The 71,624-nt window shown below is 42.3% G+C and overlaps 1 long non-coding RNA gene across 3 annotated transcripts; it reads right to left on the bottom strand.

Moving 5' to 3' along the window:
* Window positions 1-42,561: 42,561 nt before the first annotated feature.
* On the bottom strand, window positions 42,562-65,158 carry LOC119522717. 3 transcript variants are annotated; one of them, XR_005214510.1, is made up of 6 exons: window positions 65,034-65,128; window positions 64,910-64,958; window positions 63,894-63,982; window positions 55,953-56,013; window positions 45,097-45,207; window positions 42,562-44,835 (listed from the first exon to the last, which is right to left on the bottom strand). It is a non-coding gene; the product is annotated as an uncharacterized LOC119522717 (long non-coding RNA). The 3 variants fall into 3 exon arrangements; XR_005214511.1 differs by lacking the exon at window positions 64,910-64,958 and having other exon boundaries at window positions 65,034-65,158; XR_005214509.1 differs by having other exon boundaries at window positions 64,910-65,135.
* Window positions 65,159-71,624: the final 6,466 nt, after the last annotated feature.

Below are 71,624 nucleotides of genomic sequence, written 5' to 3'. Positions count from 1 at the left end.
CTCCTCCCCCTCTGTGCTGGTTTGAATCTATCATGTACCCCAGGAAAAGCCATGTTCTTTTAATCCAGTCTTGGGGAGGGAGACATATTGTGGGTGGAATCTTCTGATTAGGTTCTTTCCTTCAAGATGTGACCCACCCAATGGTGGGTGAGACCTTTTGATTAGGTTATTTACATGGAGATGTGGCCCTGCCCTTTCAAGGTGGGTCTTATAATTAGTTTACTGGAGTCCTTAAGAGAGCTCAGGGCCGACACAGAATAAGACACTTGGAGATGCAGACAGAAAGACTTTTGGAGATGCTAAGCTAAGAGATGAAGCCCAGAGTTTGCCCCGGAGAAGCCAAGTGAGAAATCCACTGGATCAAAAGCTGAAAGCAATGCAACCTGGGAGCAAAGGATCAGCAAATACCAGCCACGAGCCTTCCCAGCTGACAGAGGTGTTCCAGACGCCATCAGCCTTTCTTCAGTGAAGATGTCCTCTTGTTGATGCCTCAGCATGGACACTTTTATGGCCTTAGAACTGTAAATTGTGAACTAATAAACCCCCATTGTAAAAGCCAATCCATTTCTGGTATATTACATTTCCAGCAGCTTTAGCAAACCAGAACACTCTCCTTTCCCCCTTTCTTTCCACACCAATTTATGGAAGTGCAGAATCTTCTGTAGGTAAGACACTGTGCAAGGTATTAAGAAGGGTACAATATGAATGAGACAAAACCTACCTGTGAAGACACAGACTTCCTCTCTAAGACTGTCCAGGCCACCAGGAAACTCCTCACTGCTTATTCCGGTTTGCTACCATTATGCAAAATACCAGAAATGGATTGGCTTTTATAAAGGGGGTTTATTTGATTACAAATTTAGTCTGAAGGCCATAAAAGTGTCCAAATTAAGGCATCAACACAAGTAAACCTTCACCGAAGGAAGGCCAATGGCTCCTGGAAAACTTGTTAGCTGGGAAGGCACGTGGTTGGCATCTGCTGATCCTGGGTTGTGTTCCAGCTCCTGTCTCAGCTCCTGTACTTTCTTCAAAATGTTGCCCTTGGGTGTTTTGTCCTCTCTTAGCTTCTAGGGAGCAAACACTGGGCTAGCATCCCCAAAGTGTCAACAAAAGTCTGCTTTCAGCGGCTGTCTCCAAAATGTCATTGTCAGCTGCTCTGAGCTCCTTCTGTCTGTGAACTCTTTTATAGGACTCCAGTGATTTGATTAAGACCCACCCTGAATAGGTGGGGTAACACCTCCATGGAAATTATCTAATCAAAGTCTCACCCACAGTTGATTGAGTCACATCTCCATGGAAACAATCAATAGGTTCCAACTCAATCAACACTAACATGTCTGCCCCCACAAGATTGCATTAAAGAACATGGCTTCTTCTGAGGGACATAATAAAACCAAACTGGCACACTGCCAAAGGCGATGGTCAGCTTTCTCCATCCTCATCTTTCTGGGCCTGTTAGTAGCACTTGGCTGACCTAAGCATGGCCTCTTTTTCTGTAGGCTGCATTCTCTCAGCTTGGAGGAACATACACTCTTCTAGTTCCCCCTTGCCTCACTGACTGCCCCTTCTGGTCTCCTTTGTGTTCCCGCTCAGCTTCCTGATCTCTCAACACATGTGCCCCCAAGCCTGCACTTCTCTTTCCATTCCAGAGGGTGTCTCTCCCGCTCTCACAGGAGATATACACCTGCTATGGAGGGTGCCCCATTTGTACCTAGAGCCCTGACCTTCCTCATGAGTGTTAGACTAATTTATTCTACTCCATCAATGTCACCTCTCTGCTTGGACACCTAATAGGCATCTTAATCTTTACACATGAAAAATGAACTCCTGGTTTCTCCTTGAATCCAGCTCCTCACCTGGCTTTCCCATCCCACCAAGTGGCACCTCCAGTCTCCCATTTGCCAGGCTCCTGACCTTTGAACTCTCTGTGACTCCTCTTCTCCTGCTCATTTCTGATGTCCAACCCATTGGCAAATTCTCAGGGGTCTTCCTTTGAAATATGTCCAGAGCCACTGTGCTTGCTTGAGCCTCCACTGCCCCACCCAGACTTAAGTCATCCTCATTTCTCACCTCTCACTAGTCCTCTTGATGATAAACTTGACCCGGTGAAATGGCCAATGTATCTTTAAAAGCAACAAAACACCTCTGTATTATAGAATGAATTTAGATTTTAGAAAAATTATAATAGTGCAGAGTTTCCATATATTCTTCACACAGCTTCCTCTAATTTAGCATCTTAGATAACAATAGAACATTTGTGAAATCAACATTGGTACAATGCTACCAACTACATTAGAGGCTGGACTCGGATTTACCAAGTGTGCCGGTTTGAGTGTATTGTGTCCCCCAAATGCCATTGTCTTTGTGGTCTTGTGTGGGGCAGAAGTTTTGGTGCTGGTTGGATTTGCTTGGAATGTGCCCCACCCAGCTGTGGGAGATGATTCTGATGAGATGTTCCCATGGAGGTGTGGCCCCACCCATTCAGGGTGGGCCCTGATCGGTGGAGCTATATAAATGAGCTGACTCAAAGAGAGGAAAAGAGAGTGCAGCTGGGAGTGATGTTTTGAAGAGAAGCAAGCTTGCTGGAGAGGAACGTCCTGGGAGAAAGCCGTTTTGAGGCTGGAGCTTTGGAGCAGATGCCAGCTGCCTTCCTAGCTAACAGAGGTTTTCCGGAGGCCATTGGCCATCCTCTGGTGAGGGTACCCGATTGCTGAGGTGTTACCTTGGATGTTTTGTGGCCTTAAGACTGTAATTGTGTAGTGAAATAAACCGTTTTATAAAAGCCTATCCATCTCTGGTGTTTTGCATTCTGCAGCATTAGCAAACTAGGACACCAAGTTTTCCCATGAATGTCCTTTTCCTGTCGCATGATCTGATCCAAGATCCCACACTGCATTTAGTTGTCACATCTGCCTGGTCTCCCATCTGTGACTCCTCCTTCCCTCGTATTTTGTGACCTTGACAGTTTTGAAGAGGATTGGTCTGGTGTTTTGCAGGATGACCCCCCATTTTGGTTTGCTGAGGTTTTCTTACAATGACACCAGGGTCCTGGGTTTGGGGGAAGCCCGCAGTGGTAAAGTGCCCTTCTCGTCCACTACCTCCGGGGGTACACGGTATCAACATGACCTGTAGGTGGGACGTTAGCCTGATCGTTTGCTTACAGGGAATTCTGCCAGGTGTCTCCACTCTAAAGTTCTTCCTTTTCCTTTGCCTATAGAGTAATTATTTCAGAACCTGAGTTAAATCATCTCCACTCTTTTCATGAAACCTTCCAACAGCTTCCCTTCTTGGGCCATGCAAGCGCTGAAGTTCTCAAAATGAGCTGCAAGGCCTTCTGTGGCTGTGGCCCTTTGACTCTGACCCTCCTCTGATGCCTCACTTTTTTTTTTTTTTTTTTATCCTCATTTTATTGAGATATATTCACATACCACGCAGTCATACAAAACAAATTGTACTTTCGATTGTTTACAGTACCATTACATAGTTGTACATTCATCACCTAAATCAATCCCTGACACCTTCATTAGCACACACACAAAAATAACAAGAATAATAATTAGAGTGAAAAAGAGCAATTGAAGTAAAAAAGAACACTGGGTACCTTTGTCTGTTTGTTTCCTTCCCCTACTTTTCTACACATCCATCCATAAACTAGACAAAGTGGAGTTTGGTCCTTATGGCTTTCCCAATCCCATTGTCACCCCTCATAAGCTACATTTTTATACAACTGTCTTCGAGATTCATGGGTTCTGGGTTGTAGTTTGATAGTTTCAGGTATCCACCACCAGCTACCCCAATTCTTTAGAACCTAAAAAGGGTTGTCTAAAGTGTGCGTAAGAGTGCCCACCAGAGTGATCTCTCGGCTCGTTTAGGAATCTCTCTGCCACTGAAGCTTATTTCATTTCCTTTCACATCCCCCTTTTGGTCAAGAAGATGTTCTCCGTCCCACGATGCCGGGTCTACATTCCTCCCCGGGAGTCATATTCCACGTTGCCAGGGAGATTCACTCCCCTGGGCGATGCCTCACTCTTGCCAGCCCACCTCAGCCACCATCAGCCTTGTGCTGGTCCTCAAACGCCTCAACTGTGCATTCGTCTCAGGGAGTTTGTTCCAACCCCCCTCCCACATGTGCAGGATTCATAGCCTGCGTTGCCTAAGCCATTTGTATAAATTGTCTCCAGCACTCAGTTCTCTTTGGCCCTACCCTGTGCCATTTGTCTGCTCCTCACACTAACATCTATGCTACTTGATAGCAGAGTCTTAGATTCTGTTCACTGCCCAATCCCAGCCTCAGATAGTTGGAACACAAACATAGGCATGTCAAATGCATGAATAAATGAAGGAAAGTTGATCCCTCAAGAGCTCTATACTGATTTTACCTGTATGTTGGGAAAATGTAGTATTTTCTGCCCTTGTGGTATATGAAGAAGAAATGCTTTAATTGGGAAAACAAAGCAGAACTCTCTTTTAACAAAACTTTCTTTCCTATTTGTCAAGGTTTAGGATTCTAACAAGCTCCCTGTGACATTTACCTGGTTTTAGATATCATAATATTGAATCAATGCATTAAAAATTTGAGGATATATTAAGACTCTAAAAATCCAACTCTTTAATCAGATGGTTCTGTGCACAAACACGGGAGAGAGAATCAGCCCGTTAGGAGCTGAAGGGTCTCTGAGGCTAACTTAGATACTGCTATTGTGGTCAGGAAGTGTTAACTCATCTACTTGGGTACTCCCGCATTGTCCCTTGGAGTCCTGTGCTTGTTATAGGGTTAAGAAATTATGAGTCTCCTGTGGTATTTATTACCCAATAAAACAATGGAAATTCTCACTGGGGAACATCTGTTTAGACATAATAGAAAACCAGTGATGGCATTTCAAGTAATGCATTTTCATATACTTGTCTAAATTTCCAGGATCTTTTCTCCAATCCTCCAGATCTTTGAGCAATGAGGTTAATGACCGCCTCTTGCCTGGATGAATTTTGTCAATCTGGAAGCATTTGCTCTTATGTTTGCTAGAAGTAACCAGCCTGTTTTCCTTCTTTCTTCTGATTTGTGAACAAATATTTAGAGGTGGCCCATCATACACAAAGCAAATCCTCTATGATGCAGCATTGACTGGCTGAAGGAATACTCGGGAGACAGTGAGCAAGAGAAAGGCAGAAGCTACCAATATAAAATGCTTTATGGCTGACTTTCTTCACCATTTATTTTGAGTCAGTTGATGTAATGATTACAGACCATCCAGAAAATGAGAGCAGAACAGGCTCTCTGCAAAATTTCAATTAAAGAATTATGGATCTGACAGTGAATATTTTTATAAATTATCCCAGTGGATGTAAATAGAAATCTTAAAAATGTCACTCCTGCTAATTATGTGTTTGAAAAAAGTAAACACATTTTTTTGATGCTTTTTCCCCTTTGTTAATGCACACCCCAATTTTTATTTTACCAGCTTTGAAATACAGCATTACCCTAGATACCACGTCAGGGTTTAAACAATTTCCGACATCTGGGGAAGAAAAAGAGATTTTCTTACCATCTGTGATAAGTGCTTACTCATCTTTACCAATGTAATTGTGTAATATTCTTTAAACACCACTAAACAAATTCTCATTAACTAATACAGGTTCTGCTTTTGCAATTTTTTCTCTAGAATTTTTTTCCAGATATTGTTACACACATTTATGTCAAGAAATTTCTATGTTTCCTCTAATAATGAATAATACAGTACTATAGTGGTTAATAAGGGCTCAGACAAAACAGTAGGAAGTAGATTCTAAGATAATTACAGGAGTTTTTGTTTGTTTGTTTGTTAAGACTAGTGCAAAACGACTACCAGGGTGTAAATCTCCCTGGCAATGTGGGACATGACTCCCGGGGATGAGCCTGGCCCTGGCAGTGTGAGATTGAGAAAGCCTTCTTGGACCAAAAAGGGGAAGAGAAACAAAACAAAGTTTTAGTGGCTGAGAGATTTCAAATGGAGTTGAGAGGTCATTCTGGAGGTTATTCTTATGCATTATATAGATATCCCTTTTTAGTCTTTAGTGTATTAGAATAGCTAGAAGGAAATACCTGAAACTGTTGAACTGTAATCCAGTATCCTTGATTCTTGAAGATGAGCGTATAACTATATAGTTTATACAATGTGATTGTGTGATTGTGAAAACCTTGTGGCTCACACTCCCTTTATCCAGTGTATGGAAAGAGGGACAAAAAGTAAATGAATAATGGGGGGGGGGAGGTGTGTATGGGGATTATGGGATATTTTGGGTTGTTTTTTTTTTTTTTACTTTTATTTGTTTTGATTTTTTTTTTTGGAGTAATGAGAATGTTCAAAAATTGATTGTGGTGATGAATGTACAACTATATAATGATACTATGAACAGCTGATTGTATGTTATGTGAATATATCTTAATAAAATTGCATAAAAAACAGACAAACAAAAGGGTGACTTTGGTAGAGCTTGAGGTTACAATGCTTCAGGAAAAATAAAGAAATAATATGTGAACTTTACTAATTTTGAAGTGTCATATTGCTCCTTTAGTGAACCAGATGCTGTCATTTTTTAGCAATCGTAGTTCCCAACTATAAATGAGCACTGATTCCCAGTTGCCCCCAAGTCCTCCCACCCCTGCCCTGTCACTACCAATAGGCCCTTGACGAGCCCCAAATGTAATGTCAGTTGGTGTCAGATTAGGGTACCCACCTGCAAGATGTAACACAATTTTCATTTTTTGTCATATTTCCTTCAGAGCCTTTTAACAGAAATGTAGTGTTCCAGGTATGGTTTCATAGCCCCTATTCCTTCCTCTTCACGGCACCGGGCAATGCTATTTCAACTTTATTAGACTTTTACTATAAATGGATTGTTCTCAGATTCATACAAATTGAGTTTTCAGATTCATACAATTGGTCTATTTTACTAAAGACATCTTAACTTTTTTTCTCAATTCCACAGTGTTTTCAAGTTTATGTACCCACATTTGCACAAGTAGCTCTCGTTTATTTAAATTGCCATGAGATATCATCTGATGAATGTATCGCAATCTACCCATTTCCCTATTTCCGGATCCTCGGGTTTTTGTTTGATTTGTTCTGTCATTTGTTATAGCAAGCAAAGCTGTACTGAACATCAGTGTCATCCGTCTGTGTGGCTGGTAGGAGAATTTCTCTCAAGCATGCACCTAGAATTCTGGGTCGTAAATTATACCCATCTCGCACAAATTAGATTTTGCAAAACTACCTCCAAAGGAGTCATACCAATTATCTTTCCCACCAATCATATGGAGAGTTCGTTTTCTCACATCCTTGATTTTATCACACTGTTCATGTTTTGTTAGTCTGATACGTGTGAAGTCACATCTCATTCGATTATCGGCTTACTTATTTAATAAGCTATTGTCTTTATCTTGGAACTTCCAGATCCGGGACAATTCATGAAGCCTTTCTTTCCTGAGTTTTTGGTTATAGCTTCAATAAATATGTTTACATACAGAAAATGAGGTGTGGATGGGCGTTTTCTGCTCAGAACATTTTAACCCTTCATTCCAGGATTGAACCTAATGGGACATAATCCAGAAGTTTGGCTTTCACTGTGTATTGGGACATCTTCCCCAGAGGCTCATCGTTCCATAGGATAAGGACTCTCCCCTGCCAGAGGTAAGGAAGCTGTTCCCTAACAAATGAGTGCCTGGGGAGAATGGGGCTCCTGGGTGGACAACTTTGTATTATGACCGGAAAAACTCGGTTCTGTTACTTCTATCAATGGCTTCCTCAGAGACTAGAACCCAACTCCCTTCTCCTTTTGTAGCTCATGAAGGGAACCACCTCTTCTCCTATTAAACATCGTCCCGAAGGTCTAGAGATCAGCTGAACACAGCCAATGGATCTGCTCCTCTCAGATGTCATTTTCTTCCTTCACAGAGTCCCAAATTACACCACCACCACCCTGCTCGTCTTTCCACATCTTCAAAATGTCAGCTTATCACTGCCACAGGACCTTTGCACGTGCTAGTCTGACTGCCCCACTGGATGACTTTGTTTCCTGGGTCTCAACATGGCTGGCTCTTTAATCACTCAAGCCTCTCACTTCCAGGGCCAGCTCCTTAGAGACTCTGCCCCTGACCATTTATCTGTTAACTATTTGTCCCCTTTTTTATCATGTCCTCTTGTTTTATTTCCTTCATTCCACTTATTACCATATGAAATTACCTTTGTGGTATTTTTTGCCTGTCTGCCCTACTAGAATCTAAACTTCAAGTAAGCAAGGGGGCCTGTCTGCCTCGCTTGTGCAGACACCCCAATGCCTGGAACTTAGTTGGCTCTCATTCATATTTATTGAGGGGAGGGACGGTCTCTATTTTAGAGGCAAAATGCAAAATTGTTCTCATTTCATCAAACAAACACTTGAGAACTTGTCTTTCTCAGAGCCTTCTCAGGCTCTGAGAAAGGTTTTGAAGATAGAAAAATGTGTGAGACAACGTTTCTTGAGGCCTGCAAGAAACTGCAAGAAACTCGGTCTAGAAATTCAGTGTGCGTATAGCCATTAAAAAAACAAAAACAGAAACACAACAACAGGTGATAGTGCCCATTTGGGAACCAAGCCATGATGGCCCAGTCCTCAAGGGAAGAACAGTGGTTTCAGAAAAGACCACACTTCCTGCTCTCTCGGCTTGAGAGTGAGTTTGGGCCTCTAAAATTAGATTGAAAAAAACAGGTAGAAGATAAACACAAGCAGGAAATAAAAACTCAAGGGGAGAGAGAATAGTGAATGGCCAAATAATGAGGAGGAGGTCTGGCTGTAACTGTGGGCTCCAAGGAAAGGGTCAGCAAAGGAGTATCCTGAAAGTCTCCCCCCCCCACCCCCCAACATGGCGGCACCTTCTGGCTTGTGTCTCCCCACAGAAGCAGGAAAAGCATCCAATGAGCGTCCAGTGAGATCAAAGAGGAGAGGCAGCTTATAGACAACCACAAACTCACTGAGACACAAATGGATCTGTTCAAAGTTGCCCCAAGAAAGACAGAAACTAAAGCTAGAGAAGGCTTTAAAAATCTCTTCAGCTGTCCACAGGAAAAATAGAAAATGATGCCTAGAAACCCTGGCTGTGTGTTTGGACAAAAGCAGGAAATTGCATTGCATTCTAAGACTTGCTTTTTTTTAGGGGGTGGGGATGGGGTGGATAGGGAGAGGATGGGGGAAGTATGTTTATCCAAGGGCTAAATGAGCTTTGGTGCTGTTGTAATTTGCAGTAATCAGCAGTAATCAGGCTTATTGGGCAACAACAAAATAGGATGCAATTTGGGACACTAATAATTAAATTATTTAAATGTCATTAGCAGCATTGGCTGTATATAATGGTGTGTTCTGGCCAAAGAAGAAAGGTACTTTCCTTCCTAAAACCAAGAGCTGAGCTAAAAGGGCTCCACTCTGAAGATACAGGGTAGAGAAGGAACCCCCCAGTTTGGCCATTGGGGTGAATTCTACTCTGGCTTGAACTCTTCGCAGTGACGTACAACAGGCCGGGCAGCCATGAAGGCCAGGACAGCTCAGCAGCTGCCACAGGGAGCTGCCTGCTCCCCTCAAATGCAGACCTAGGGCTGCAAGCCTGCTCGGCACCTTAAAGTGGTCCCTTTCTCCCCTTCCAACCGCCAGCAGCTAGAAGAGGGCCTCTGGGTCCATTGCAGGTCTCAGAAGAGCCCCTATGGATGGAGAGAAGACACAGTCTGGAATGGGGAAGCACCTTGGTGGAGCTCTGGAAAGGAGACACGTGTCTAAAAAGCTCAGGAGCTATCGACTTCTAAACAGGGTGAGTGAGAAAACGTGTGTTGGAGGAGAAAGCTTTGCCTCATTTGTTTCTGTGGTTGTCAGCATTGAGTGGGAATACTGCAAAATGCAAATCAGCCCTTACAGAGCTTCTTGCCCAAATTTAAGGGAAGGTGCCAGGGTTGCCTGTGTCACCACATTTCCACTTCTGTGTGGACCTGTTTTCAGCTTCGAGCCCCCATGCAAAGGAACGCTTGCATTTTGGCTGCAATGAAAGTATTGGAAACATGATGGCAGCAGTAAAACAGAGATCAAAGCTTTCAAACTCCGCTCCCCACACCCCTGCCACCATATCAGCCTGAGTGGATTTGAGGCCTGGTCAGTGAAAACAGGCGTCCATGAACCTTGATCATCTTGGAGTGTTTATGGTGGCAGCGAAGCCAGTGGGTTCCGAGCGGTGCCTCCCCAGAGGCTGGCGTCTAGCCATCACTTAGAGGCCACAGGAGATGAGCACGTGCCCTGAATTCTAGGTATGAGGAAACAATTTGGTTGCCTCAGAATCTCAACAAGGCACAGATTTTAAGATGGTTTGATTCCCGACCTCAGGGTTAGGGGTGGCTCATTCTTTATTGGAAAAGGAATTCCATTTCTTTTCAAATACATTTCTAGAAGCCATACTTAAATGGCTTGCTGGCTCAGGCTAGAGGAGGCTCGACTCAGCATTGGTAGATGTGTTCAGTGTCGTCTTCAACTTCTTTTAGGCATCCACACTTGAGTATTGAGACAAGGGGCCAGGGTGTGGGCCTGGAAGAGCTCCAGATGTGCTCCGGAATGGCTCTTCAGTTATTTGGCAAGAGCTTTCCCTGCCAAGGACACAAGTGACATTGCACGACCTGATGCTAAGTTGCCTAGACTTCACATCAGTGCTTTGCAATGTGTATTGAGGATTGTACCATCCCCCACCCCAGGGGACCTGTGGCCATGTCTGAAGACATTTTTGGTCATCACAACTGGGAGGACTGCTCCTGGCATCTAGGATTTAGAGCCCAGGGATGCTCAACTTCCGACCATGCACAGAACAGCAACCACCACCGAGAACCATCCGGCCCCAAAGCCCATCGGTTGGGAAGCCCGCTCTTCCTAAGCAGGGAGCTTTCCGATGCACTATCTGGCAGGCCCTTCACTAGCATTCACCACCTTCAGCGAGCAGGCAGCTCCTAAGGCCATCCAGCTAGTAAGCCAAAGTGTGCCTGCAGCATCACACATGCCCCGTGTCACTGCCTGGCACTCCTCCACACATGGAACACTTTCAAGGACCCTTCCCTCTTTCCTTGTGGGACGTGGCTGCTGGAGGGTGTTTGCAATGAGTGAGCCCTTAGATGACTTCTAAGCCAAAGGTCCAATGGTGTGGGCTCAGGTCTATTTATCTTCATGGCCAAGATCTTGTGCACCTGGCCTTGCAGCCAACCCTCATGTCACTGGGGTTTTCTCCCTGACTTTGTCCAGTACATTTATTGCATCACCCTGGACATGCACATTCCTGTGCTAATTCCTTCCCAGAATTTATTCATTCAGCAAATATTGAATGAGGGTCAGGGACTGTGCAAAGGATTGGGAACAAAACAAGGTGGGAGAAGGATACAGCACCTAGCCTTATGGGGAAAGGGGGATGCTCTTTAAGGGTTGAGATGGATGTTTGTAGTTTAGAGAGCCTTTTTACTCAGGAGGGACAAAGAAGTGATATTCAGCTGAAACTGTCGAGTTAGACGTTAATCATAATTGTGCCCATCATGGGAAATCTCAACAGGAAAGATGACACATTCTGCAGTTAGCCTTCCTGCCCCGGAATGTCTGTGGAGGCTCCAGAAAGTGAAGAGGGAGCCACCTGCCCCCCGGCACAAGGCAGGACAGGGTCCCCAAGGGTCCAGCCACCCTTCTAGGAAAACTTGATCATTAGTGTTGGGCTCATCAGTAACCCGAAGGTTCCTAAAATAAAAATCCTGGGCTATCAGCTATGCCACACGATTGCTGGGTAAGAAATTTGGGAGGCCTGACAGTAGGGAAGCACTGGGTATGTTTCTCAGATTTCAAGGATGGGGCAGCGCTGGCCCAAGTGCCCTTCCAGATCCCCTTGGCGTTCTTCACCATCAGCTCTCTGCCCCTGGAGGCTGACCAGTGTGGACACAACGCCTGGAAATGTGCCATGCGCTTCTGGCTGGGTGCTGCCTACAGGGCACCTCGAGCTGGAGACAGGGAGGAGAGGGAGGTCAGCGGATTTGGTCCCCAAAGCCCCTCCCTGTGAGAGAGCCTCAGACTGGCCATGTTCCTGGACTGAGGGTCACAACTCATCTTGAGGGGACCTGAAATGGGTGCTGTGAGTTGACACTCAGTGGATACACCAGCCTTCCATAAGTCCCTACCCTTTGCTGACTGCACTGGGCCTGCTCTGCCCCACCTTGGGGTTTCCCAACTCCAGGTCTCGCTGTGAAACACTCTTCCTCAATATCTTCATATGGCAGGCACCAGCTCTCCATTCAGGTCCTTGCTCCTCACCCAGAACTTTCCAGACTGCCTATCTAAAATAGCCCTGCCCCCAAGTCCAGGCCAGCCGGCTGCATGGCTCTGTGCATTTTCATAATCACTTTTAACATGCTCTGTGGTTATCTTATCCATAGCCCTGTTTGCCCTTCGTGAGGGAGGCTCTTTTTAATGAGGGCTTCTCTTATTGGCTTCTCCAAACACCAAGCTCAAAATAGCATGGGGTATGCAGTAGGCATTCAATAAGTGTTCGTTGAACGAGTGAAATGAGGACCTGGATAAAGGAGTGATCGGATGTGGGAACAGATCACTGTTCCTCAAGTGTGGACAATGGGCACATTTGAAGGCCTGGTTGAAGGGGGGGCCATTGGGATGCTGGGCGGGAGCCCAGGGAGAGCTGGGAAGTGTGGGGAGGGGTAGTCGTGACATGTGCGGTAAGTGCCATTCTAAGTGTGACCCCCAGTGGCCCTCAGCCGTGGATGATCCCTTCTCTATCACTGTGGGTGGAAGCTGGGAATGTGATGGGCTATCACTTCTTTAATTATGTTACCTTATATGGCAAGAGGCAGGTGATCAGGATGGGCCTGGTCTAACTATACAGAACCCTTGAAAAGCAGAGAGCTTTTGTTCCGGTTAGTCACAGACGTCAGAGGAATCTAGAGCATGAAAAGGACCAGCCCCCTCACTGGTTTGAAGCTGGAGGGGACCACTTGAGATGGAGGGTGGAGGGTGGTCACTGGCTGACGGCCAGCAAGGAAATGGAGGCCTGGCTCCTATGAGTGCAAGAAACTTGCAAATCTGGGCAACTCCTCAAATGAGCCCGCAAGCAGGTTCTCCCCTCGCTCTCCAGGTAACAGCCCAGCCCAGCTGACACCTGATCTCGGCTTATGAGGCCCTGAGCAGAGAACCCACACACACCATGCTGCCCTTCTGACTCGCAGATCTGTGAGTTAATAAATGGGGGTTGTTCTGCACCACCGAGTTTCCCATAATTTGTTATGCAGCCATAGCAAATGAATGCAGATATTAAGCTAATGGAAACTGCCAAACATGGAGAGGTGGTGCAAGAGAGACAGGGAAAAGAAGAGAGGCTTCCACTCCAGGCTGATCTCTCAACCAGGGGATCCCACACTCTCCTGCTCCTGGTTGAGCCCCTGAGGTGGGAGAATCACAGCCTCATCAGTCCCTCATTTGGGGTGTCCTGGCCTTATCTCCATGGAGTACAACATGAGGACTTCCCAGAGGGATGTGGCCCAACTCTGTTGAAGTGCTAGCTGGACACAGATGTTTCCCTGATATTGGGAGACATTTCATTCATTCATTAAAGCCACAGTGTTACAATTGTTGGGGGAAAAAAACCCAGAACAACAACAACAAAAAATAAGGCTTCTTTCCAGATCTATCTGGATTTGAGGCACCTGGGCCATTTAGTGTACTCCTGGGCAAATTCCTTAACTTCTTGAGCCTCAATGGACTTATTCTTAAAATGGGACTTTTCATGCATGTTGTACCAGTTTGCTCTGAGAATTAACTGAGTTATGAATATAAAACCCATCATCCCTTGCTGGACACACAGCAGACACTCAATAAAGGGAAGAGAGAAAAGCAAGAACCTCCAGCAGTTGATGCAGATAATAAATGTCAAGGCTTTCTCTTTTAAAAATGGGAAGGATCAAATAAGATAGTGATTGTAAAACTCACTCAAATATTTCAAGGCACTAACTCAATATAGGTGATTTATACAGCTATAAGCTGAGCTTTGTTGTTTCTTTTTTTCTTAATCTTTTCATCACCCTTTCCCGTGAAGCTATGACATACATGCACAGACAAGCCAGCACTCTTGACCACAAGACACAAAAATAGAATCAATTTGCTAGTTCCCAAGCCTGGCTGACAATTTCTACTCTTATCTTTTGGTTTCTTCGCTATCAATGGAGGCCACGGGGCCCCACCTCAGACAAGGCGACCTGTCTGTCAGTCAGAAGGGAGCCGAGAACACGGACTCAGCACCTGGAGTCCAAAGCCCACAAAAGGAAAAGGTTTGCAGGACGCGGAGGCCGCTTGGCACCGGGATTTCTTAGAGGACAACGGTGCCACAGCCTGGGATTTGCTCTGACATAAAAGCTGCCCCGCAGAAGGGTGGCCTCTCCCCTTTGCATTTGAATCCATCTTTGGCTTTTGGATGCAATCTCATTTTGGGTCATGGGGCAACCCCAGATGAAAAGGGTCAACTGCGGATTTGGTTGTTTTCCTTTTTTTCAAAGACCTTCCCTAAATATAGGGAAGAAACAAGGAAACCAACACGGAGTGGCCTTTCCGATGAGTGACAGGCAAACGCCCACTTCTTACCTTGACAGAAGGCTGGCGGGAGGTCACACCCGGCGCTCAGCACCAGGGCGGAGATGCCCCAAGGACGTGTTTCCACGAGAGCCTCGGCGCTGCCCGCGTGGGCCCCTTCTTTAGTGCACACCAGGGAGAGGGGGTGACCGACGGGACGGTGAGCCTGGCTGTCCCCTGTCACAGGCCCAGGCCTCAGGGGGCGGCTGCTCCCCTGCTCCCGGTGCGCTCCGCAAACCCGACCTGCTGGGACGTGCACGGGCTCAGCCACCGGCTGCTTTGTTTCCACGAGGAGCAGGAGCCCAGGCAAGCGCAGGTGAAGCTTTTACCTCCCAGGTGGGCCCAGTTCAGGAGCTAAGCAGGTGGCGCCGGGGGCACGTGCACCCTGAGAAGCTGCCTGTGGCTTACAGAACCCCACCTGCAAGGCTCCACAGTCTCTCCTGGAGGTTCCCTCCCCGTGGAGAAAGCAGCCTGCGGGCCCCTCTTGTGTTTATTTTTCACAACAGGATTCCTTCTTTGAAGGACTTTTGTTGGGCAGCTGCCATTTATGTTGATGATACTCATTTTGTTTGCTCTGCCGTGGGGACTGGATTGATAATGTGCCCTGACATTTCTACAGGTTGTGACTCCTGCAAATATTCCCTAATTGTTCCACTTAAATCTAACCTTTGCATATACACTTGCCCTTATGTCCTAGTGAGAACAGCTTACTCCACTCACCTGTTCTCATTTTGATCCCTAGGACCCCAAGAAATAATCCAAAGTCCCCCACTTCTGGGAGCAACCCCCCAAGCAAGACCCAAAGGCAGTCATAAAAGTGTTTAGGGAACTACCCAGAGCATCACAACCTCAGTGACATGACTCACCTGTCCAAAGCGGGTGTGACTTCTCTCACTTTACAGGGCAGGAATTCTAGGCTCAAAAAATTAATGAAACCTGCTCCCAATCATGCACAGACTAACAGCAGAGCTGGTGGAGAGCACAGGTCCCTCTGACCCCGCAGCCCACCTGCTCTCTGTTGGAACTGCACCTGCAAGGAGTGAGCGCATGGAAAATAATGAAAGTAAGACCTGTCAGCCAGCCTCCTGCTTCTCTACCTTGGTTTTCTCCTTCCCCTCATGTCCAGCCAGACCAATTCCTGACTCCTTCTGGGATGTGCTCAGTGGAAAGGGAGGGAGATGAAATTTAAAGGGTTTTACCTTAAGTTGGCATATAAGATACAGAAAAGAGTGAACAGAGATTTGAAATATATGTATATATAGTGCTATTTTTATTTTTTACTCAAGCTGCATCATGTATAATTGAGAGTGAAAAGATCCTTATAAGCTATGTGGATTTTTTGTTGTGGTCAATATATCTCTCAGAGTTGCAGTGCTCGGGTTAGTGTGTATATAAAAAGGGATGCCTGACAGAATTAAAGCCAGTTGAAACACGTGAAAGGAATGGAAATTGAAGTGAGAAGCGTAGATGAGCAGCTTTAACGCAGCTGGTAGCTTTAAGAAGTAAATATATTGGAAGAAACGCGAAGTTAGAGCATACCTGTCGGGGGAGATAAGAGTCTAGGATGCCCCCCAACTTCCTCAGCTTTGCTTAGAGCAGTGTTTCTTAATCTCAGCACTGTTGGCATTTTGGGCTGGATGATTCTTTGTTGTGAGGTGGAGCTGGCCTGGGCACCCTTGGCCTCTACCCCCCAGATGCCAGGAGCACCCCACCCCCAAATTGTGACAACCCAAACTTCTCCAGACATTGCCAACTGTGCCTGAGGAGGAAACAATAGCCCCTTCCTCCATTTGAGAACCACTGGCTTGTGGGAATCATGAGTGAGTAGAAAAACAGAATAAACACCCCCATTTCCCCCCAAAGATGTCCACACCCTAATCCCTGGAACCTGTGGATACGTTGCCTTCCATGACCAAAAGGACTTTGCTCTAGATATGGGGAAATTACCCTGGATTTTCTGGGTGGGCCCAGTGTAGTCACAAAGGTCCTTAAAATCAGAGAGTCTTTCCTAGCTGAGGTGAGAGAAAGAAAGAGAGAGAGAGAGAGAGAGAGAGAGAGATGTGTGAAGATGGAAGTGGGGCAGTGTGTGGCTTTGAAGGTGGAGGAAGTAAGGAGCAGCCAGGAGTCAAGGAATGTAGACGGCCTCTAGAAGCTGGAAAAAGCAAAGAAATGGGTTCTCCCCTAGATCATAGTCCTAATGGGGAACACAGTCCTCCTGACACCGTGATTTTAGCCCAGGTACATCCCGACACTGTGAGAGAATAAATTTGTGTTGTTTTAAGCCATTTGGTGAGTGGTGTTTATTACAGCAGTAATAGAGCAATAATAAAAGTACCCCTCTCAGAGTTACCTGGGGTGGGGATAGAAAGGCAGATTCCCAGCTGTAGTCAGACCTAAGGGACCAGAACCTTGTGGGTGGAGCCCAGGAAACCACACTTTGCCCCTGCAGGCCCCAGGGGAGTCTTGGCTCTCTCACCCGAGAACCACTGGGCTAGGTGCCTAGAGCCGCTTCCTCGGGTGGCTGTTACAAAATAACCCTCCACCTCTAAAGGGAAAAAATACTCTTTTCTGAAAAGTCTTTTCTAAACAACTTTTTTTCAAAAACTAGGAAAAAGGGGGAGGGAAACTTTTTAAAAAATGCTTCCATTTGAAATACTTTCAAACTTACAGGACAGTTGTAAAAATAATAGAAACTCCATATAGAGAACTCCAACATACCCTTACCCACCCCAGATTCCCAGAGCCACAAATTTTAACTTTTTGCCACATTAGCTGTATCATTCTATCTCTATCCATCTATCTATCTATCTATCCATTTTATGAACTCTGGAGCAGAGTTTGTATACATCATGCTCCTTGAACACAGAATACTGTCATGTACATTTTCTAAGATCAAGGATATTTACTTATGTAACACCTTAAGTACTGTTACCAAGTTCAGGAAATTTAAACACTGATATAAAGTTTACAGTCTATATTTCAATTTTTTCATTCCTCCCTAACGTTCCTTTGAGCCTTTTCTCCTCCCTTGCTAGATCCCACCCAGAATCACGTTTTGTATTTAGCTGTCATTGTCTCTTTAGTTTCTCTCTCTCTCTCTTTTAAATGAAGGAACATATATACAACATAAACTTTCCCATCTCAACCACTCCCTGGCATACCATTCAGTGGGAATAAGCAAACTCACAATATTGTGGCACCCTGACCATCTTCCACTACTAAATATTTGGGAGGGGAAATTTTGGCCTGTCCTTTGAATCAGAGTTGGGTTTGAGTGCCATGGAGTTCCCTGGCCTTGTGAAAGCAGCCGCCATTGCTTTGAATCTTTGAAGGCATCTGCTTGCAAGCTTCGACAGGGCAGCTGTGTCAGATGGGAGTTGTGAGGTGATATTTGGGTGTTCACCAAGCCCTACCTATGAGGGATATGTGGCAACACCGACGTGTCTCTCTTTGTTCAAAACAAACTCAGATGAAAGCGTTCACCTCTCTGAGGCCCCTGCAATTTCAGGGAGCCCAATGCCCAGTGGGATTGAACGTCAGACATGACATTGTCAGAGCAGCACCAAGTTCCCTGGAAATGACACGTCAGTCTCCCTCGGGGCCTGGCGGCTGCGGCCCTCCCGGTGTTGTCACTACTTCAGAACGTCCCTCCCAATGATGCAGTTACAGGATCGGGACGAGTGGCTGACATTTTGTTCTGATCCCGACTTTACAAAGAATTAGGGCCGCCAAGATTCCATACCTGTCTTGCCAGATGATAAATGACTCCCTTCGTATTTGTGAGGCACGGAGCACAGAGTTATCTGTGATAATAATTTTATTAGATAGAATGGGGAAAATGAGCCTGGCACAGCAGCTCAAAGTCAGGATATTATGGAGGTTGTTTTTGTCTTTTGTTTTTTTTGGAGATGGGGTTGCTAAAATAGTGGAAAAGCAGTAGTTTTTTCTTTCACCCATCTTGTCTCCTTGTGTGTGTGGGGTGTGGTGGGGGTGGTGGCAGGATTTTCATTTTCAAAATAAAGAACTTTCCACACAATATCCTTAAAAATAGTAGTACAAAACTGACTAGAAACCTGACGAAGTAAAGCTTAACAAAGTGCTTCTAAAAGTACTTTAATCTCAGAAGAATGATGAGGCATCTATTTTCATATTACTGCATTTTCAAAGATAATAGAAGGAATCAGAATTCATCAGTTGTGTGCCAAGAATTTGACCTCTTACCCTCCCTACATGCTGTGTAATTTAAAAAAACCCTTTAGGCTGTTTCCAATGGGAATTATTTTGGTTTGGTATCTTTTGATTGAGTTATATAGTAATGGACACAGAGGTACAAGGAATTGAACATTTTATTTTTTCTTGCTGAATAAAATAGTCAACCTCATATGGGGGAAGATGGGTCAAGGCTTGTTGTTGAAAGTGCTGCTTTTTTTACAGGGCTGTCCTCTGTAAAATGGGCCTGATATACTAACTTGACAGAGAAATGGCAAGTGTAACCCACCCACGTCCATTTAATGCCAAAATGCCAAAGCACAGAAGGCAGGGCCTCCAGGTCCTTGACTGAGGGTCTCCCCCTGACCTCCAACTTGTCCCCAGTTATTCTGGGAAATTCCAAAGGTGTCTCAATTGTGTTATAAATAGTCAAAGTGAGGGCCCCTGAGGCGTCCCTCCTCTCCTGTTCTGAGGTCTGCTTAGTACAATGCGATGGAGGGAGGACTTTGACAAGCCCCTGCTGGTGATGCCCTTTCTCAAACCACCATCCAAGCCAAGGCGGAGACCCCAATCCTTGGGAGGAAGAAAGGAGTTGGCTACCCATGCCACAAAGGTGACTTGGGACAGGTGACCACAAGGCCTTCTTGGAGAGCAGGTTCTTCACTCCCTGCCTTCATCTCAACCACCCAATGGTTGTCAACAGGGGTGACTGTGCCCCTGGGGCATTTTAGTAATGGCTGTAGACACTTTTGGTTGTTACAACTGGGTGGTGTGCAACTGGCATCGACTGGGTCTAGCCCAGGAATGCTGCTAAACATCCTACTGTGCATAGGACAGCCCTGACCACAGAGAAGGATCTGGTGCAAATGTTAATATGCTGAGGCTGAGAACCATAGCTCTAGAGTCCCATTGGGTTGGCTGAGCCTTTGGTCAACCATGTCATGGGCTGAGGCAGGGATGCAGACAACACATGGTCTGGCAGGGAAGGAACTGGGTCTCCTCCTCCCTCCATCAGCTGAGCTGTAAGGAACAGGAACTAAAAATTGCAGCCCAGAGAAGGCAGACTTCTAGAGCATAAAGATAGAAAAGGGCACAAAGTGTAGTCAGGTGAAAACAGAAAAAATCCAGCACAAATAGATCCATGAAGTAGCTTTCAAGCTCCCCTTCCTTTCCAGCAGAGCTATGTGAGCTGAGACACCAATCATGCTTGGATGGTTTTCCCGTTTCCTTGCTGCTTCAGGGCTCAGAGCAGCCTGTCTCTGTGCTCCTCCCCGCCTCTGCTTACCAAGAGCCTTTCTAGGGCCCCTTCAATCATAATCCCAGTGTGAGGCCCCCGCCAGATGTCAATAACTCATAAAGATGGTGCCTCAGGTTGGAAGTTTTTACTTTTTCTCTATTTTCAAGGTAATTCGCTTGTTTTTCAAGACCTGTTCTTGTGTGTCATGACCAATGAATATGTGAGATCCCAGTTCACCTGGGTTCTTTACCCTTCTTATTCCTCCTTCATAAACTAAAAGAATCTTACTTTTTTCTTATACTTTGAGTATAAAGACTCAAATGTTGGCATTTTCCACCTGCATGCTTCTCTTGATGCTTCTTTATTTTTAGCATTGACTTAATTGACTTAATTGACCCTTTTCTTTAACATATGACTGGGATCAGGACATTTGTCCCCCCAGGAGCTCCTTCATCAAATATACCAGAGAGCTTTTTAAAGCAATCATTTTGGGGGGAGTCTGCAGGATGACGTTACTATGTAAGGAGGTAGTTCATTAAGAACTAGGCTACAGCCGTTTTATCTCTTTGAATTTCTCCACATGCTTTCACCCAGACATTCAAACAGTTCGTGCACATTGTGAATCTTGGCACTCCAAGGGCTTCTTAGAGCCATTTATCATTAGCTACATTCCTGAGTACCTCTGGGTCTATTCCTTAAATTATTCTTTTCTGGGTTAAATTTTATCATGTGGCTCAATCATAAAGCCCTCTTAGATGACTCTGCTTTTCATGTTCCTTCGTAATTTTTACTAACTTAATAAATTTGCAGCAGCAAATTTTACAACCTCTCTACTTGTCCCCAAGTCATTAATAAAAACATTGTAGGCCATGAGTTTCAATAACGTGCCCCTGTGGGGCATTTGTGCTAATAGAAAATCCGCATTTATTTATCAGGTAGTGGAGTTGAGTTGTTCCAGCCGTGTGGTGATGTCTCAATCACCCAGTCTGTTGATCATCTTGTTTTCTTGCTTCTCTCTACCAACATCCCTAGCCTTTAAAATTGTGTCTGTTTCCAGGCTAGCCCAAAAGGGAAAACAAAGGGGGGAAAAGCCAAAAAACTGTACTGGGGTCGGGACAAGGGTGGGCGAGTGAGGCACTTTTCTCAGGTGCAAATTTAGGGGCACCAAAAACAAAAACAAAAACAACCACCCTCAGTAATCAAGATATGTAACATTTGGATACAACGTTTTAAAAATCAAATTGGAAGCTGATGGTCACTGGCCAACAACCTGTTTGGGGAAGTCAAATTTTATCATAGGGTGGAGATGAGGGGAGGTGGGAGAGGTCACTTGTGCTAAGGCAAGTGGACTCTGTCTGTATTTAAAATTCTGATATTTATTCATCAGAGTTCTTTGCATTTATTTTAATTTTTAAAATACAGAATCAAAATATTATTTTTCTTGATGACCGAGTTTTTTGGTGCCCCCTTAAACTTTGTACCAAAGATGGAGTGCTTTTCTCACCTTGGCCCCAGCCCTGCAGGAAATGTCACTGCCACTTAGAGACGAGAGTAAAAATGATGGGGAATGCGTTTTAAAAAGGAGAAGGAACCCCGAGCAACTCAAGAAGGGTTTGTGACATTCAGTCATGTCTATTATCGACAGAGCTAAACTTGCCAGATGGACAGGGGGATGTGGGAATTGTGGATGGGTCAGGGAATTGTGGGTGATGAAGGGAATTGTGGGTGACACATGGAATTGTGGGAGTGACAGGGAATTGTGGGTGGGACAGTATGACGGAGGCTAGGAATTGAGGAACAGACAGCAAATATGGTAGAGACAGAAAAATCATGGACAGAACTAGGAATTTTAGATGAAGATAGGGAGTGTGAGAGAAGAAGAACTGTGGAAGGGAATGGGGAAATGTTCTCACAGTGAACTGTGGGTGACACCTAGAACTGTGGGTATCACATGGAATTGTGGGTGGGACAGGGAATTCTGGGTGACACCTGGAATTGTGGGAGGGACAGGGAATTTTGGGTGATGGGAATTGTGGATGAATCAGGGAATTGTGGGTGATGACGGATTTGTGGGTGACAGAATTGTGGGAGGGACAGGGTATTGTGGGTGGGAGAGTATGGTGGAGGCTAGGAATTGAGGAACAGACAGGGAATATGGTAGACACAGAAAATCATGGACAGGACTAGGAATTTTAGATGAGAATGGGGATATGTGAGAGAAAAAGAACTATGGAAAGGAGTGGGGAATTGTGACAGAGAATTGTGGATCAGTCAGGGAATTGTGGGCAGCATAGAATTGTGGGTGGCACACAGAATTGTGGGAGGGAAAGGGAATTGTGGGTGAGGAAGGGAATTGTGGGTAGCACATGGAATTGTGGGAGGGACCGGGAATTCTGGGTGATGAAGGGAATTGTGGGTAGCACATGGAATTGTGGGAGGGACAGGGAATTGTGGGTGGGGTAGGGAATTGTGGGTGACACAGAATTTTGGGAGGAACAGGGAATTGTGGGTGGACAGTATTGCAGGGGCTAGGAATTGAGGAAGAGACGGAATATTGTAGAGACTCAGAATCATGGACACGAGAAGCAATTTTAGGTAAGAATGAGGATGTGTGAGAGAAAGAACTGTGAAGGGAATGGGGAATTTCTGTGACAGGGAATTGTGGGTGACACTTGGAATTGCAGGTATCACCTGGAATTGTGGGACTGACAGGGAATTATGGATGACAGAGTCTACAGTGGGATGGTCAGGTATGGCTGAGGGTAGAAATTGAGGAATAAACAGGGAATATGACAGAGACAAAGAATTAAGGACAGAACAATGAATTTTAGATGAGAATCTAGATGTGTGAGTGCAAAAGAACAGTAGAAGGGAATGAATAATTGTTGTGACAGGGAGGTGAGGGTGACACCTGGAATTTTGGGAGGGACAGGAATTGTGGAAGAGACAGTCTATGGAAGAGGCTAGGAAGTGAAGAAGAGACAGGGTGTACGGTAGACATGAGAATCGGGGAACAGACCAAGAACTGAGGATGAGAGTGGAGCTGTGGGAGAGAGAAAAACGAACTGTGGAAGGGAATGAGGACTTTGGTTGTGACAGGGTATTGTGGGTGACACTAGGAATTGTGGGTGACAGGGAATTGTGGGAGGAACAAGGTGCTGTGGGAGGGGATGGCCGTGCCCCTCACATTCTGTCCAGGGCTCTCCTGCCTGGGCCCTCCACCAGTGCCCTGTCCCCACCACCCTCCTGCTCCTTGGGGCTCACCCCTCAGCCTACAGGGCACTCACATCACGTCCCCAGAGGGCCCTGTGCCTGCCACTAGCCCAGGTTGCATTCCAGCTTCTCTCTCAGCTCCTGTGCGTTCTTCAAAGTGTCTCTCTTGGCTGTAGCACCTCCTTCTGTCTGTGAACACTTTTATATGGCTCCAGTGATTTAATTCAGACCCACCCTGAATGGGTAGGGTAACACCTCCATGGAAATTATCCTATCAAAGGTCTTGCCCTCAGTTGATTGAGTCACATCTCCATGGAAACACTCAATCAAAGGATTCCAACCTAATCAATACGTCTGCCCCCACAAGATTTGCCTCAAAGAAATGGCAGTTTTGGGGACATAATACATCCAAACCAGCACAGAGTTTTTCTGGATTTTTAGTCCCGAGAGAAATCCCTATTCCTCAAAAAGGTGACCCCATATGCTAAGAGGGAGACAAGTGTGGGAAGGAGTCCCACAGAGCGCCCTTCCATGCCACACTCACAAAGCACGAGGCCTTAAGGCAATTCTCCCACACCCGGGCACCAGGGTGCTCCCATCACGTCAGAACCGTCACTCTTGCCTTAGAAAGTTGCCCTGTCAGTGGCCACTGGATAAAGTCCAAACTCCTCATCAGAGCCGGTAAAAACCTTCATCATCTGGTCCCATCCAGCCTCTCCAGCTCCCCACAATCCCTCCACAGCCATCTCATGCTGGGGCCCCCCCAAACCAGGCTCCAGGGGCTACTCCCCATCTCCACACAGGCTGCGCCCTGGCTGGGTTGTCTTTCTCCTTCACCCACACTCATGTATCCAGACTTCCCGGAACATCACTTCCTCTGAATATACTAAAAACCATTGAATTGTCCACTTTAAGGGGCCAAATTTTGTGGTATGTAAATTATACCTCAAAAGGTGTTAAAGTTTAGCTAGAAATATATAAATGAGGTCTGAATAACAAAGGCATGTATTTAGAGTTTTGAAAAGGTTTGTTCCATCAATTCCAGAATTTTCCTTTTATTTCTAGTATCTGTCTTACCTGACTATGCTGGGAACACAAATTGCATTGTGCAACCAGAAGAATGTTACACTCACTCCCACCAAAAAAAAAAAAAAAAATTAAAAACAACCAAAAAGGGAAACAATGCCCCCCCCCCCCCAAAAAAAGCAAAACCAAAAAAAAAACAACCTGATCAAGTTATTTAGTCTTTCCTGCAGACTCAGCACTCTGCCAGCATCTTCCTCTTCCCTGATTTTTCTGGGCAGACCAGGCTGGCTAAACTCTGCGATGGGTGGCTGCTATAGGTCTTGGGCCTGCAGGAGAAGGGGAGGAACCGCTCGAAGCCTCCCCAGGCCCTTCACCACAGCTCTCCTACAAATGAGTGGCAATGGAGCATCCCTAGGGCACATTCAAGCTGGAAAGGGCCTTGGTAGTGGGTGGGTCTATTTATAGATGAAGACACTGAGGGTCTAAGAGACCCAGAGCCACACAGCTGATTGTGGTCAAATGAAATGGAGTCATATGGTGCTGAATTTTACTTGCATACTTCCACCAAGAAGATACAGGTTGGGGAGAAGGACCTGAGGGAAACAAATAGGTGTTGAATTCAATTCTCCCCTATGACAGGCACCATTCTAGTACTTTCCTTTTCTTATCCCAACTTCATCTCAGCAATCATTTAAAGATTAGAAAACCTATTGGGAACACACTCCTAAATAAAGTCTATCTCAACTTCACTGATCTGAACGGATGGCTAACAACATTGAAGTATTTCTTTTTAAGTGTATTGGAAGATTTGAAAGTAAATGCTTTTTGTGTGCGTGTGTGGTGAAAAGCATTGAAACATTTGCTTTCTGTTATTTTTAGCATTGATGATAAACTCTGGAGATACGGAAGATTTCCAGGGGTGCCTCAGAAAATTTTTGGACATTAACATTTTCCTAGGACATTTTAAGAAATAAACATCAGTGATAATTTATTTTAATGATAAATTCTCTATCCTGACTCCTGTTTTATAGAGAATTACTCCTTTTCCTTTAAAGTCAGTATTGCTTTTTGAGGGGTTTACTGGCCTAGGGCTTTTGAGTAACTACTAAATTTGAGTAAATAACTCTTTAATGATGATAGATAGATAGATAGATAGATAGATAGATAGATAGATAGGTAGATAGATAGATAGATAGATAGATAGATAGGTATTTGTTGAGTGTTTCCCATGTGTAGAGCAGGGTCCCTCAATCTCTCTTGACGAGGGCTGTCCTGTGTTCTGTGGGATGCTGAGCAGCATCCTTGGGCTCCATCCACTAGATGCTGTGTCCTCCCTGCCACTGTCAATTGTGGCCACCAAAAATGTCTCCAGACATTGCCAAGTGTCTCCTGGCAGGGGTGGGGTGAGTGGAAATCACCCTGGTCCAGAACCACTGGTGTTAGACTTAAGTGCTTTAGCTGCATCATCTCAGTTAGTGCCCATGAAACATATGAAGTAAGAACCATTATGACCCCCATTTTTAAAACTAGGAAACAGTCTTAGCTTAAAGAACTTGCTCGAGGTTGCTCAGCCAGTACATGGGGGAGCTTCATTCACGGACCCTGTCTCCTAAGGTAGAAATATAGTCATGTAGAATGAGATGGCAGCTTTATCTCAGTTAAACACACACTTAGCACATGACACAGCAGTATCATCCCTGTCCCTAGAGAAATGAAACAAAAACCAGCACACGGATGTTCACAGCAGCTTTATTTGTGGTAGTCAAAACCTGGAAACAACCCAAATATCCTTCAATGCATGAATGGATAAAAAAAATTGCTACTTTCATACAACAGTTTACTACTCAGCAATAAAATGAAGCAAACTATTGATACAGGCAACGATTTGAATAAATCTTGACATTATGCTGCACGAGAGAGAAATCAGTTTCAAAGGATTGCATGATTCCATTTTTCTGACATTCCTGAAATGAGAAACTATAGTGCTGGCGAGGAGGCAGTGACTCCCAGGGCGAGGAGTTGGGGACTGAGTATGAAAGCAGGAGAGCATTCTGAGGGGTGATAGGACTGATCCACATTCAGATTGTGGTTAAAAGTCATGGAACTGTACACCAAGAGAAAAAAGTCAGTTTACTGAATGATAACTTTTTAAAAAATTAATTAAATTTTGAAAGTTGATAGAGCAGTTTGCCACATGGAATTTTAGAAGGTAGGAAAGATCATTTTGCTGCTCCCAGCTCTTCCAGGGGCAGGGTTTTTCTTCTGCTCATGGTGCCATCTTGTCTGTGACACTGGGAGTCTCCATGGCCAGGCCAAGAGCCCTGCCTTGCCTCCTTCCTGGCCCACTTCATAAGGGTCTACCTCACTTGTTTCGGAGGAGTGGTAATGCTCTTTTTACATTGTGGAAAGAACATTGAAAATGCCATAACACAGATGATTAAAAACCTAACTAGACCTTCCCCCCTCCCTCCAAGCTTCTGTGAGCAAAACAAGTTTCCTTCTCTCTTCATTGGGGTTCCTTTGCTGGTTTTTGAAACATACATACTTTTTCTTCGACCCCCTGGTTTTATCTTCCAGTGTCCCCACTTACCCTTTTAATTCCCTCACTTCCCCACCCTCAACTCCACACCTGTTTTCATCTGACTCCCCACTTCTTCTTTTAATGAAGACTTTTTTTTAAAAGGGAGTTGATTATAGGGCCATTGTTCAACAACTTGCTCCTAAAAATGAAAACGTGTAGGCTGAGAAATCACATTCGGCGCAGGAAGACAGGTACAGCCGTTCCTTCTTATTCTGGTACTGAAGGCAGGATAATACACAATATTTCCTATGCCTTCAAGATAGTATGTCAACATGGAGGCAACCTTCTCTTTGCTTTCCTGGTGTTTGGAGGGCACCCCAGGGTTTGAAAGAGTCGAGCAGCTGTTTTTGATACGAGTCCTTCAGAAGTCCATGTTGGAGCCATTCTGCTAAGACCCTTGGAAGTCATTTCTCCTAGGATCCAGCCTGGTTTTTTAAGGATATGGAACAACAGACTACAGGAGCGAAACTGCACAGAGAGAAAATGCTGGCATACAGATATTGAGAATTTCCTTACTTTGTGGGTGGAGCATACTGGCAAGCACAGGTCTAGCATGTTAAGCTAACTTTTATGACAACGGAAATTTATTCTGTCTTTGGTAGCTCCTGAAATGTGTAGCTACACTTAAATTTTATCTTGAGTGAATGTTTCTTAGTTCCCCCTGGGCTTTATGCATGCATTTTAGTTGATTATCCTTAGCTCTATAAGTGTCTGTATTTTGGAAAGCATGTGAAGGGGACAGCAAACAATCACAGATGGGCCAAATTTGGCCCCCCATCTGTACTTTTATAGAAAGTTTTATTGGAACACAGCCATGCCCATTCTTTACATATTGTCTAAGGCTGCCTTTGTGCTACAATAGTGGAGTTGAGTAGTTGCAACAGAAATACTTTGATCTGCAAAGCCTAAAATATTTACTTTCTGGCTCTTTACAGAAAAGTTTGTAAACCTCCTTCAATAGCATGACTTAAAGTAAAGAGTTGGCCTTCATATTGTTTCAATATGGTCAAAATGATACACCTGAATTGTTTTATTAACAGAAGCTTTTAAAATAATAGCATGATTTTATAACAGGCTCTGTACCTCATATCCCCTGTCTCCCAAATAATCAGTGTCCCCTCTCTTATTTTCTTCACATATGCAATTTTCTTTTAAATGGGGTCTATATTTCCAAAGGAATACACACCACACAGTTTATTTGCAACTACCTAATTTGCAACTACTACTGCAAAGAAGTAAGAAAAAGCATAAATCACTATAATCTAACATTACCTCAAAACATACTTGAACCTTCTTCTAGCTATCTGCAAACTGGCAAGAACATCTTATGTGCCAGCATGAACTTCTTTTATTTTATAATTCTCCTCTCATTTTACTCCTATCTGGTACTGCTTGTCATTTTTTTTGTGGATGAGTCAAAAGCTTCAGAGTAGGAGGAAGAAAAATAGAATACACTAGCAATATGTGTGATTTGTAAACCAGATCATCTTGCTTCAATACTTGAGGCTAGAGTTCATTGGTATTTGTGCAATATTTATATTTTTGTTTCTTCATTTGAAATATCTTTTTTGATATTCTTCTGAAAGGCTGGAGGGAGCAGCACTATGTACATGCATCTATTTGGTATTTGTCTCCAGGGCATCCAGAGTTAGAATATTATAAATGTTTATGATTTACCAGCATGCCTATGAATGCCAATTCTCCCTCTATAATCTTTATTAGTGAGTACAGTTTAGAAAAGGAAACAAAGATCAGCCTCGATTTTTTCGGATGGCATTAGTGGGCTGATAAAATGTGGTCAGGCCATCTCAAAAGACCAATGGTGCTACCACTAATGTGAACTTTGAAAAATGTAAAACAAATGGTTTATAATGTAGAATGTAGGGGAACTAGCAATAGAGAGCAATTAAGGAAGGGGGAACAATAATCCAAGAAGAACAGATAAGCTATTTAACGTTCTGGGGATGCCCAGGAATGACTATGGTCTGTTAATTTCTGATGGATATAGTAGGAGCAAGTTCACAGAAATGTTGCTATATTATATAACTTTCTTGGGGTAAAGTAGGAACAGGTTGGAAGTAAAGCAGTTATCTTAGGTTAGTTGTCTTTTTCTGACTCCCTTGTTATGGTCTCTTTGAAATGTTCTTTTATTGTATGTTTTTTGTTTTGTTTTGTTTTGTTTTTTAAATTTTTTTTCCATACAGTTGATTTAAAAAGGAAAAAAAGGTTAAAAAAACAAAACAAAACAAAACAACAAAAAGAAAAAAAAACAAGGAAAAAAATATGTAGTGCCCCCTTGAGGAGCCTGTGGAGAATGCAGGGGTATTGGCCTACCCCACCTTGATGGTTGCTAACATGACCACAGACATAGGGGACTGGTGGTTTGATGGGTTGAGCCCTCTACCATAGGTTTTACCCTTGGGAAGACGGTTGCTGCAAAGGAGAGGCTAGGCCTCCCTACAATTGTGCCTAAGAGCCTCCTTCCGAATGCCTCTTTGTTGCTCAGATGTGGCCCTGTCTCTCTAGCTAAGCCAACTTGAAAGGTGAAATCACTGCCCTCCCCGCTACGTGGGATCAGACACCCAGGGGAGTGAATCTCCCTGGCAACATGGAATGTGACTCCCGGGGAGGAATGTAGACCCGGCATCGTGGGACGGAGAACATCTTCTTGACCAAAAGGGGGATGTGAAAGGAAATGAAATAAGCTTCAGTGGCAGAGAGATTCCAAAAGGAGCCGAGAGGTCACTCTGGTGGGCACTCTTACGCACACTTTAGACAACCCTTTTTAGGTTCTAAAGAATTGGGGTAGCTGGTGGTGGATACCTGAAACTATCAAACTACAACCCAGAACCCATGAATCTCGAAGACAGTTGTATAAAAATGTAGCTTATGAGGGGTGACAATGGGATTGGGAAAGCCATAAGGACCACACTCCACTTTGTCTAGTTTATGGATGGATGAGTAGAAAAATAGGGGAAAGAAACAAACAGACAAAGGTACCCAGTGTTCTTTTTAACTTCAATTGCTCTTTTTCACTCTAATTATTATTCTTGTTATTTTTGTGTGTGTGCTAATGAAGGTGTCAGGGATTGATTTGGGTAATGAATGTACCACTATGTAATGGTACTGTAAACAATCGAAAGTACGATTTGTTTTGTATGACTGCGTGGTATGTGAATATATCTCAATAAAATGAAGATTAAAAAAAATAAAAAAATAAACAAAACAAAACAAAACAAAACAACAAAAAGAAAAAAAAACAAGGAAAAAAATATGTAGTGCCCCCTTGAGGAGCCTGTGGAGAATGCAGGGGTATTGGCCTACCCCACCTCGATGGTTGCTAACATGACCACAGACATAGGGGACTGGTGGTTTGATGGGTTGAGCCCTCTACCATAGGTTTTACCCTTGGGAAGACGGTTGCTGCAAAGGAGAGGCTAGGCCTCCCTATGGTTGTGCCTAAGAGCCTCCTTCCGAATGCCTCTTTGTTGCTCAGATGTGGCCCTCTCTCTCTAGCTAAGCCAACTTGAAAGGTGAAATCACTGCCCTCCCCGCTACGTGGGATCAGACACCCAGGGGAGTGAATCTCCCTGGCAACGTGGAATATGACTCCCGGGGAGGAATGTAGACCCGGCATCGTGGGACGGAGAACATCTTCTTGACCAAAAGGGGGATGTGAAAGGAAATGAAATAAGCTTCAGTGGCAGAGAGATTCCAAAAGGAGCCGAGAGGTCACTCTGGTGGGCACTCTCATGCACACTTTAGACAACCCTTTTTAGGTTCTAAAGAATTGGGGTAGCTGGTGGTGGATACCTGAAACTATCAAACTACAACCCAGAACCCATGAATCTTGAAGACAATTGTATAAAAATGTAGCTTATGAGGGGTGACAATGGGATTGGGAAAGCCATAAGGACCACACTCCACTTTGTCTAGTTTATGGCTGGATGAGTAGAAAAATAGGGGAAGGAAACAAACAAACAAACAGACAAAGGTAAAAAAAAAAAAAAAAAAAAAAGACCAATGGTGAATCACTTTCAGGCCAATGCAAAAAGTCTAAATGGAAGCATTTTTCACTTCCCACATTTCAAATGCATTTGGAACAAGGTGTTTCTTGTGGTCCGTTACCATGTCCTTGCATTCCCTTTTGGTCTGAAAATCAATGAGAAAACTTATTGACTCACTTAGATTGGAAAACACACCAACTACAGGTATCATAGACCTTCAGCATTAGACATATTGCACCATCATAACCACAGGCATTAGAGTAGGAAAATACCACGAGTGGGACATCTGCCTTCTACCAGACTTATCCACAAGCTCTCTGAGGTGTCTCAGTTAATACAGTACAGCTCCATGTGTGTAGGAGCTGCATTTGAGAGAAGAGGTGAGAGGCTCAGAGATGAGTGATTTCATCTTTTCACTCTTCTGTCTTTTAGGTGAGACTTAGAGACAAATTGCCCTGGTAGAAACTGAGCTGCTAAGGGGCCCTTTATTCTGGATCAAAATGAACAATGGGGGGTGGGGTGGGGGGGTGCACCTTAGTGTGGTACCTGAGATGAATTCTTAAGAAAATATGAGATTGTTTCCACTAAAAATACTTTTTTATTATTTAACAAAGTTTTATTGATGTTATGGGAACCCTAGACTTTGTCCTACATAAAGTTCGTATACTTTAAGGGGCAAAATTGTTACTGTGGAGCAGTTAGACAACAGACTCACTCCCTTGTTCACACACTGAATAACTAGCATCTACTCACTCTGGGCACTGTATCAGGAGCTGGGAATATAATGGTAAACTTGACCTCATGGGGCTTGTGCCAGGTTGAATGTATTGTGTCCCCCAAATGCCATTATCTCTGATGTAGTCTTGTGGGGCAGACGTTTTGGTGCTGATTAGATTTGCTTGGAATGTGCCCCACCCAGCTGTGGGTGATGACTCTGATGAGATGTTCCCATGGAGGCGTGGCCCCACCCATTCAGGGTGGGCCTTGATCAGTGGAGCCATATAAATGAGCTGACTCAAAGAGAAGGAACTCAGTGTAGCTGTGAGTGACGTTTTGAAGAGGAGCAAGCTTGCTAGAGAGGAATGTCCTGGGAGAAAGCCATTTTGAAACCAGAACTTTGGAGCAGATGCCAGCCACATGCCTTCTCAGCTAACAGAAGTTTTCTGGACGCCATTGGCCATCCTCCAGTGAAGGTACCTGATTGCTGATGTGTTACCTTGGACACTTTATGGCCTTAAGACTGTAACTGTGTAGCCAAATAAACCCCCTTTTTATAAAAGCCAATCCATCTCTGGTGTTTTGCATTCCACAGCATTAGCAAACTAGAACAGGGCTTATATGTGGGAAGGTAGTTGGTAAAAATTAAACATGTAGGCAAGAAATTACCCACCATGACAAAAGCTGTGATGGGAACATCTACGGTGATGGAGAATAGCTAGTGGGGAGGGTGCCCTTCTAGATAGGATGTCTACAGAAGGAGGCCTTTCTGAATGTATCATTCAAGAAGGAATCTTGAGGTAGGTTGTTTCAAAGATGGCAGCCGTCAATCCCTTCCCTCGCTCTCCATGCATGCCTTTCCCCCACTGAGAGAAGGATTCTGTTCCTCCAACCCTTTGGTTAACAGAATGCAGCAGAAGCCATGCTTCTGAAGCTGGGGTAGAAGATGCCTTGCAGCCACCACCTGGCCTCCTGCTTCACTCACTCCTGCTTCACTTGCTCCATGAGGCACACATGCAAGAACCCAACTAGGCTGAGGCCACTGTGTTACAAGGAAGTCCAGCTTAGCCATATGAAGAGGCAGCCTGGGGAGAGGATGGCCCTGGCCTGCCCTCAGCTATTCCAGCCATCTTGGTCCAGGCACTGGATGATTAAGGAAAGGAGCTGTTACAGCCCCGGCAGACACCATGGGGAAGAGAACCAAGACCCCACACCTATGGCCTCTGCTGTGTCCGGCTATTTGAGGCCCTCCAGTTAAGTCCCCAGATATCATGGAGCTGAGATAGGCCAGACCCTCTGAGCCCTGCTTGAATTCCCAACCCACTGGATCATCACAAAATACAATGGTTGCTGTTTTAAGCCCCTGAACTTTTGGGAGGTTTATTATACAGCAATAGCTAACTGGAACAAAGCTAGATGTGAGAATATGCCATACATTGTGATACCATACATTGTAGTAGACTCTGGGGATAGAGTATATTTGTTTATTCTTGCCCTTGAAAGAACTCACAGTCTAATATTAGAAAAAGACAGGAAAAACCACAATTATAATAGAGAACAGAGAAGGATGCAGGATATGATTGATAATTACCAAAGAGATACACTTCATTTAGCCAAAAGAGAGTGACACCCCAGGAATAAGAACTGGTTCAGAAGAGAAGAAAAACTGTGGTTGGACAGAGAGGATAAATGCATAAGAACACATGGCTCTCTTCATTGGTGCAAGTGAGAATTTGCAGAACAAAAAATAAGCATGTGTTATATGAGTTAGTCTTAGTGTCTTGAGAAATAGACACCAAGGCAGGATTAAACATGCAAGGCTTTTATTAGGGGAAATACATATGTGAAAGGAAATAGGGAAGGAGCCCGAGAAGGCTAGGAGAGGGTTCTGAGCACAATGAAATCTGACCTGGAGGGAAGGAGAGAGAGAAGGTTGGGTGGAAGCATACAGGATGGCCATGAAGTCTCAGGAAGAGTCAGCAAAGCCTTTGGATTCCTTGAGCCAAAATGCATCAGCAGAGGTGTCCCATGTCTGCCATATTTGGGTCTGGGTTAGTGTCCTCACCATGCTAGTCATTGGCAGGGAACCGCCCATGGGGGCCACTGGTGCCCACACAGTGAGAGGCTCCAGCACGTGGCAGCTGGGCCCTCAGTCAGTGATGCTCCCGCAGTGGGAGGCTGGCAAGGTGCATCCTCTTGGTGCTTCTCAGTGATCAAGTGTTTGGTGTATACCAAAGGCAAAGCAGAGCCACCGTGGGCTGTTGAGAAGTGAAGTGACCAGATTTCAGCTGTAGAAAGATCAGTTGCAGCTATGTGGAGGGTGGATTAGAAGACAACTGATGTAGTGGTTATTTGCAACAATTCAAAGTGTGTGACTGAGGGAGATGCTTCAAGAAGTATCTCAAAGGAAAATTTATGTGGCTGGCATCCAGTTGGATGAGACAGGGGGTGAATAACATGAGTGAATGGTGGTGGAGCTTTCTAAGAAGTGACAAGATCAGGAACTGTGGGCCACAGCGGGGGACACCTATAGGGGAAGGGGCTGGACAGATAATCTTTTGGGTTTTAGGAGGATGATGAGGAAAGGAGCTCCAGATGAGGACACCCAGGAAGTTGTTGAAATGTAGTTTGGAGTGTTGGTGAGAGGATGGGGCTGGATATCAAGATCGAGAAGGCAGAGAGAATGTAGGCATGATCAGAACCCATGAGCATGATAAGGTGACCATTGAAGAGCTGTGATGTTCCAAAGCAAACAGAGGCCAACCCCTGGAAGGTTTTGCATGGAGTTGCCCCAGAAATTGGATGAGAATCAGAAGAAAGTGATAGAGTAAAAGTTGAATGAAGAGAGATTTTGCAGAGAAGGATTAGTAAAAGCTACAAATGAGCTAGAGAGGCAGAGATGGATGATATCCATGAAGAATTCATTGCAGTGAGCAACCAGGAGGCCAGTGGTCACCAACAGAAGCATCAGGTATTAGTTGAAGAACAATTATGTGCAGAAGTAGATTTTGGATAGACAACAGCTTGCTGTCAAATAGTGTTTCAGTTTTAGTTTTAGTTTTCAAAGATCTTTTCATTTATTATGTCTTATTTTTTCTCTCCACAACACCCCTGTAAGTGGTACTAGGATTTCCATTTGATACTAAGAAAAGTAAGACAAAGAGTAAGTAGTTAGACTGAGCTCAGACAGTGGTGAATGGTAGAATCAAGTCTCGAAGCCAGGTGCTCTGATGCTCTTGCTTTGCAAGAAGGCTCACTGGCACCTACCCATGTCTGAGGATCCTGCCCTTCCCCAAGACACCTGGGCTCCTTCAACATCATCAGAGTTAAAGGCCCTATTCATAGGTACTAAAAGGATTTAATTCTGGACTTACATTTTGCTTCCCTATAATGTTTAATTACTCTAAGGCAAGCCAATTATGCACCATTGCAGATGGATTAGCTTCTGCTGTGCATGCAGTGAAGGGTATTTTATAGAATTATTTCTCTTTGGCCCTGATTGTCCAAAACCTAAATGAGTCATTGAACTTGGAGAGGCTTCTGTCTCTCATTTCAGCTATTAAATTGATGCCTTCCATGAATGGAAAAGCAGAGTGGAAAAAATTTAAATATGCCATTTGCATCTGCTCAGCCAGGAAAAACTTGCAGTCACTTAAGAGAATCTGTTCCTTGTACAAACCCACTGGATAACTGTGCATTCTGCTAGTCATCTGCACACACCATTACTGGATTCGTGCATGCTCTTGCCTTTTTTTCTGGCACATCGGGATGTGTGTTTCTTTGATGCACTCGCATTATGAGCATGTCCTCTCAGCTCTTTAAGCTCAAGGTAGGTTTTGAGTGGCCACATTTATTCCCCATGCCCGAGATGTGCAGACACTTCATTTTCTAATTACCTTCATAATCCTGTGGTGAGTTAGTAGGAGATGGACTCCCAGCCTAGTTAGGTTGGGTCTGCGAAGGCACTCCAGATGGAAAGGAAAACAGATTTAGTCATTGCAATCAAAAGTGCTACTGGAGGTGGACAGAAGAAGATGGCAGCATAGAGAGGAGTGGAAGCTAGTTAGTCCCCCTGGAACAACTAATAAACAACCAGAAACAACTAGTAAATAATCTGGAATAACTGCAGGGGGGACAAACGTGACTGTCCACTCATCATACACCAACCTGAATTGGGAGGAATGCCTGAGATCACAGCATAAAATCTGCAAGTAAAAACTGTGGATTCAAATCGGGAGTCCCCTCCCCCCACGGTCTGAGCTGCAAAGCCTCACAGTGCTAGAGAACAGCACTCTCCAAGCAAATGAATATAGCTCAGCTGAGCTCCAACTGGGGTTTTAATTAACAAATGTGGACTGCTAAATACAAGCTATGAATCCCTAACAAGCAGACAGAGGCTTTTGGTGATGATTGACCTTGGAGAGCCAGAGGGTGGCCATGGACTGGCCCTGAAGAGGGCTTTCTCTCCCTTTTTTGGCTTAGTGGAGAAAGCCTCAGCCATTTTCAGTTCCCAGTGTTATGACCCAGACAAGGGTGGAGATAGCACAGGCAGAGAGACTATTAAAATGCTAATGACCTCTCCCTAGCGGGGGTATCTTCCCTAAGAGGAAAGAGGTGGTGTCCAGCTCTACTACCCACCTTCCATTCAGAACCAGACCCCAGAGCCTGGGGGAAAACAGCCACCAGCCACACCTCCTTACACCAGTCTGGAATGACAGGCCAACAGGTGCCACCTGCTGGGTGGAAAAGCACAGTGACCTGAGGCTCAGAGGGTGCATCAATCTTCTAAGACACCCTCAGGGAAACCAGATACTATTCCCTCCTTCCAAGATCTGAGCCTGTTCTGGTCTGGGCAAACCTGATTGGGGTAACCAAGGAAACCAGATGCCTAGATAACAGAAAACTACAATCTTCACTAAGAAAAACGAAGTCATGGCCCAGTCAAAGGAATGCTAAATCAATTCAAAAAGTTTAGGGAGGATATGGCCAAAAGATGAAGTGTGTAATGAAAACACTGGGCGTACATAAGGTAGAAATCAAAAGTTTGAAAAAACAACTGGCAGCATCTATGGAAATGAAAGGCACATGAGAGATAAAAGACACAATGGAAATACACAACAGCAGATCTCAAGAGGCAGAAGAAAACACTCAGGAACTGGAGAAGAAGGCACCTGAAAGCCTACACACAGAAGAAAAGATAGAGGAAAGAGTGAAAAAATATGAGCAACATCTCCAGGAACTTAAGGACAAAATGAAGTGCAGAAATGTACATGTCATTGGTGTCCCAGAAGGAAAAGAGAAGGGAAAGGGGCAGAAGCAGTAATAGAGGAAATAATGAAAATTTCCCATCTCTTATGAAAGACATAAAATTACAGATCCAAGAAGCGCAGCGTACCCCAAATGGAATAGATCTGAATAGGCCTATGTCAAGACACTTAATAATCAGATTATCAAATGTCAAAGATAAAGAGAGAATCCTGAAAGCAGCAAGAGAAAAGTGATCCATCACATACAAAGGAAGCTTGATAAGACTATGTGCGGATTTCTCAATAGAAACCATGGAGGCAAGAAGGAAGTGGTGTGATATATTTAAGAGACTGAAAGAGAAAAACCACCAACCAAGAATCCTATATCCAGCAAACCTGTCCTTCAAATATGAGGGAGAGTTTAAAATATTCTCTGACAAACAGACAATGACAGAGTTTGTGAACAAGATACCTGCTCTACAGGAAACACTAAAGGAAGTACTGCAGACAGAAAGGAAAAGAGAGGAGTGAGAGGTTTGAAAAACAATTTTGGTAGATAGTAGCACAGCAATGCGAGTAAGCTGAACAAAGATGACTGTGAATATGGTTGAAAGAGGAAGGTTAGGCCCATGTGGGACACCAGAAGGAAAGAGGAAAGATAGAGACTGGGACTGTATAACTCAGTGAAACCTAGGGTGCTCAACAATTGTAATAAAAGGTATAAATATGTTTTTACATGAGGGGAGAACAAATGAATGTCAACATTGCAAGGTGTTAAAAATAGGGTAGGATTGGGGGGAAAATACAATCAATGCAAACTAGAGACTATAATTAACAGAAACATTGTATTATGCTTCCTTTAATATAACAAAGGCAATATACCAAAGCTAAATGCATATGGTGGAGGGGAGGGTGGACATAGGGGAAGGATATGGGACTCCTGGCATTGGTGATATTGTCTGACACTTTATTGTACTTTAGGTTAACAATATCTTTTCTTTTGTTACTTTCTAGCTGTAATGTTTTTTTTTCTCTCTCTCTCTTTCTTTTTTCTTTGTCTTTTGTCCCTCTACCTTCTTCAACTCTTCCTCCTTCTCTGTGGAAGAAATGGAGATATCCCTATATAGATAGTGGCGATAGTGCTGAATACATTAATACATGATTATACAGGGAACCAATGATTGTTTACTTAGGATGGAATGTACAGTGTGTGAACAAAACCATCTTAAAAAAAGGGGTTGATGAAGAAACCTTGAGTGCACTATTTTGAGTGAAATAAGACAGACACATAAAGACAAATATTGCAGGGTCTCACTGATATGAACTAATTATAATATGTAAACTCATAGACATGAAATATGTTACCAGGATATAGAATGAGGCTAAAGAATGGGGAGCGGTTGCTTATTATGAGCAGAATGTTCAACTAGGGTGAGCTTAAATGTTTGGAAATGGACAGAGGTGATGGTAGCACATTGTGGGAATAACTAACAGGGCTGAATGGTGTGTGAATGTGGTGGAAAGGGGAAGCTCAGAGTCATGTATGTCACCAGAAGGAAAGTTGGAGGTTAAAAGATGGGAATGTGAAAAACAGTGAATCCTGGGATGGGCAATGTCCCTGGTTAACTGTACAAATATTAGAAATCTCTCTCATGAACTAGAACAAATGTATGACACTATAACTAGAAGTTAATAATAGAGGGGCATATAGGAAAAATATATACCTATTGCAAACTATATATAACAGTTAGTACTATTTTAACATTTTTTCATCAACGGTAACAAACGTACTATACCAAAACTATGAGTCAATAATGGAGGGGGGATGGTTAGGGGTATGGGAGGATTTGAGTTTCCTTTTTTTGTCTTTATTTCTTTTCTGGAGTAATGAAAATGTTCTAAAAATTGAAAAAAAATTAATTGTGGTGATGGATGCACAGCTGTATGATGGTACCATGGGCAATTAATTGTACATTTTGGATCTTTGGATAGTTGTATGGTATGTGAACAATCTCAGTAAAAAAGAAAAAAAAAAAAGTGCTGCTGGAGGCCTTGTATTTCAATAAGAGGCAGAAGAGTCTCAGATTTTTGCAAACCAGCCCAGCACAGGGACCACAGCCTATCAACAGGTAGCACTGGTTTAGCGGGGCAAGTAAGTAATCAGAATGCAATGTTTTGTGATTCAATGCCTGTGACAGGCCAGGGAATAAACAAGTTTAGAATCATAAAGAAGATTTATTCCCTGCTCTAAAATAGAACTGGCAAAATATGATTTGAATACAAACAGCATGCTAAAGGAGAAGGTGAAAAATGCCATCAAACAGAACTGTGTAAAAAATGCGTGGGATTTGGCTTATGAGAGAAGCCTGCATGGAGGAAGTGGTGTTAGAGATGGGAGCTAAGGGATGGGAAACTGTCAACAGGTAGAAATTGTGTCTTCCAGGCACAGAGAGTATCATGGACATATGCACAAAGACAAAAAGTGCAAAGTCTGTACTGTAGAGATAACTGCAAGCATAGAGATAACCGTGAGTGTTTAGGAAGGAGATTAAAAGGGGGAGGGTGGACTGGAGACAGGAGACCCCTGTTTCACAACCTGATGGAAGGGGTTGAGCCCCTGGTAAAAGCCAAAAGATTCATACAGGACTGTGCTTTGGCACTCACTCGTCTGTGTCTTGGCAGCCCCAGAAACTTAGCAGCAATGTGCTACATTCCATACCCAAGCTATAATATGATTATGTGAGGGGATTACATAAGGTTAGGGGATTACATAAGATGGGCTCACGGGAACAGCACATTAGCTATGAATTAAATAACATTGATAATACTGGAGAGAAAAAGAAAATACCACATTCAAATCCCTTTTGCTCTAAAACCCCCTCGTTTGGAATGTGTTGTTAGTTCAGTTCCCGAGTGGCCTGGGCTTTCACTCCTGATGAAGATGTATGTGCTGAGCAAATTAATTGTGTTAGCACATTGAGCCTTCTCGTGCCTCTCAAACCAGAGTGATACTTGATATGTGCTGACAAACATTAAGTGGATTCTAAAGGATTTTTGTCTATTCATGAAAATACGTGCAATTTAGCAATGGTACCTCATCACTTTTCATTACTATTTTTGTTGAGGGTGACCCGATAGTCACAGCATTTCAAGGTCTAATTTCCCTGGATTGAATGGTTTTCAGATGGGTGTAGAGAATGCTTATTGTTTGGCCTCAGATCAGGACTTTGGTAAAAAAGACCTCCCGGTTCTCAGGCTGAAGAAACCAGCTGGGCTGTCAAAAATGGCTGCATTTCGGCTGCAGTTGTGTCAACATGGGTTGGTGCTGAGACCTGGAGCCCTTCAAAGCACTCTTGCTAGTTCCTGCAGTTGCACCATCCTCAGGTCCTGCAGGAAGATGGTTTGCTTGCTGTGCTCAGAGGGGAGGCGTCATCCCTGTTTTACTTCCCAAAGTTGCTCTTTCCCTTGTTCTCAGACCCCCAGTCATTGTTCCCAAGGTGGCTTCCCAAGCAACCTTCTGGGCTTGGCCAACGGCTTTGCCCTGGGATTACCCTTGAACACCAGCCCTGATCCTCTGGTCCCTCAAAGAGGTTTCTCTTGAGTGCCCTTAGTATCTCTTCCCACTAACAGACCTTCTCAGCTGACCATAGGGGTTCCAAATGCATTTAACTTAGAAAGCGACCCTTGGCATTCTTATCTCTTTCATCTTTGGGAACTCCTTAATATCTGCGTAAATTAGCCAACAGACCTGATACCTTAATTTAGCAAACTTAAGGCAAGGAGGACCCAGGGCCCAGAGAGAAAAGTATATAGAATGCCTTCTTCCCACCCCTTTCCAGGCCTTGGAGTTTATCGAGTCATGGCAGGGATGGGGTGGGAAGTCATCCCGTATCCATCCTTCCCTCCCTGGGCCCTGGGTGGGAAAAAGGTCTGCAACTCTACCTAGAGAAAGCTGATGCAAATAGCAAGGAGAGAAAATGTTAATCATCGTTGTGTTAAAGCCTGTACTATTTTCTTGTTTTAGCAGCAATCTCCTTTATCTGTCTTCCCTGCTGTTACTTGGTGTCAAACAGTCTTTGCCCCTTTAGATTTAAAACTTACAGTGAAATACTTGAAAGCAAATTCCTTCTCTCTACCCCTTAGGACTTAGAAAAATTACATGCACTTTGACACAGACCCATACTCCCGAGAAATTATTTGCTAAATCATTGCAAATTTAGTAGAGAAAATATCTGCAAGTCTATTATCTTTCATGAGACATTCAGATGTCTATATAATGATATCTTTGTATCCCTCTCCTCCACCACTTGTTTGAAAAATTAAATAAAATCAATGCGTTGGAACCATAGGGAGAAGACATCTTTGCCTAGAATAGTTCTCCATTTCTTCATTTATATTCCACCCATCTCTTCATGAGCTAGTTATGTAACAACGCATCAACGTGACAGGGCTCCTGCCTAATGTCTTTTTAAACAATTGGGGTTTGGAAGAGTTTTCAAATGCTTAATCTGTGATGATCTGAGGGGGGAAGGGCAGCTTCAGTTATGATATAATGGCCTCATGATGCGATTGATCTCAGAGAGATGATTGTAGCCCCTCAGACTCTGTTTCCTTCAAAGGTGTTCTGGGTACTTCCTGCTGATGGCAGGCTGAAGGCTGTAATCAGTTCCGCCCTTTCTGCAATCATGGCAAAGTACTCACTTTTATTCTTCTATTCTTCATCTATTCCCTTGACTTTCTGATTTGAGGAAGCATGAAAAAAAGTTTTCAAATAGTTCTTATATTTTAAGTTTGCTTTTCTCTAATAGTGTGCTCAAATTTCCAATAAGATGAAAAGATGAAGTGACTTTTTCCTTAAGTGCTGGTAAAACTTATAATTTGTTCCAGAGCCAAAGATCCCTAAAGGCTGAGACTTTTTTTTTTTAAGCCGGAGGTCTCCCTGAATTTGTGCCACCCTATATAGGAGAGTAGAGGGGAAAATCATTAACATGGGACCTCCATCAGCTGGCACAGTGTAGCACAGAGGGATAAATCGAGTCCACACCCTGGGAGAACGATGAGCTGTCTTTAGGGAAAGATAGCAGCTGCTACTTTACATATAGACTATACGTGCACCAGAAACAGAAGATGCCTCAATCAATCAAAATGCTTACTGTAAAACATACTTAGAGATATAAAGTCTTATGAGTATAATTGCGTACTTGTATGACAAATGCTGAGGGAGTAACAAAGCTAATCAGAAGGAAGGGAAGCCAGTCAACCATTCAACAATATTGTCCTAGTTTGCTAATGCTGCAGAATGCAAAACACCAGAGATGGATTGGCTTTTATAAAACGGGGATTTATTTCGCTACACAGTTACAGTCTTAAGGCCACAAAGCGTCCAAGGCAACACATTAGCAATCGGGTACCCTCACCGGAGGATGGCCAATGGCCTCCGGAAAACCTCTGCTAGCTAGGAAGGCAGCTGGCGTCTGCTCCAAAGCTCCGGCCTCAAAACGGCTTTCTCCCAGGACGTTGCTCTCTAGCAAGCTTGCTCCTCTTCAAAACGTCACTCACAGCTGCACTCAGTTCCTTCTCTTTGAGTCAGCTCATTTATATAGCTCCACCGATCAAGGCCCACCCCGAATGGGTGGGGCCACACCTCCATGGGAACATCTCATCAAAATTATCTCCCACAGCTGGGTGGGGCACACTCCAAGCAAATCTAACCAGCACCAAAACTTCTGCCCCACACAAGACCACAAAGATAATGGCATTTGGGGGACACAATACACTCAAACTGGCACAAATATTAATTGGGGTCTAGTGATGTGCTAAATCCCTGGGCCAAGTACTGTCAAGTCAGATACCAATGAGATAAACCTAGTTCCAGCCCTTTACATTTTATTCGGGGAAACCCAGATAATAAACAAGCAATTATAATAGAATAGCCACATGGAGAAATTCAATAGCCATAAGCCCAGGGTATTATAGGAGCCAAGTAAGAAATGAAATTAGTCCAGTTGTTGTTGGTACTGGTGGTAGAAAAAAGGGATGGGGGCTGAGCAAGACAAATAAGAAGAAATGTTTAATCTGAAATCTGAATGAAGGCCAAGATTGAGGCAGAAACACAGGTGTTACATGAAGAGGGGACAGCCTATGGGAAGCCACCAAAGGCTAAAGAAAGCCTGAGATGGTCAAAGTGCTTAAGCATGGCTGCAGGTTTACTTGAGAGAGAGGGGCTGGGGGAAGAGGGGAGAGAGGGAGAGAGAGAGAGAGGGAGGGAGAGAGATGTTTGAAACATGAGCCGATAGAAGCCAGATTATGGATGACCTTGAAAAGCCTGTGAAGTTTTCTGGACTTTATCCTTAGAACAGTGCAAAACCATTGAGCGGTATTGGCTGGGTATCCATAAATTGACATTTCAAGGATGGTACTAGTCAAAATATGGAGCAATTGTTGTGGATAATGTCCAAGGCAAGTAGTCCAAGTGAAACGGGAGGCCGTACTGCACCAGGATGGGTGTGGTGAGTATAGAGATGTTGAATGGACTCCATACAAATCCTTTAGAACATGGAATGACTAGGGTTTGGTGAGTATTAGATCTGGGTAGTGGAAGAGAAGCAATAATCAAGGATTATGTCCAGATTTTTCAGTGTAGTTGCCATTTACTAAGAAAGGGGATGGCCACTGATATCTTGTGGACACTGTTTTCTGCCAATTTATCCGTTCACTCCTGTTTTCACTTCTGTCCCTAACTGGTTGAGATTCCATGATCCATCCCTTCAAATGCTTGAAGCAGAAGGTCTTCCCATAAACTTCAGAAGGGAAAGAGAGGCAGTCAGATGTGGAAGCCTTCAACTTCCTGCCACCAGAACTATAGATAGAGGGTTCCACACCTAACTATTGCCTCATCACCTACAAACAGAATAAATTCCTCCACGCACTAGCTCCTGTTTACTTGTAAAACTGACTCTGACCTCTGCTTGCTGGATTTCATTCCCTCTTTCTTGCCTTCTGCTGTTCTGTGTTCAGTTAATATCTCCACTTTCTCCTGAACCTTGTGGTTTTCCCTCTTGACCTTCTCCTTCAAGATAAAATCAAACCTCTTTTCTCTTAAAAAACAAGGCAAGCAGAAATCCCTCCTTGGATGCCAGGTCACCTTCCAGCTCCCAATTCATTACTCTTGCCTACACAGCCAATTATCTTGAAAAATTTGCAAATTGTTTTTGAACAGAAAGGACTTCAACTGGACGTGGGGATGAAAGTGCAAACTGAAGAACTAAAGATGACACCTGGATTAAGGTCTTGAACAACTGGGTGGATACTAGTGCCAGTGACAGTGATGAGAACTCTGGGGAGAAGCAGGTTTTGGAGGTGTCTTGGACTCAAAGGGCTGCTTGGTCATGCTAAGTTTGTGCTCTTTATGCAGCCAAGAGGAATAAGAGATGTGTGGTGCTTGGGTGCAAGCCTGAGGCTGATGACATGTTATCATGCCATACATTTAAAGTCATGGATAATGGAAGAGATCATTTAAGAAGTAAACCTGCATTGCAAAGACAATACTGCAGACGACTGAGTTTTGAGGAGCCCCACTGTTATATTTCTTTGATGAACAACATCTGAAATGCCGACTTTTGCCTTTCATATCCAAAGACATTTTAGCATCATTTTTCTCCATTATTTCCCCTCTTCTACTTTTGCCAAACTTTGTTTAAAAACATCTAATGTGCTATAATTCATAAGTTGCTGGTACTTCCTCCCTTCTTTAATTTTATCTGGACTATGGTTTGCACTCTAATCTCCAAATTCAAGTTTTACTTCTTAGTCCATCATCATTAATCAATATTTTCATCTGCTCCAATTATTCTTGCTATCAACCCTGATGAAGGAAGCACCTATAAGTCGAATGTTGGAATTCTGTCCTCTTAGTTGTCCTTTACTCGGCACTCTTTTCTTCTGCTTTTTTCTCTGTGTCATGGGAGAGAACAGATTTGTCTTTAATAACACCAACTTGATTTTCCACCCTGACAAGTTCTCAGTAAAATTACATTTTTACTTATAACCCTACCCTTGCAACTTTATCATGCTGGAGATTCTTCCTTATTTTTTATCAGTCCCATCTTTATATCAATGCCACATCTGTTTAGCTCATCATGTTATCTTTTAATCTCAACCCATTGCTCTTTGATGACAATTTTTTTTAGTAGAAACTATGATTTCATGACTCACAATTTTCAGAATGTTCTCCTGGGTGTTCTGGATGAAGTTCCTTTTTCTCCAAAGGATATTTTCCAAAATGTATTTTCATTGAAGTCATCATTCTTTTCCATTCTTTGGTTACTGCAGAAGGAAGGCAGATATATCTATACTTGCTATTTGTTGGCCAACATGGTGTGTAAATTTCCTGTCCCAAAGGTTCATGGACCCAAGTTCAACCCAACAGGTTAGGGACTTGGATGAGATTCCCCACCTCACCCCAATGAAAAGGCTGTGGAAAGAGAGATGCTGACCCTGCCTAAGGCTTTGGCTGTTAGCTAGATGCAAGTTTAGGCTGATTGAAGAACACAGACATGGCCTCAAGACCAGCCATTGAACCAAGCCATTCAATCATGCAGAGAAAAGATCTGCTTTAGTTCTGATTTCCATATCATGAAGCAGAGTCCTTGAAATGCTATTAATACATCTCATCTGGACTAGGAGCTTGGGGATGCAGGTAGCCAAGAACCACTAGACATGAGGAGTATGTCCAGAGGGAGAGAGGGGAGGAAGAAGATAGAGACAGAAAAAAAGGGGGAGGGAATCAACCCTCCAAATGAGCCTATAACCCAAAATTTAAAAAAACACAAATAAATCCACGGATAAGAATCCATTAGAGCCAATAAAAACAACAGTTTAAGAATTAATTCATTTATAATGAAAAGGGTATTCTGGAACAGTCTGGAAAAGAGTTTAAAATTAAGATGCTTAAATACATAAATTAATTAACAGCATCCTTTTCCTTTTTAAAAGGGCAAGAATGATATTAAGAAATGAAGGTAAGCAGAAATAAAAATAAGAAATTAGAAATCATGGAAAAATATATTGATTATCAGTAAAAAGATCTATTGATGAGATAAATTCTTACACCACATACTCAAGAAGAAATTAGTGAATTAAATGATGGTAAGTTAGAGCAAACAGACTAGCAAGACAAAGAGAGTTGGAGGTCAATATAAAAGCATAAAAGAGGAGACCAGATGGAGATACCATAATATTACTTTAACAGGAGTTTCATAGAAAAATAAATGGCTGGAGAATGGATGGGATTATAAAGAAACAATATTTGAAGAGAAATGCCTAATGCATTATCAATATGCAAATATGAATATGCAATCTTCAGAATTATTCAGAATTGAAGTACTCGGATCAAAAGCCAACTATGTGAACTCAAAAGATAAATAGGCATAAAATGACATAAATCCACTCCTTGGCATATAGTAGTTAACTGCAAAACATTAGAATAAAGAAAGCTTCTTAAAAACTTCCACAGACCAATTTTCAGAATACCCACAAGGGGATGACAATTCAACTGACTACAAACTTCTCATCTACAGCAAACAAGGTAGAAGGAAAGCAATTGCCAATATAAAATAAGGAATTTTTTCAGGCACAGAATGTATATACACAGATTATAGAACTAAACTTAAGAAACATTCAAGGATGCATTTCACTAAGAAGTTAAGTGGTCCCAGAGAGAAGGTACGCACAGAATTCAACATAGTAATAATAACTTTAATTAAATGCTGAATATAAAAAATAGCAATTTCATATTAAACATTTAAATCAAAACTCTGGCAACAATAACAAAAAAGGAATGCAGAGTTTTGATGAAATACACAATCACTGAAAAATTTCAGACTTTGATGGAAAAAGTAATATTTATTAAATGTAACAAAGTAACCACTAAGTATAGAAATACACATAGCAACCAAAATAGAGATGAGATAAAAGGAAATAAAAGATTAAAAAATAAGTAGAGAGAAAAAAGGAAAGAAAGGAAAAGAATAGTAATACAGAAAACATAAAATAAAATTGTGGAAATGTCTTAAAGTATCAGCAATTACCATCCATGTAAATAGATTTACCCAACAATATCCCAAGCATATAAAAGCAACACAGCTAAAACAAGTCAAGGAAAATAATAGTAAAAAGAGAGCTTAATAATACTACTAAGCTCACCATAAAGAATTTAATGTACGAATTATTCATTTTAGTAAAATGGGATGTTACATAATACACACGAAAGGACAAATCCACCCAGAAGATATTAAAATATGAAATTGTATGCACTTTGAACTCCGGAGAGGAAAAGTGACAATTTCCAAGAGAAATGCACACATTCATCAGTTGAAGATTTTACCCTCCTTTTATCTGAAATTGGTAGATTCAGATAAAGTAGATAGAAGATTTAAGCAATGGCATTAAGAAGCTTGATATATTATGCATACATAAACTTGTACTCCAAATAGAATGGCCACAAGACAATATGTTGGAAATCAACAATTAAGAAGATAGTTCACAGAACTCTATGTGTCTGGGAATTTTAAAAATGCACTCCTAAATAACTCATAAGTTATAGGAGAAATAACATTGGCAATTAAAAAGTGCTTAGAACCATACAGTACTCTGAATCAATTGTACACTACCAGTATGTAGGAAAAACAAGAAAAAAATCAATGCCTTTTGCTATGCATCCAACCATTCCCTAATAAATCATGACAATATCCATTTATGCAATGTAAAGTGTTGGTTGGAAGCATTTGATGGCAAATGCTATTTGATAGTATTGATTCAGATCAAGGTTCCCATTTTGCTGACAAAGGTATGAATCACTGTCCAAGCTTAGAACAAAGGGAGTATTTGTGCAGATATTTTTAGAATAAGTGACTAATGAAAGTACAAGATCATTTAGAAGACTTTGTAACCAGTTCCACTGGAAGGGCCCATAGTGGAGAAGGTGGCCTGATGACAATGGTCCATCACATATGAGACATGGGGAAGACGCTGACACATCCTTGCTGGGAGAGGGAGAACGTTCCAACAGCCACTCGATAAAGCCGTGATAGAGAACAGGGCAGTGACGTCAATGTTTTAATTTATTCACAGCCAGCAAATTTTCCAGCAAAGGGCCAGATAATAAACACTTTATGCTTTGAGGGTCAGATAATCTCAACGCTGTGATTTCAAAGTGGCCCTGGACAATGCATCAACAAATGTGCATGGCTGTGTTCCACTAAAACTTTATTTATGAAAACAGTGGGCCAGATTTGGCCTGTGGATCTTACTTTGCAGATTCCTGGTCTAAAACAAACTGATCATCAAAATTGATTATTAGGATTAATAGACAATTGCTTTCTCTTGATTAGTTTTTGTGTTATCTGGAGAACATTACATTTATTTGAATATAATCTTAGTTACCCAGACTTGTAGTTCAACAATGTACATCTTAGGACAAAAACAAGTATGCAAGAATGCAACAATTTTTGCATTCTCCAAATAACACAAAAATGGTTTACTGTGTGATTATCTATGTATTGCTTTCAGCAGCAACTTATGATATAGTGGAATTTGTAAAACTATATGCACTCACAGTTCCTATTTCTAGAATTTGATAAATAATTGACTTTATTTTACTATTTAATCTCAAATGACAGTTTATAGAAAATGGATACATACCAAATCAACAAAATAAATGATACATAGACAGACAGATAAAAAAAAAAAGTCCTTTTGTCTCAGATATTTGAATGTATACCAACCCAGACTTTTTGCTTTTCATATTTATTTTTTTTTAAATATAAAATGGATCAAAAAGAACAATTATCAAGGATGAAGTTTCCAGACACACAGGCTATAAAACAGCTAGAAAAGTATGCCTTGGGAAAGTTAAGGAGGCTCATTATTACCTTGTTTTAAACGCTGTACCCAAGAAATAGCTATCTTAATTGTCCATATATCTGGCTTCCTTGCCTCACTTTCCAAGAAGGCACGGCTGGCTTGCCTTGCATGGCCTCAGTTGAAGGACATCACATACACAGAGGACAGTACATCAGTACTCAGCTAACTAGAAGGATCCCACTCTCAAATGGTCTCATTGCAATTCTATGATTGACTACCTTCATTGTTGTGTGTGACATGTTTCAAACCTTAACAATATGCTCACTTCCACACAAAATAATGTTAAGTCTTCATAATGATCAATAAATTGCCCTTGCCACTTTTACAGGCAGCTGGAAAATGATAACCTAGGGACAAAACATTGTGAACTTTGTACTGTTGGAATTATCATTCATTAAATGGTCATTAGCTAATGGTCACTCAGTTTATTCATTATGGAAATTATATATAGAATACTGCAAAAACGCAGTAAGACCGACATCTGCCCATTTCTGCTCAGGAAGTCCCTTCACTCTCAAGTGTCATAAATGTTCTCCTTTCTGCTTCAAAGTTTACTGCAACTATTATTATTTCTTTTTCTTTCGATCTTCCTTTTGTTCCCCAGAGCCAGAACTTTCTGGCTCAGATGCCCTCTTCTTGTGTGCCATTTTGAGGAGCTCCAATGATGCCTGCTGAAGGGAGGATGTGACCTGCCTGGTGTTTTCTCCTGTTTCACAATCTTTTCCAGTCAGGAGACGCTCGTCTTGGAAATCTCTTCTTTAGCTTGTTGCACTCATCTGCAGGCAATTGATTCTTGAATTCTTCCATCTTAGTTTCTGTGTCATGAATGATTCCTGTGGCCATAGAAACTGCTCAATTTGTTCCTTCTTTCTCTGGTCTTCCTCAGCACACTCCTTTCTGAATTTCCAGAGTAGAAATATCGAAAGCTCTACCAACTAATTCATATGAAGCAATGATTTTTATCTTCTGATTTATCTAGACCACAGGCCAGAGCAGCAGTGGATTCATTAATCACTCAAAGAGCATTTAGTCCAGCTATCTGACCTGCAGCCTTAGGGGTCTACTCTGAGAGTCATTGAAATAAGCTGGGGCTGAGATCACACCATTTTCTGCTGCATGCTCCAAGTAATTTTCTGCAGTCTCCTTCAGCTTCATCCACACCAGTGCTCCTATGTAATATGACTTGGAGAATAGAGTTTTCCCTGAGCTTCAACCCAGGCATTGCCAGTGGAGGCATGGACAATTTTTAAGGGAACATTTTAATATCTTTCTGTACTTCAGCTTATCATCTCACCAGGTGATATGACCCTTGGTGGCATAGAACATGTTGATTGGGTGGATGACAGCCTGTTGCTTGACCAGAATGCCAACAAGTTGCTCACTGTCTGCTGTGAAGGCCACAAGTGAAGACGTGGTTCTGGCACTGTCAGCGTTCTCCTGCACCTTTGCTTGTTTACCTTCCATAAGTGCCATACGGGAGTCAGTAGACCCAAATAATTCCAACAACTGCTCCCTTGTTTGCTTCTGATGCATGGTCCACCATGAAACAACTCTAAAAGCCTCATGACTAAGGCCTTTGCAGCCATCTTCATGGTGGGCAGCATGGAACTCCAGGAGGCTGTGGCGGCACCAACGAGATGGGCGACTGCTGCTTGGCTGGCACTTATCATGGCGGCTGGAGGATAGGAATATGAACAAGGCAGCAAAATGGTTCTCGGACCACCAGGAGGTGTGCAGGGTGGCAGGGGCAACTTTTCTGGAAACCTCCCCCAGTCCAGTTTTAATAAAAAGATTGTGTTAAGCTTGTGTTTTAAATTTTTCTGAAATGCATTATTGTGTATATATCATACATATATGTGAAAAACTATTTTCTCATGGGAGAGAGCAATTAATGTTAACTCTAAATTTTGTGTGATTATAAGCCACATATGTAATCCCTAAAATAAAATAGAAAGAGGGCCAGGAAAGCAGTCTTTGAATTTTCATAAGATTTTTTTCCCTTTATATTACCAACTCGATATCTTGATTTCCTAAGCAGTTTGCTTTCCCTGAATCAATGGCTAAATAATAGCAGTGTGATAACAGAAATACATCACTGTGATAAATATCCAGTTTCTACACATCATCTGTTTTGTCCTTGTACATGTAAAGGAAAATACATTTATTTAAATGTCATAAAAGTCTACTTTGATTAATGTTATTAGTGGCTGGGAATGAGATTCTGTTCACTGAGATAAAAGAAGGAACTGTGATGTTAAGCAGTATTCAATAGAAACTAGAAAGGGGGAAAATATTTAGTTTTTCTTATCACTTATATATTTGTGTGTGGTAACTATAAGACTCAAGAGGAAAATAATTTTCTGCCTAAAGTGGGAGGGAAAATGACAACTCATAAATATATCTTCCACTGTTGAAACTTATTTGCATTCAGTACAATGTAGAAATAGTATAATAGCTAATTTAATGCAATGGAGTAACAATATATAATAATAGTATAATAATTTAGAATAGTAATTAGATTTAATTCAAAATATCTTGGGAACTATTAATTTGAAATTACGTAGCTTGTACAATCAAGCTTGCTTTCTTCCCCCCTACCCCCAACACAAAAGATGAGGTTTCTTGAATATGGTTTGAATTTCCCAACCATTTATAGAATCAATTATACCATCAATCTACAAAGAATGGAATTTAGAGAAATATTTACTTCAATATATTTTTTAAAAGTTAATAGGGTTTCCTGTGATCATGCCAAGCCAGCAAGGGTGCTGGTTCCCACCTTCAATGGCATCCTTAGACAATAGGAAGCAGAAGGGAAGGTTGGAAATGAGGAGAGAATGCCTGATAAAAAACCCACCACACTTCCCTCGTGGATGTTGGTAACGTATTTTGACACTTTCTTGGGGTTGAGGCTTGGAAGGTTGCTTCATTGAGCTGAGAATGGGGCTGCCAATGGGGAGCAGAGAGAGAATGGGGAGAAAGAATGAATTTCTCTTCTTCCCTCTCCCCCATAATGCTCTGGGAGAGCCACTGCCTGCTCCTTCTGCTCCAAGGAATCTGTATATGACTCAGGCCCCTGATACTGGGGGCCCGAGGGGGCAGTCATATCAGAGCCATACAAAATCCCCACGGGACGAGGAGCTGAAGAAAGGGGTGTCTGCTGAGGCTGTCCTGCCCTCCTCGGGCAATCCCTCCCCTGCTCATGCCTCGCACAAACACACCGCCTTGGCTGACCTCAACCTCAGGAGACCAAATGCGGCCAAGAGCATCAGGGGAGACCCGACAGGAAGGTGGCCTGGCACTGTTGACAGAAAGAGAGCTGCCTGGAGAGGTTCTCTCTTGCCCTTGGGACTCAGCAGCTCACCAGCACGCAGAAAAGCAGGGTTTTCTCAGCTACAAAACTAGCGATGTTTGGGGCCGGTTAACTCTTTGCTGTGGAGACTGTCCTTGGCATTGGAGGGTGTTTAGCAGCACCCCTGGCCTCCAGCCTCTAGCTGCCAGGGGCATTGCCTGCCCTCCTCCCTAGTTGAGACAACCCAAAGTACTTTCAGACATAGCTAATGTCCCCTGGGGCAACATCACCCCCAAATAAGAATCCCTGTCTTCGAACAACATACATTCACAGGCATGTAAAATAAGTAGATACTGAAAAACGTTAAACACCATAAAGGAAACACCTGAAAAACATGTACTTTCTGAAGAACTACAGAAAAGATGCTCCAAAAATATAAACATAACATATTATCAGTGAGAAAGCAAAAATAAGAAGCCTTACAAATGAACCAAGTGGGAATATTTATTTATGAAATACATAGTAGTTAAAATAAAAGCTACTGAGCTGAACACAGCTGAAGAAAGAAATAAGTGAACTGTGAGATGTTTCAAGACTCTCCTATAAAATGTCAGGGAAGGCTGAAAAGAAAAGAATTATAGTAGAAACACAAAGGACATGGAGAATAGAAATATAACTAGCAATATCTAAGGAAGACACAGAAAGTAGAACAAAACTGGAAAGGAAGCATTTTTTAAAATAATGAAAAGAAAATAATCTCCATCATTTAAACAACAACAACAACAAAGATTTAAAGATCTTAGATTGAAAGAACTCAAATAGTTCCCAACACGATAGATAAGAAAACCCCACACCTAGGCATGGTAGGGTGAAAATTAAGAACACCAGAACGAGAGAATTCAAGAAGTTCCAGAGAGAAACCAGCAGTCTTCCAAAAAGCAAGAATCAAATTGACAATATAAGTCTCAAACTCAACACTAAATATAAGAAGTCAGAGTAATATTTTAAAATCACTTTGAACCTAAAAACTCGATTCCAGCCAAATTGTCACTTAAATATGACAGTGTGATAAAAATATTTTCAGGCATGCCAGTTTTCAAAAGACTTGCCAGAAAAAAAAATCCACTTTGAAAATAGTCTGGGAAAGAAATCTCAACTCCAGGAGAAGCTGTAACACAGAGAGAAGAGCAGTAATATATGTTAGAGAAAGTTATTGTTGTATAAAAAAGCCAGGACAAGGAAAGGGAAACCCAGAATTAAAATTCTAGACAATTCCAAACATTGGGTAGCATATGGGGGAAACCAGAGAGATGTGAAACCTCACTCAAATATGTGTCTTGATAGGGGAAGGATGTGGACACTGGTGAGTTTAAGCAATCAATAGTGAATACAGATGAGCATGATATGAATAAAAATACACTGTATTACATTTAAGTCAGCAGGTGGGGGAGAAACTATCTAACAGAAAGCAGGAAAGGAAAATCAAATCAAAGGAAAAATATAACCAATGGAAAATATAAAATGTTCCGGAGCGCTTTGCAAGGCACCCTCTGCAAGCTTCCCATGTTGCTCGGCAGCATCAGAGCATAAGAAAACCTCTGAATATCTTCTGCCTCCTAATTTTGCACACTCAGCACTTTGTGGAAGATGATCAGAAATGGAAAAAGAATAAGAAGGTGCAAGGGCTGTGTGAATATGGAATAACAATTGAGTTTTTTTAAAAAAGGGAAACCAGAATATATCCATTTTAGGTTTTTCTTTACCCCTCATTGTCTTGTCTTATTGCATTGTCCACTTAATTTATTTTTGTTGCTGGCAATAAATGTTTATGGTAATCATTTGGAGTTGCTGGTTTGCAAGTCACATGATAAAATGTGTTGTTTAACTCTAGAGGCACACTTCATTTTAGACAATATTTGGCTTGATTTACTGGACCCAACTGGATGGCTTTTGGCTATTGCTAGAGATCACATATAACCTTAAGAGAATATGCAAGCTACTAAAGGCAATTCCATAAATAACCCAAAATATTTTAGCACAATATCTCATTCTTCTTTCTGTCTTCAAATGCCTAGCAGATAGCTCAAACTCAGAAAATATTTACCCAGTTGATTCAGTCTAATAAAGTCTTGTTACTTTTAAATATATATATATATATTTTTTCAGAAATAAATCATAAAAATTTCCATATGCTATACCCATCAATTAAAAGATGAAGGATCAGGACTGTATTGTAAAGCAAGATTCAACAATTTGTTGTCTGTGACAGGCATGTTTAAATCAAAAGATAGAAAAAGAAGGAAAATAAGAGGATGCAATATATGAGCCAATCAATGCTGGGTAACAAACTTTAAATCTGATAAAATAGAATTCAATGCATAAATATATGGGAAAAAAGGAAACTATATTGTGACTGGAACAATAACATAAGAAGACTCAATCATTGTGAATGTATATTCAGGGAAAAATAGACTTATCAACAATTGTAGTTTGAGAGTGTAGCACATTTTTCCAAGAAATGGTTAGGAAAAACTGACAGAAAAAATAAGCATCATTATCAGAGAACTGAATGATACAATAATCTTAAATATTATAGTCAGATAGACTGCTACAACCAGCAGATGAATGATTTACATTACTTTGCAACCTTGCAGAACAATCAAAATAGTGCAAATTTTTACACATCTCACTTCTTTTACTCTTCTTATACTATGGAATAAGCCTTCTTGTACTGAATTATTTGCAGATGAAATGATCCTCTACCTAAAAAACCTAAGAGAATCAATTAATGAACTATTGTAATGAAGAAGAGTTCAACAAGATTGCTGGAAACAAGATAAACTTACAAATTTCAGAAGCAATTCTGTACATCAGCAACTTAGATATATAATTAAAGGTAGGCAACAAAGCCTATCAAATATCTTTATGCACAATGTCTATGGAGAAAACTGTAACATTCTCATAAAGGAGATAGAAGAAAATCTAAATATGTGGAGTGACATTCCTTTCCTGTGGTGGGACAATTTTAATATTATAGAGCTGTCAACTCTACCATTTAATCTGTAAACTCAATATGCCAGATGTCTTTAGAAACTTGATGACCCTACACTGAGATTTGTTTTGAAGACTAAAGTTCCATGAAAGTGACAAAAATATGACAAAGGGAGCAAAGAGGGAAGATTTTACCTAACAGATATTAAGACATATATAAAGGCCATAGTAAGCGGAATAGTATGGTTTTGACATAAAGACAAATACATGTTCAAATGGGACACCATGGAAAGCCCAGAAAAAGATCCATATGGAAACAGTATAAAATACCTAGAGTTCAGCCAAGTTAACTATCAAAATATCCTAGAAGCAAACATTTGTTTGTGGTGTACAACCCAAGTAAACCCTCATAACAAGTCCACTAGCAGATATGCACCACGTCCTCCATCCCAGGGTTGTGTGCTGTGTGCACTGGCCAGGAGCGGAAAGTTCATGGGGCTGAGGATAGGCTGAAGGTGGAGGGTGACAATAGCAGGACATAATCCTGCAGTCAGAAGCCATCTGCTCTGGGTGTACACTGCATCATGGATAGATCCACAAAGCACAGTGGTGGATGAAAAAGTAAGAAACAGGAGGTCATCTAGAGCAGAAGACAACTGGACTCTCATTCACGATCACAGTCCCCAAAGACACATCATGTAGACATACATCTATCATTAAAATGGTTACACACATTTTACGTGAGCATGTAAACAAATGAACATTAGAATGGTGATTTGGGGGAGGTGGGAGGAGGAAGTGAACAAAAGAGAATGTTCATAAACACTTTAGCTATAAACACATGAATGGAGGCATTTACACATACCACAACCAAGAGACTGGCCTCAAGCAGGCAAACTATGGTCAGGTGCCATCATCTGTGCATTCTGAAATGAAAGAAAACAAAAACATAATTATTTCAATTGTCCAGCATTCGGTCTATAAATCTTGTGATAACAAGAATTAGGTTCATATTGCAAAGGGGAAAATCTCCATGTGACCATTTTTTTTTCCAAATCAGTTTTATCGAGATATATTTACATACCGTATAATCATCCATACTATATAATCAGTTCTTCACAGTACCATCATATAGTTGTGCATTCATCACCAAAATCAATTTTTGAACATTTTCATTACTCCAAAAAAATAAAAATAAGAATAAAAATACAAGTAAGGAACACCCAAAACATCCCATCCCCCCAGTCCCCCTATTATTCATTTAATTTTTGTTACCATTTTTCTACTCATCTATCCATACACTGGATAAAGGGAGTGTGAGCCACAAAGTTTTCACAATCACACAGTCACATCATGTAAGCTACATAGTTATACAATCGTCTTCAACAATCAAGGCTCCTGGGTTGCAATTTGACAGTTTCAGGGGTATTTCCTTCCAGCTATTCCATCACACTAAAAACTCAAAAGTGTTATCTATATAGCACTTAAGAATGTCCTCCAGAGTGAACTCTCAACTCCATTTGAAATCTCTCAGCCACTGAAACTTTATTTTGTTTTGTTTCTCTACCCCCTTTTTGTCAAGAAGACTTTATTAATCCCACGATGCCGGGTCCAGGCTCATCCCCAGGAGTCATGTCCCATGTTGCCATGGAGCTTTACACCCCTGGGAGTCAGGTCCCATGTAGTGAGGAGGGCAGTGAGATCACCTGCTGAGTGGGCTTAGAGAGGGAGAGGCCACATTTGAGCAACAAAGAGGTTCTCTGTGGGAGACTCTTAGGCACAATTATAAGTAGGCTTAGCCTCTCCTTTGCAGTAACAAGCTTCATAAGGGCAAGCCCCAAGATCGAGGGCTCAGTCTACCAAATCTGTAGTCCCCAGTGCTTATGAGAATATCAGTAATTCCCCAGATGGGAAAGTTTAATATTTCCACATTTTCCCCAGTTTTTCCTGGGGGCCCTGCAAATACATTTTTATTGTCTTCCCAAATTACTTTGGGATGTATTGGGATTTCATACTAACCTGTACAAACCCCCCAGATCTCCCTTCCTATTCACAGTTCCATGTAGTTATGGTATTTGAATAAACTGAGCATACAAGTTTAATTATTTAGTGTGCAGCAGAAAATATATATATATATACACTGTGTCAAATAAACATCTCTTCCCTTGGTCCATGTGACCACTTTTAACAACCCTAGAAGTCAGTGGCAAAGTTAACATCCCACCAGTGTTTTCTAGAGGAGGCTTCCCCAGAAGGGGGTCCCTAGATTTGGACATGCTCAGAAGAATGGCTGGGAGGAGATTTCCCACCTCTCAGAGGAGTTGCAATATCAGAGAAGACGACGAGTTTGCCAATTGCATTTATTTTCTCCACCCCTGCTTCTCCTGGGTGAACCGGATAACTTACAAAAACGTTTGGGCTGGTAAACCTATCAAACTTGTGGACCAAAAGAGGTTCTTCTTTTTCTCTCCTGGAAAATGAGTTTACAGTTCCAACAGCTGGCTCAGTTGTGCAAACCAAAGCACCTCCTGGCTTAGTTTGGACAAAGAAGAGCTGAAACAGAACTACAAAAACTGAAAGCTGTGCAGAAAAAGTAATTCTATCTGCACTGTAAGAACAAAAGGTGGGCAGATTTAAAAAGGACACGGTGTGAAGCAGCAAGGAATTTTGGCAAAAGCCCAGGCTCTCCCTGGTTTCTCAGAACTCCTTTACAAAATCCCGGGGAAAAAGGTGTATATTAATAACATGGGGACTTGCCAGTGTCCTAAGGTTAAGCTCATATTTTCAAAGGACAATAATTATAGGATCAAGCACATGAGAATTAAACTTGGGCATGAAAATTATTTTCCCCTTCCTTGTCACCCAGAAAGGTCAACTCTGACCACAGAATTTCAAAGGCAGTGAAGTGGAAGCACATTTTATAAAGAAATGTTGGAATTGCCCCGCAGGGAGTGCTCATCAGAGAGAATAAAGTCCAGTGCTCATTGGGAAGAGAATTATCTCCCTGGATAGGACTGAAATGAGTCAAAATTGTAAATAAGGCCAGCGCGAGTACACTGCCCACCCCGCTTAGTCACCAGGCCTCGCACACCGTTGTGGGTCTTACCAACTGCCCAGAATCCTGGTCTGATATGTCCCTGCACGTTCTGGATGGCCCTGCACCTCCTCCCTTCACTCTCCAACCAAAGCCCTCTTCCAGAGATTCTGTGTGGACCTCAGGGCCACACAGCAGAAGGGCCAGCTTTGCTTTGATCTGAAATGAACACTGGGGTTCTGCATACTATTTTATGTGACCAAAATATTTTCCTGCTAAAGCACTTATGAACATAGATTATTGGACTACATTTTCAGAAGAGGATCATGTATATGTTGCCCTGGTATAAACAGTGTGTGTTGATTTCAGAAGCCTGACCTCCATTCCCAGTGTGATCACAGCAATGTCCTCAAGTACAGTGTTTACTTGTTCTGAGCATCAGTGTGCTCAACTTAAAATACTGCTGGGGATGGTGTAAGACTCACAGTGGGAGATGAGGGGCTGTGGGACTGGGAGACAATGGGGAAGGACCTCTCGGAGCGCAACTCCTAAAGCATGCCTAGCAGAAGGGAAGCTCACGAGCAAGCTGAAATGCCAGGGGCAGGAGTGAGAGAGAAGGAACAGACCGAAAGGCAGCCTTCTTTTTATGGCCACCACGGACCAGCTATTCTATACATCATTGGTTAGGAAACACTCCACCTCTCGAAGCACACAGCTCCCACTGCACTTCCCACCAGGCCCACCCTTGGAAACAGGACCCGTAAGGGATGCACTGTGGGAAACTTTAATGCTCTCTATTTGTGTAAGAGGATTCCTTATTAATAGGGACTTAGGAAGAATATATTTAACCCAAGCCAATGGAGGATGGTTGCCCTGGTAGTTTTTTTCACCACCCCAAACTCTTGCTGCCCATCCCTATTTCATGTGACTCCAGCTTGCTGCAGCTTTCAAAGGTGATGTCCAAATGGCAAAGCCAGTGGTTACTCTTTAGGGTTCTCTGGTTCTTTGCCTGCAGAAATATCCCAATAAGATATGGTTGCTTCCATGACCATTAACTAATTAAAATCAAATATTGCTTTGTAACATGGATTTGCATGTTGAATTTTCCTTATAGAAACCACTTATTGATCTTTCTATATTTTGGCTCCTGGCCATTTTTGTTAAGGTCGTACCCTTGGAGATGAAATGAAATGTTTTCCATCAAGGGAAGGGCAGCAATCTAGTATAAAAATTGCACATACTGTAAAAAGGAATGTTAATTGCCTTGGGGAAGAGGCAGTCAAACAAATATCTACAGATTTAATGATGTATTTATTTATAGCAAAAGACAAAGAAATAGACTTCTTTCAGACTCCAGACAAAACGCTTTGGGTGTATTTAAATGCTCTCTTTTGGTGATGAGTCTTGGTTTATAAAAGCCTCATATATTAAACCGTGATGTTCATAACTACAGATATTTTTAGAGATCAAATTTGTACATGAATGTTCCCACCTATTGGTATCCAATGTGGTTTTGAGTTTTCAACAGACACATTTTCTCTTAAATTTATGACAAGAAGAGCCTAAATCATTTTAGAATCTGGATGCACACACTCTACAATGGGTTTTATCTAAATATCAGCAGCGTTAAATGCAATGGAAAAATCCTGATAGACTCATTCCTTTTGTTCCATTTCCAATGAGAACAATTACTGCACAGGCACAGAGTTATAACTGTCCCACATTACCCACTGCCCAGCTGGGAGAGCTCACACCTCAAGGGCAAGTCTACTTTGATGCCACGAACAAGCCGCTTTCGTAAGTGTGGAGAGAAATAGACACGGGCTCCCAAATGGAGGAGAATTTGGCCGAGGAAAGCTGCAATAAATGCTAAGTGCAGTAGCTGGGTTGTGGACACCTTGGAAGGAAAGATTGTAGTTCTGTCTCATTATCTTTAAGTCAAGTTGTGGGAGATAGAATTTAGGAATTCTAAGTTGCCCTGGTCGCTTATGCTAAAGTCATTTAGAATCCAAGAATAGTGGCGTGGTTTCTCCACCATCTGGCCGTGGGTGGTGAGTCATCTGGGGCTCCATTTCTAGGATGACATTTCTCCATAGTGATGTTTATGTTGTGCTGTTTGGAAGGGGAGGGGTTATTTAAAGCAGCATCTTCCAGTAACCTGGATGTGCAGATCTCCACTGGGTGGGCAGGCTGGCTGGCACAAGGATGAGAGCCGGCTAGGTTGGCTGTGAGCACAGACCTTTCAACTGTGTCCATTTTTAGAGCAGTGGTATTCTGGATCTCTTCCTATTTTCCTGAGCAGGGAGCAGAGAAGGGAAAATACAAACATTTCTGGCAAGTTCATGACTCAACTTGAATTATTTGCCTGAGTTCTCTATTTGGAATTTTGCCTGTTTTGATCAACAGTATATGTAATGTGGAGCTACACCTAATTAGTTTTGAGCAACGAAAGCTTTTCCCAGTGAGAAGAGGTCTTCGGATCTGTGAGCATCTCAGTTAACTAGGGACCCACCTAATAAGATGTTGAGTAACACCTTGCAGGGGCAATCAGAGAAAGGAAGTTCTTTTAGACAGAGCAGGATGGCCCTTGGGGGCAAGGGGAGACCTGTGTCATAAATTGCCACACCTGGCAATTTAAAGCGGAGTCTGTGGCAGAGAGTTCACCAAGGGGCAGGTGGCATTTATCACAGATGGGCTTGCTCAGGGGACCTCCAGGGGCAGGTGGCGACGGGTGGCATAGGGTGCTGGGGAAGGCAGCCATGAGCTGGAGTTGAAAAGACTTCACACAGCACATATGAGCCTGTCAATCCAGTGCAGATGTGCCCCAACATGAGTTTTAGGACTACATTTGCATGTTATTGTAGACATGTGCCTTCGCCAGCAATCCCCCGCAGCGGCATTTAATTCCATTTCCAAATAAATCGATCCCCTGGAACATTTCTTTAAGCACGTTGCTCAGCACACTTATTACCCAGCAGTTTGCTTACGTGGAAAATGCCTCCCCCCTCCCCCTCCATCCAGTGCTGGAGCCAGAGCTGCCCCCTGGGGAGCTTTCCCGCTTTCTGACTTCAGATGATTGAAGAAAACGGACCAGCCTGGTGGCAGAATCAACACGAGAAACAAAACCGTCCATCAATTCTAATCACAGACCCCAGTTTCCTTCTCTCCTCCCATTTTAATTATGTTTAGGTTTATAATTTTTATTTTTATTAATTATGGTTTTGTTGCAGGGGAAAGCATGGATGTCTTTAAAAAATTAAGCAGTAAAACAGGTCATTCAAAAAAATCTGCCATCACCTTTTCTAGAAATTGTTAGCGGCTTGATGAGTGCTTTCCAAAATTATAAACATATACAAAAACAGATATATTTGTGTATGTATGCTGCTCATGAAGAGAGGGTACATTATATAGTTATCTCTGAACAACCCCTCTTGTGGAGATATGAGTTGTGCCGTGAGGCAAAGTAAGGAATGTCTTCTTAGTAAAACCTTGACACAAAGTATGAGGAAGTTCCCTTCTCTTCCTTTCTCTCCCTCCCACACTTGCCACACATTCACGCATGTACACACACACAGTACACGAAATGCATGCACACACAGCATGCACACCAAGTAACAGACAGCCTCGGTGATAGGAACAAAGTCAGGATATATAAACCGCTCATTTGGATAAGGGCTTCTCAGCTGTAAAATGGACATGACTGGAGACAGGTGGTTTGGGTTTGGCCCATGCCTGGGAAGGAAATAGAAATTTATAGAATAGAAATAGGAAATAGAAGAGCTAGAGGGAAGAGAAAGGAGTGTGGCAAGGAGGAGCTTGGGGGTCCTTGAGAAACCCCCCTGGCCTTCGGGAGGGGTTGGCACCGGAGGCTGGCCCCTTTCTAGACTGGAGACACCTGACCACATGAAGCGCAGGAGCCCCCGGGGCTGCCCAGAAGAGATGGAGAAGCAGCACAAAGATGGGGGTAAGCATAGCTAGACAGCAGGAGGAAAGTCTTCTTGAGCATCCCCCAGAGCCAGGTTTGGCAGGACAGGCAGGTGGAGGATTTATCGGGGCTGGGAGTAAGCTGCAGGTGGCACAAGGGGGCAAGAATCATCATCAGACCCCCTAAGAGGTGGCCGAGTGAGGCCGAATGATGGCATCATCAGGAGCTGGGGAGGAGCCACCCTTGGGAAACGTGGGTAGCAGGGAGCACTATTTCCCAAGAGGCATCAGCTGACACCCTGTTCACCATCCCACGAAGGTGCACAGGGTGTCAGCTGAGTCCCTGAAGACTGTGTGATGGACGGAGGAAGGAGATCATCACGGGCAATGACTACGCTTCTGCTAGAATGAGACAAATTGACACCCAAGAAGTAGACGATTCCTTCCATGTCAATATTGTGTTCCCACTGATCAGGTCCTGCCTTGCCTTCTTGCTGGCCCCGGAGTGCCCTGCCAGATGAGGACTGGGGCTCGGAGGATGCTTTGGAAGGGAAGAGAATTTGGGAAGGGAGTTAGATAAAACTGGAATTGAACAGAGTGTGTACTCGAATGGGATTGCTTTAAACCAGAACGTCTAGAACATCTGAAGTGAAGAGTAAGTTTTCTGCTGCCCGTGTGCACACATCTTAGGAAACACCAATTCCTATTTGTTCAAGAATTGTCTAGTTTCTTGGTTATATAAGTTTTATGGGTTGTCATGTCCCCCAAGTCCTAATCCTTGGTCCTTTGAACATGACCTTATTAGGAAATAGGGTCTTTGAAGTGAGCCCTTATCCACTATGACTGGTGTCCCTATAAGAAGAAGGAAATTTGGACACACAGACACAGACAGACACCAGAGAGAAGGCCAACATGAAGATGGGGGAGGCAGTGATTGGAGTGATGTGGCTACAAGCCAGGGAAAGCCAGGGTTTGCTGGCAAACATGGGAAGCTGCAAGAAGCAAGGAAGGGGTCTCTGTTACCGGGTGCAGAGGGGACACAGCCTCTTCATGTCCACTGCTCATTTCTCATTGCTAGTAAATTTTTTAAAATCAACATGAAATCTTTTTATATTGAGGAAACTTGTACCACCTATTTTTTTCTCTATGCTACCTCATTAAGGAGGATGCTGGCTTATGTATATATACCATAACATTTTACATTTTAACAGTTTTCAGTGTGCAGTTCAGGGGCATTAATTACATTTGCAATGCTGTGCTACCATCACCCCATCCATCACCAAAACTTTTTGTCACTCAAAATAGAAACTCTGTACTCATTAAGCAATAACTCCCCATTCTCCCTGCTGCCAGTGCCTGGTAATCTAATCTATTTGCTGTCTCTATAAATGTGACCTTTTTTTTTTTTAAGAAATATGTATTTTGAAATCTTAGGAAAGGCTACATCTCTTCCTATTTTAAAGAGGGTTTTCATAAGGAATGGTGTTGAATTTCAACAAATGCCTTTTCAGCCCCCATGAAGAAAAATCTTATGGCTTTCAATTAAAATCATTAATGATTCCATAGGTTTCTTTAACCTACTTCTTTCCTTGGGAGGGGTTTTACTTCCTTAGTAAAAATGATGCTGATTGCTGCTAGTTTTTTGGTTGTGGTTTCTGCTTGCATTACTAAGCATAACTGCATTTTTTGTTTGTTTTATGTTTGTGCCATCTCAATCAGATTTCTGTATCAGAATTAATGCATTATTTTGAAAATTAGGAAGATTTTTAGCTAGCTATATTGTATCACAATTTACTCTAATTATCATATCGAAAAAATGGAATTTCGTAGAATGAACTCACCACTCACCTTAACTTCATCCCTCCATTTAATAGGTTGGTTCTCTCCCTTCCCCTGGATGAAATGCTGGGTGAGTCCTAGAGCTTCTTTGGTTATTCCTGGGTAATAAAAAGAGGATAAGAGATGGCTTCTCACATGCCCATGTACTTGAATTCCACCCATCCCATGACTCCTTCACACTGCACCAAGGGAAAACATTTGCTGTACTTCCAACCTCCCTAACATTATTACCAACATAGGCTGCCCAAGATTCTTCCACTAATGCCAAGTTAAATAATTATTCTGCCTTCACTCTACAGAAGCAAGAAAATATCTTTTGTATTTTTAACTCCACTCCTCATCACAAGTTGCTTCATAGGTTTCACTATAATAATTTGGAATTTTATATTATGCTCCTCTATTTTAAGAGTATTTTAATAACATTTATTACACTTCTCAACCATATCATTATTAATCAGTTCATTTTATTTGTAAATTCTACCAGTCTAATTGAGCATTACTGTTTCATATCTCCCAAGTATCACATCCATGTTCTTTGCATTACAGTGTTTTAGATAATTTACTTTTTTTTCCAGCAGGGCTCTTATAGGGCTTACTTGGAGTACTTGCGTAATCACAAGGTTTGGTTTTGTTTTGTTTCCATTACCACAAAAAATGATAGGTTACCCATTTCCCATATGGGGGGACATTTTAGAATTAGAATGGAACTTGAAAATTAAACAAAAAAAAACTATCATGACTTTCCCTTAAAAATGAAATAAATCTTTCTTAGCAACAAAATATGTATTCTCCACAATCTATCTGAAGGAATTTAAAAACTAAACTAAACCAAAACTAAAACATGCAAACAAACCAAAAACAATCATCCCAGCTCCCAAGACCACACATTTGTCAAACAGTAAGAATTCCATTTTAACTTTGTGACACATTTCAAAATAAAGTTCATTTACATCTTAAATTCCAGCAAATCATGATGCATGATATAGCTAAGCCTTGTATTGTTTCTTCAAATGAATATGACTTACTTTTTTGTTTGGATTGCAGTATGTAAAAATTTTGGAATGACCTGACAACCTTTAAAAATAAGAATATTTTACATAAAAATCTGAATTCCCAGCTCTCTTGAAAAACTGGAAAATCTGTTCATACTTGTCTTGCAGAGGCGCTGTCCTTTCCCCTCAAGTTTCTATCAGTCCATCATCTTGCTGACAATGCGTAAAACATCCACTGCAATTAGCCTTGAGCTTCGGCTCAGCTGTTTCCTCACAGGCATTTCAATCTGCGAGCCCTGATTTATATGTAACACAGGTGGGTGTGCCTTACGTAGCACGAGGGTGCAGAGAGTAATTTGGAGTCCACACATCACTCCTTTGTGATTTCTACTTTGAACAGCCCTACAGCCCCCAGTTGTTCTCTTCCTTTCTTGTTCTCCTTCCTGTTGTAAATACATAGCTATTTTAATAGTTCTCCAAATACATGCTGATTTACACTGCAGTTAATGAAAACTCCTTCCTCCCAGCTGTTCTGACAAAAGCCCTGGGGACAATCTTGATTGGCTTCATTGACCATTGAGCAAAGACATAAAGGACCCTGCCCCAGACACCTACTTGCTTGATGTCAAACAGAGGCTACACCTGGGCAAGGTGCAAGGCAGGGCCATGCACCATGGGTTTGGGAAATAACAAGATGCCCCATGTAGCTGGACTCAGTGAGAAATAGTCTCAAGCCAAGGAGGTTTGTCGAATGAGTCACGCTACAATGCTATTTGTTATATTTCTTTCCATTATTAATTCTCTGACCCTCCCATCCCCCACTTCCAGGGGCTAAGAACTAAAGCCACTTTTCTTTGCATTCTAGGACATTCTAGGGCTTTGTTTCCAGTCTCCAAATTTTCCTTTTTTAAAGAAAAAATAAAAAGCCACATCCTGAGGCCATCTATCTCAACATCAAATTTTTTCCCCAGTATGAAATTTCTGATACTGAATAAAATCTGGGTAGCACAGGAAGGTCATCCATGTTAATGACATCTCTTTTGTCTTTCCCAGTGTGAATTATCTGTTATTGTTAATGGTATGAGGGGCCAATGGCAGTCCTTTAAAAAGGCATTGCCCCTCTTTGGATGGTAGAAAAAGCAGTGACTCTGCTTGCTAATAGCTGTGATCTTGGGAAGATTCCTAAACTGTCTGTGCCTCAGATTTCCTCATATGTGATGCAAATAATAGTCGTACCCACTCAAAGGGTTGTTTGGGCGATTACATGAGTTAATACATGTAAAAATATTTAGAACAGTAACTGACACATAACAAGCTCTATATGTTCATTATTATAACCATAAAAGTTAGATAAGAATACTAATAATAGTGTAACTGTGAAGTTAGGACTTAACGGATGATTATGATTGCTGAATCATTATATAGATATTCCTTTTTATTTTCTGGTATATTAGAGTAGACAGAGGAAAATACCTGAAATCTGAACTGTAATCCAGCTGCCTTGATCTCTGGTAATGATTGTACAGCTTTTAGCTTGTGCCCTTGTGATTGTAAAACTTTGTGACCAACCCTCACTTCTACCCATTTTAACTATTTTTTTTTACTTTAGAGTCTTAGAATCACTAAAGACAGCCCACAATGTTTATTAATGAAAGGTCTTGGGACAGCCCCAAACTAACCCACCCCATTTCCAAAGTTCTCTTGATAACCAAAGTTGGATCTAACCAAAATGGGCCTGCCTTGCAGGCCCATTACATGCACAGTAGCTTAGACTTTAACCTGTAAGTGACCTATACTTCATTATATTACTAAAAATCATGCCCATCACCATTATAAGCTGCCATTTTCTTGCATAGGTTCTGTGACGAAGCAACCTGTGCATGCTCAATAATTAGATCACTTCTAATTACATCATCTGGAGCCATTGTGCTCATTATCCTAAAACCTGCCCATCTTTCGATACTATAAAACTCTCAGAATTACTGCAGTTCAAGGAGAAGATTTTTGGACCAATAGGCCATCTGCTTTCCTGCTTTGCGCCTAGTAATAAACTCTTTCTCTCTTTGAAACCCTGTGTCTCAGGAATTCGGGCAGGCAATCCACCACCTCTGTCCAGTAACAACAGTAATAAAATAACAACAAAAATTGTAACACATTCCAAGTGGAAGCTGCTCCCAGATTTGTTGCATTCTTGGAATGTTTTCCCAGGGATGTTATTTTTATGAATGATTGCCCTGCTTGATTTTTCCTGCTTTTTTGTTGTTGTTCTCCAAAATTGCCATTATATTGCCAATCTTCTCTGAAATGGAAGTTGTCAAAGTGAAAGATTTGTGTCTTTTCATGGTCAGCCTCTGGGATGTTTTTCACGAACGTTCTGCTCTGAAGACAATTCCTAAATCTCATGCCCACTCTTAGTGTGGGCACAGGCCTTTTGTCAAATATGACTGCACTGTGTAGAGCTCTTTCCTTGGTTCAACAAGGTAACATTCAGTTGGGATAACAAGTCTATGCAAATGTATCTAAGCAGGTCCAGCCACCCATGGTTCCTGGAGGAATTCTGCCCTCGGGACAAAATGCTCAGAAATGCAACAGCCCTTTCTTTCTCTTTCTTGGGGCTTTTTTTGGGGGGAGGAGAGGGGCTTGAGCAGGATCCTCATGACACAGAGAAACTCGGTGAAGCCAGGACAATCCCATAGATCACAGCAGACGTATTGCTCACATATTCCTTGCCCCTCACTCCTCAACCTGGAGCAGAACCCACACGGTAGTTGGGATTCCAGTCCTGGCAGCTCAGTCACTCATCATGCACTTTATCATTTCCTTTTATTTTATTATAGACTCTTGCTCTTTTGTGTTTGTTTTACAAGCTTATCCTTCTGTTATCTAAGAATCTATTTTCCTATTTTCCTTCAAAATAGATTTCTAAGAATCTATTATCCTTATTTAGTTTCATGTACAATTTTCATTTCTGCAATGGTTTTCTATTTCTCTTCCATTTCTTTCCAAGCCTCTGCATGTATATTTTTCATCTCCTTCTGTGTTCTGTCTCTTCTTATAGTCCTTGCACTTCCACAGTGGCCCTTTCCTCAGAGAATCCATATTTAATTAAATATCATGAAAAGTGTATCTTCTTATTTTTAATCTATTTAATGGGTTAATTTTTAAAGTGCGTATTTCCCCCTGCTTTGGGGAGCCTGTGTTTTTTCTCTCCCCTTATTTATTTATTTATTTTTTGATGTAGATTTATGTGAGTTCTGTGCAGATTATCTTCTCTTATCATTCATATTTTCAGGAATTACATTATTCTCTGCTGGCTCTTTGGTAAAATATGATGTGGAGAGAAGAGAAAATCAGGGTGGGGCAGCTTGCCTTAGCATTGTTTCCTCAGAATACTTTCTCACCAACACTGACCCAAAGCATGGCTCTGTACCCAGAAAAAGCAGGAAGTGTTCCTGGTCACAGACCACTCATGTGACGAGTTTAACATTCATTTATCTTCAGAGCTGCAGCTGCAGAGCACTTGCCACCATTTCTTCTCTACCCTGCCTCAGTGACCACCTGCTGTGCATATGGGGTGCTTGTGTATTTCCTTGTTCATCTCTACATACCTTGCTACCCAGTGGTTTACAATAAGTACATAAAGGCCAACCCATAGCTCCCTGTACTCTTGGGTTTGCTGCTTTGCCCCCTTCAGAGTTTTGACTCAATTTTGGGGCACTCTGCCCTCTGCTCAAGACCTGCAGATTTCTGCATTTCCCCTGGTTGTCTTCTTCTGTACTTACTAAGCTATTCAGGGGTTGGGACTACTTCCTCATTTCATAGAAGTGTAATCTGTGGTTTCAGAGATGACAGGGACACAGCTGGTCTAGAGGACAAATTTGAAATCACTGCAAGGGGTTGCCCTCCAAATCACCTCTCACTATCATCCCTCAATTTGTGTTCTAGGATGCAGTTTATAGATGATGACTTCCTTTGCATTTAGAATGAGTTTCTTTCTACATTGTGGGAGGCTGAAGATGGGTACTGGATTCCAATGACTTAGAATGTGTGTTAGCATCTTTCCTCCTGAGTAGGCAAAGCCCTAATACAAAGAAATCTCTTTCTAGTATGCCCAATCACTCCAAACATGCCTGAAAATAATGGGGTGCATGCAAGTGCCATATTTGCTTTGAGAACCTGTTTATACTCTTAAAACATAGTTGCTTTGGAAACTCCATGTATAGTAGGAAAAGAGTAGGATGGAAAAGACTAGAAGGGGTTGGGTCCTAGCGTTCAGATGTGCCTGAAGAGTTGGGTGAAAACCTCATGGCTAAAATGTGACCACCATATGTGGTCCATTGTTTAGGGCATGATATGAAATTGAGTATCTAACAAATGTGAGCAATGTGGCACACGAGATGCAGTGTGATTAGACAGTCCCTAAACTGAGTCCCAGACTGAGCCAATGTGCCTGTTCCAACACCAAGTGGGGCAGCTGCAGGGGAAGAGGTGGACTCTGGGGACAATCGAGCAGTGGGTGTAGTGAGGTCATAGGCTGAGACCCATATGCAGAAATGAGATGGAGCATGTGCAAGGGCTGAGTTCTTGAGTCTGGATGTGAAGTTTGAGTAGCATGAGAGCAATAGCAGAAGAGAGAAACTCGAAAGAGAGGCTGGTCTCAAGCCAGACTGGTTATAGCACTTGCACATGAAGGAGAAGTGGGGACTGAGCTTTTCAACTGGGGCTAAGTAATCATGGCCCCAGCCTTAGAAGCAGGAGAGAAGCAGGCTGGCCACTGCAATGCAAGTCTGGACAGCAGCATGGGGAGGTAAGAACTATAGATTTCTATATGATTTTAGATTTGTTGACAAGAACCTGTATATTCATGGTTTGTTAATATGGGTTCCTAGAATTTCTGAGTGAAATATGGGGGAAAATGTGAGCTTTGGAGAACACAGATCTGTCTCAGAATCATCCATTTGCCAGTTATTAAACTGAGCAAGGCACTCTACTTCCCTAAGCTGTTATTTCCTCGTCTTTAAACTAGGGATACAAATACTGACTTCAAAAATATTTGTGGTATTAGAAAATGTGATGGTTAAGTTCCTGTGTCAGTTGGCCAGGTTATGGTGGCACATTATTTGACCAAGCAAGTACTGGCCTGATTGTCACTGTGAGAGTAGTCTGTGGATTTAAATCATTAGTCAGTTGATTGCATCTATGACTGATTACATCTACAATCAACAAAGCAGGTTGCCTTCAGTGAATCAACAAAGCAGGTTGCCTTCAGTGATGAGCAACGACTCAACCAATCATTTGAAGGCCTTTGAGGGAGAACAGATGATTTCAGCAGTCAGAAAGAATTTCTATCTCTACTTCAGCCAGCCAGCTTCTCCTAGGGAATTCATCAAAACCTTCATCAGTTTCCAACTTGCAGCCTGTTCTACAGAATTCAGACTTGCCAATCCCCATGGTCACATGAGCCAATTCCTATCATAAATCTCATGAATATATATATATATATATATATATATATATATGTATATATATATTATATATATAAAATCTGTTGGTTCTAATTCTCTGGAAACCCTGACTAATACAAGAAGTCACCTAGAGCAATTTTTAAAATCATGTATGCTCAATAAATGTAATTTAAAAATTGGGTCCTTTTTTATTTCAACCTAAATTCTCCAGTCTCATATAGTACCCATCTTGCCATATCTTTATAAGCAATTAAAAAGGTATACTAAATTAGTAAAAGGTGAAACAGGAAAGTTAAAGAAACCTGAGGTAAATGAGCATTTGAAGCAGCCACCCACATTTTGACAGCCTCATTCCATTCTCTCCAGCCTTGCCACATGGCTCAGTTAAATTATTCTTTGATATCAGCTCACTCAACAAGGAACAAACGGAAAAGAACAAAAAAAAGACACTTGACTAGTACAGACAGTCAAACAATTAAAAAAAAATCCTTCCTCTCACTGACCTTCTCCTCCTGATCTCCAGTTGACCAAACTTTCAAGCCTGGCTTTTCTTCCTTGGGTGGATGTGATTGGCAACACATGAGTGGAACTTCTTGACCCTCTCTTTAAGAAGGGCTTGAGTGGCAAAAACATACTTGAAAGTGAAGATGGAGGAAACAGGAGAAAATGGAGGCAATATTTGGGGGTAGAAGCTGCAGAAACTTTAAGAAATGTGCCTTCCCTAGGACTGCGGAGACTTCTATTGGGAGAGTTACAAGTATAAAACGGTGATTGTTGGATGTGCTTATGCCTGGTAAGAGTGTGGTATGACAGAGAGTCATATTAGAAATGATTTATCCCATTACATTTAATGGTTCAGTGGGGCAATGTGAATGGGGAAGCAAACCCAGAATCTCATTAAGTTTTTGTTGACCTTCTCCCACATACTATCACTGTAGGGGTTATGGATACATAGTAAGTGTGATGCCCTAAGTTTTCACCTTTCTCCACAGTGCTAAAAAGCAGTGAAATGCCTAAAAGCAAGGTAATTGCAGAAAGAAGGGGCAATGCAAATGGTCTGGAAAAACCACAAATTTGTAAATCATCTTTGATAATTGCACATTGTCCCAACAGATGATAATGCCTTGAGAACTGCAAAGCAGAATTAAGATGTATATTATTGTTAGTGGCTGTATTGTCATTCAAATTTTCCCATTTAAAGTAAGTCTTTTGGAGATGCATCTTTGCTCATCTAGAGATTTGACCTGTGTCAAAATGACTTGCACTAATGTGTAACTGTGGCT

The sequence above is a fragment of the Choloepus didactylus genome, chromosome X (genome assembly GCF_015220235.1).
Source record: "Choloepus didactylus isolate mChoDid1 chromosome X, mChoDid1.pri, whole genome shotgun sequence".
Classification (NCBI taxonomy): Eukaryota; Metazoa; Chordata; class Mammalia; order Pilosa; family Megalonychidae; genus Choloepus; species Choloepus didactylus.
Note: the sequence above shows the minus strand (reverse complement) of the source record. Positions and strands in the feature narration are given on the sequence as shown.